Consider the following 72,089-nt stretch of genomic DNA (forward strand, 5'->3'; position numbering starts at 1 on the left):
GGATTTTGGAAAATGAGAAAAAAAATTGAATAAAAATATTATAAAGTTAAAAAATTGTTAGAGTATAACTTTTTAGTATTATTTTTGTTTAGAATTTGAAAAAGTTGTATGGTTTTTTGTATTTTGTTTGGAAGTTTGAAAAAGTTGCAATGATTAGATAATGATTAGATGAAAAAATTAAAAATTTGAAATTATTTATGTTTGAGTGATGTTTGGGAAGGAAATTTTGAGAAGTTTTGAGATGAGATAAGATGAAATTATTTGTGTTCCCGAATAAGCTCTGAGTATTTTTTTTTTTTTTTTATAGGAAGCTATGAGTATTTCTAAATTAGTTGTAACGAACTAAATTCCTATGGTAAATTTTATGTAATAACTTACACCCAGAATGATTTTAAATCTTGGAGGCGTTTTTCAAATGAGTTTTCAATCAGTTACCAGAATTGATGTATTGATTATTTCTTCTGATATGATTAATTGATTGTTAATTTAAATAGTCCAATAAATTTGAAAAATACCTCTTCACTATTTCTAAGTGTATTTAGAATTTGAACGATTGATTTTTCTAAAAACATTTAAGAAAAATAATTTTAAGGATCATATGTATCTTTAAGTTCAATCAATATTTTTTCGTTTTTATCGGAAGATTCAAAGTCTCAAATCACGTGGTCTTATGGTTTGACGTGGGATATATGCTTTGTATGCATGTGTTTTTCAACCAACCCCAGCACATTTCCCCCACGTGCCAATGGGGGCCTCCAATTTGGTCATACTTTTCAGGTTTCATTTCGCTTGTTTCAGCTGAAATTGTCTCCAGCTTTTTCCTATGTTTTGTGGCTACGGAGATCAATGTCTAGGATTGAAAAAAAAAATAGAAAACTTAATAGTTAATATATTTTTGTGTGAACCTTATAATTATCAATCTTACGTCGTCCAACGAACTCCATCGTTCTAATTGTTAGGGGTAAGTATGCCAGGCCAGTCCACCTTAAAGCTATCATAAAAAAAGTAGGAGGAAATAGAAAAGGAATACAAGACAAGGCAAGGACTGAGCCAGAAAGTATAAAGGAAATTATGTAGTTGTAACCAACTCAATCTCCTTAACTAGATCTGTTGAAGTCTATCCTCTGTAAAACTGCTATCCGATAATATAAGATCCTCTTCTTACGCTATTCGAATGTTTTTTATATTTGAACTTGTAATTGCAATATCCTGTACAGTCCTTATATATAAAACATTCTCGTATCAATATAATTAAGTTTCCAGTATCTTCTTTATGGTATCAGAGACTACAAGTTCTCTAACAAGTTTTTTTTTCTCCTTTTCAATGGCCACATCCTCTGAGTCTGTGATTCTCAATAACTCTGAGCCTACTAGCAATGGTGACACTCATCTTGTTGCCATCAATGCCGGCTCTCAGCTTCCTTTGAAGTTGACACCTTCCAACTTTCCTTCATGGCGTGCCCAACTGATGTCTTTACTCATTAGCTATGATCTCCAAGGCTATCTTGACGGCACCATTGCCTGCCCGTCACCAACGCTTCCTACCAGCACCTCCTCTTCTGCAGCTGTTCCAAATCCAGCCTTCTGGCGCTGGTTCAGGCAAGATAAGCTGCTCCTTCATGCGATCCTTTCGTCAGTTTCCAAACCAGTAATGCCACTAATTGCTGCTTCAACTACTGCTCGTGATGCATGGTCCAAGTTGCAACGGTTGTATGCCAATCGTTCACGTACCCGTGTTATGCAACTTAAAGAGGAATTGACTCTCATTCAACGAGAGTCTCGCTCGGTCTCGGAATATCTCCATGCCATTAAGGTTCTAGTTTATGAACTTGCAATAATAGACTCCCCTGTCTCAGCAGATGACATTACTCTTTATGTCCTCAATGGCCTCGGTCTTGAATTTCGTGATATTGCAACACCTATTCGGGCGCGTGAAACTTCTCTTACATTTGAAGAACTTCATGACATGCTGGTTGGTCATGAAAACTACTTAAAACGTATTGAAGCCGTTAACTCATCCCTGGTTGCTACTGCAAACTCAACCCAACGTCGCTCTGCTGCTCCCAAATCCAACCGCAATCAACGCTTCAACACTAATTCATTTGGCCAGCAACGCACCAACTCCAGTCGCTATGGTCGTAAAGAGCGGTCTGGTAAGTCACAAATTGTTTGCCAGCTATGTGACAAACTGGGACACTCAGCCAAGGCCTATCGCTCGGCTTCTACTGAGAAGTCTGTAAATTGTGCCACTACTAGCGGGTCAAACGACAAGAAATGGCTTGTGGATTCAGCTGCTTCCCATTACATTACCTCGGATCTTGCAAATTTATCCGTTCATTCGGAGTATGATGGCACGGATGAGGTCGTTATTGGTGATGGTTCAGGTTTGCAAGTCACACATGTTGGCTCTATGACTCTTCCCTCCTCCTCAAAAACATTTACCTTAACCAATACTCTTTGTGTTCCTAATAATCACAAGAATTTGATCTCAGTTCATAATTTTACTCGCTCTAATAATGTTTATCTCGAGTTTCATCCGTTTCATTTTCTTGTGAAGGATCGGAGCACGGGGGCGACTCTTCTTCGCGGTAAATGTAAGGATGGTGTCTATCCAATGCCAATGGCTTCTCCTGCTACCAAGTCCTCTGTTTTAGCACTAGTTGGTGAACGCACAACGTCTGAAATTTGGCATAAAAGACTTGGGCATCCGTCGAATAAAATTGTTGATTTGGTTGTTCGTCAATTTTCTCTTCCTGTTGTTGTATCTCGTTCCTCTTCACAATCTCTTTGTACTGCTTGTCAATGCAATAAAAGTCATAAATTGCCTTTTTCCTCAACTTCTCTTATTAGTACTCATCCTCTTGATTATATCTATACAGATGTTTGGGGACCTACGTCTTCCACTTCACTTGATGGATTTTGGTTTTATGCCTTGTTTGTTGACCATTTTACCAAGTATTCGTGGTTGTTTCCAATCCATCGAAAAAGTGATGTCCACTCCATTTTCATTCAGTTAAAGGGCTACTTGAAAATCAGTTTGGCTTTAAAATTAAGCACTTATACTCAGATAATGGGGGAGAATATTATGCTCTTCGAAAATATCTTTCTTCTAACTCCATTAGCTGGCTAACCACCGCTCCTCATACACCTCAACAGAATGGTACAAGTGAACGACGGCATCGTCACATTGTCGAAACAGACTTAACTCTATTGAGTCAGGCAAGTTTGCCTCCATCTTATTGGTCCTATGCGTTTCAGGCAGCGGTTTATTTAATAAATCGTTGCCGACTACTATCTTAAAAAATAAGAGTCCATTTGAGTGTTTATTTGGTCGTCTACCTAATTATAAGAAATTGAGAATATTTGGTTGTCAGTGTTATCCATGGTTGAAACCTTATACCACTAATAAACTACAACCAAAATCAATTCCTTGTCTCTTCTTGGGTTACTCGAGTTCACAAAATGCCTATAAGTGTATGGACCTTGATACTTCTTGCATCTACCTGTCTCGGCATGTTGTCTTTGACGAAAATATTTTTCCCTTCTCTTCCTCTACCCAGGTCACTAAGTCCTCTCTGTCAGTTTCAGGTGCTAACACACAAGACCTTGCAATACCAGCGGTGCCTTCCATTGGACTGATACCTTCCTCTCATACCGTGATGGAAAGCGCTCCTACAGCTCCAGTTCTATTTCCTCAACCAGAATCTTCACCTGCACAATCTCGTCCAGCAGAAACACCTCAACCTGCAGCTTCAACCCAGCCTATTCGCACTCATACTATGACCACCAGATCTATGAATAATATTCATAAACCCAAACACCTTTATCTAGCCACAAAACACCCTCTTCCTCAAGATGTAGAGCCCACATGTGTGTCTCAAGCCTTGAAAGATCCTAAGTGGCGATATGCTATGTCCGAGGAGTTCACGGCTTTGGTTAAACATGGCACTTGGGAGCTTGTTCCACCAAGCTCAACCATCAAACCCGTGGGATGCAAATGGGTTTTTTGAATTAAAAGAAATCCTAATGGTAGTATTTCTCGCTACAAAGCAAGGTTGGTGGCAAAAGGATTTCATCAACGGCATGGTTTTGATTATAATGAGACGTTCAGCCTGGTTGTTAAACCGGTGACTATCCGAGTTGTCCTCTCCATTGCTATTCAGAAAAATTGGCCCCTTCGCCAACTGGACGTTAATAATGCATTTTTGCATGGCCAACTTCAGGAGGAAGTTTTCATGATTCAACCTCTGGGTTTTGTTGATCCTAATTTGTCTTCTCATGTTTGCAGGCTAAAGAAGTCTTTATATGGCTTAAAACAAGCACCCCGTGCTTGGTATCAAGAACTGAGTACTTGTCTTATTCAGTTGGGATTTCAACAATCCAAATCGGACTCCTCTTTATTTATTTATAATTGTGATGGAGTTACGCTATTCTTTCTGATCTATGTGGATGATCTTTTAATCACTGGTAGTGACTCTAATGTTATTTCTAAAGTGGTTGAACAGCTTGGTCGTCGTTTTTCTCTGAAGGATCTTGGACCATTAAATTATTTTCTTGGTGTCGAAGTCATTTCAGTGGAACAAGGGCCGTTCCTATCCCAACAAAAATATATTCGGGATCTTCTTACTTGCACAAAGATGGACGGTGCCAAGGATGCGATGACTCCACTTGCCACCAAGGATTCACTACAGCTTCATGATGGATCTTCTCCTACTGATCCAACTGAGTATCGTCGAGTTATAGGCGCTCTCCAATATCTATCCTTTACTCGGCCTGACATCGCCTTCCCGGTCAACAAGTTGGCTCAGTTCATGCATCAACCGTCTCAACTTCATTGGACTGCTGCCAAACGTGTTCTGTGATACTTGAAGGGCACTCTCAATCATGGTATTCTTCTCAAACGCACTGGCAACCTCACTCTTAAAGGGTTCTCTGATGCGGATTGGGCAGGTGATAAGGATACCCGATCCTCCACCTCTGCCTATCTCATTTTTTTGGGTGAATGCCCAATTTCCTGGAGCACACATAAGCAGCGTGCGGTAGCCCGTTCCTCCACTGAGGCAGAGTACCGGGCTCTTGCTTCAGCCACATCAGAACTCATTTGGATTCGTTCACTATTTCATGAGCTTGGTATTCTGATTCCTAAGCCTCCTCATTTATTCTGTGACAATATTGGTGCCACTCAGTTAAGTCTTAATCCCGTAATGCATTCAAGGATGAAACATATTGCTATTGATCTCCATTTCGTTCGAGATCTAGTCTCAAAAGGAATGCTACAAGTCTCTCATGTCAGCACCCACGACCAGCTTGCAAACCTTCTAACTAAGGCTCTGTCACAACAGAAATTTCAGAATTTGTGCACCAAGATCGGCTTATCTGATGGCACGCCTATCTTGATGGGGCGTATAAAGGAAATCATGTAGTTGTAACCAACTCAATCTCCTTAACTAGATCAGTTGTAGTCTATCCTCTGTAAAACTGCTATCCTATAATATAGGATCCTCTTCTTACGCTATTCGAATGTTTTTTATATTTGAACTTGTAATTGCAATATCCTGTACAGTCCTTATATATAGGACATTCTCGTATCAATATAATTAAGTTTCCAGTATCTTCTTTAGAAAGTGAAGTCAGGCAAGCAAAAAGGAAAAATGTAAAGTGACTTAACGTTGACATTTCTCACCAACCATCTCAATTAGTGTTCTAATCGAACTGAGCCGATCTTTGACTTGTCGAGCTGGTTCGACTCAAAATATTCGAGGTCGAGATTTTTTTTTTATTCTTTGTTCGAGCTCAACTCGATAAGTTAAACTCTCGAGCTCGAATTGTTTATATTTTTATTTTTTGAATAAGACTTAATAATTAATAAATTAAATAAATAAATAAAAAGATCTAATATTAAATTTATATAACTAATAAGTAGAATCTCTATTAAATTATAAAATTTTAAAAAATTTATAAATAATTAATATCTAACTAGTTGATATTTATCCAAAATAATAATATATTATATGTTTACATATATTATTAATACATACACTTACTATGATAGCATATATCAATTTCATATATGGTTCTCACATACTAGTATATGAAATTATTAAATTTTATTGATTAATTATTATACAAATTATAAAATATACCTATAAAGTATATTCACTATATAGACATAAGTAATTAGATTAAATATTATATATTTAATTATAAAAGTTGTATACTTATATTAGTAGCTAATACATATATATATATATACACATAGGTGTATGTATATATTTATCAATATATGAATGAGTTTTAATCGAGTCGAGCTAAGAAGTCGACTCGAGCATAAATGAGAGGGTCTTAATGAGTCTTAGCCTAGTCCACTCGAGTTTTGTCGGGTATGTGTCATTTACAAATCGAGCGGGTATCTGCTTTCACGAAAGAGCCTTCTTTTTTTTTTTTTTTTTTCACGAGTCGAGTTCGATTTGAGTTTTATCAAGCAGGCTATCGAATAAAATGGTTCATTTACAACCCTAACCTCAATAAATGGGGCTTTCCTATCCAAAACGAGGGGAGAGTGATCTGATCTGAAGGGGAACTCTGGGCAGACATCATACAATCTTCAGAGGGCTCCCTTAGAAGGCTTCTTCTACCTCAAACCCAAAGAAGACTCTTGGGAGATTATTTTCTCTAGGCAAATGGGTCATCGACTACCATTGTACTATAAGATGCGAGAATATGTGTCTCTCTTATTTACATTTAATTTATTATTTATTGCTATGGATGAACTCAAGCACATTGTATCGATGCACATGTGACCATTGGGCTACTGTCGTGGACGGTGGGCCAGGGATGACTATTTCTTCCATTCGGCCTGTTGGTGCTAATTTGTGCATCAATAAAATATTGACAATGATCGTCTGAATTCAGGTAATTTCTTACTAAATCTTGATACTAAAATTACCCAAAAAAATAGGGTCATGATTTCTAGATGATAATGAATCCAGAAATACTTTACATACCAACCAAAAATCAACTATATTTCTTATCAAAAATTGAAGGGATGCCATTCCCTCTTTGTAATGGGCCTATCCACATGCCACTAAGGCCTAGGGACTCAGTGTAGATGACCCATACATTAGGGCCTACTCGGCCTAATTGGAAGATAACTATAAGCCTCCAAGCCATCTGATGTGTTTGGTGAACAAAGTGATCATATAACTGTAATAGGGGAATTTAAATATATTCCCTTCAAATAAGCACCCTAAGTGGGATGAAAATGATAAAAAGGAGTTCAAACTACACTTTTGAGTGGTTACACAAGCCTTAGCCTACCCTCCCCAACTCTATAAAATAGAGGAAACTCACAACTAAGTTAAGTGAAAGTTAAGAATGGAAAACACTTAGGGATTGTGTCAATCATCTAATGTAGGCATCAGAGGCGTTTAATACCTTTAGGCCTTCTTTGAGTTTCCTGGTGCAGGTTCACGGGAGGTGTTAATGAGTATGAAACACGTCCACAACAGTTGGCGCTGTCTATGAGATGAAGTTTTGCCTCTCAACGTGCCTTTCGCATGCCTACAATGACACGCTCTCAAGCAACCTGAGACCAGGAAGCCACTTCCACGAACATGGAAGGGAGATTAGCAGAAATGGAGGAGAAACTAAAGAGAGTAATAGCGGAACTAGAAGCTCTCTAGCGTGAAAATGAGGACTTGAAGTGCAAGAATATTGCCTTGAGGGAAGATGCTGCATCGAGCCATGTTGATCAAATTGAGGTGGAGTCGCAGAGTATGGGCAAATCACTTGGAAACAATGAGGAGAAGAAGAATGCACTATGACCTACGAAGCTCATGGACAAATACGAAGGAATGGCCCGAAAGATAAGCGCATCATCATTGATAGACAAGCTGCTCACTAGCACCGACCTACAGTAGAGTATGGAGAGCATGGCAGTCCCACTCTCGTCGGAGTTCAAGGTCTTTCTAGTTGAAATGTACGATAGATCCAAAAATCCCGTCGAACATCTAGAAATTTTCAAAGCATATATGACGCTTCATGATTTCCCAGGGGAACTCGCGCGTTTGACATTTCCTTTAACCCTCAAAGGATCCGCCCGTGGATGGTTCAGATCGTTGCAACTAGACTCCATAGACAATTTTGAAGAGTTGAGAAGGTAGTTCCTGACCCAGTTCAAGGCGAGTAGAAGAAGAATGAGGCCGGCCACATATCTTGACACCGTGAAGCAACGGGAAGACGAAAACTTGAAGGCCTATCTCACTCGTTTTAACAAGGAGCACATGATGGCAAACGATCAAGATGAAAAGATCACATTAGCAACCCTATTGGGAGGAATTTGGCCCAGAAATCCTTTTATGATTGAATTGGCAAGGAAAACCCCAACCACTTTACGCGAGTTTATTGACAAGGCGAATGACTTTGTCAACACCGAAGACACCCTAAGGGCATTGACTGCACCAAGAAAATCATAAATGGAGCAATCGGAAGATAGGGCAAAGAAAGGTGCTCAAGGAAGAGATCGAGAAAATGATTCAAGATCTAAAAAGAAACAACATGAAAGAAGGGGAGAGACGGGCACCTGAGCGCGGTTGATAAATCCTAGAGTCCAACCCTCCAGCATGAACGTTCAGGACAAAGCTAGGGAACCAACCTAAAATGGTGATCATGTTCAAGGGACCCAACAATTTTGCACCTACCACAAAGTAGGGGGCCTGAATGATTGACTAGCAAACCTTGAAACAAAAGATTAAGGAGATGCAAGACAATGGTGAGCTCGAGCGCCTAGTAGCTCGGAACTCAACACCCTAAGGCGGCCAAGTGAGAGAAGGCAAGACCTAAAGCGGAGACGTCAGAGCAGTGAAAGTCCGAAGAAGATGACCCCAAGAGAAAATCATGATTGAGCCACTAACCGAAGTCAAGACCAAAACAATGCTCCGCTTGGGCAAATACGAACCATAGTATCCTTACCTCCTTAAGGCGGAAGGCCAACGCTCACAAAGCCAGATACAAAGAAATCTTTAATGTCAGAAGGTCAGCACAGCAATCGAAGGCACAACTAACTACAATAGTATCCTTCAAGGATGACAACTGCAAGAGAGTAGTCTACCCACATGAAGATGTGTTAGTAGGGACCATGTTGGTGGCCAATTACACCACATGTAGGATACTTGTTAACAACAGCAGGTCGATTGATATTCTCTTTTGGGATGCTTTCCTAAAGATGAGAATCAACCAAAATAAGAGCACCAACCCCACTAAAAAGGTTCTCAAGGGAAACTGTGCAGCCTATCGATTCCATCACCCTATCAATATCAATAGGGACCGCCCCCTACACAGTCACCACTATGACAAACTTTCTGGTGGTAAAGACTCGATCATCTTACAATGCTATTATTGAGCGACCAATCCTAAACGCTCTTAAAGTTGTAACCTCCACATACCACTTGAAGATGAAATTTTTCAGGAAAGCAAACATTGGGGAAGTTTACAGTGAGCAAGTACTTGCCCGAGACTGTTACATACAAGAGCTTAGAGATGGAGAAAAGGATATCAGAATGGTGGAGCCTCTAGCAGAAGGCAACCAATGCCCAGCCCACCACCTAAGATATTGGTGCACGAGGAGGAAACCAGGGATGAAGAGGCACTGAAGCAGGGCGAGTCCGATGCCCCTAGAGCTAATCACCTTGGACCGCACTCACCCTGAGGCTACAGTAAGGATCAAGGACCAAAATGAAAGGTGAAGAAAGACAACGACTAAAGTCACTCATTGTCGAACATCATGACATCTTGGCCTGGAGCCATAAGGACATACTGTGGATTGAAGAGGAGGTTATAGAACACCAATCGAGTGTCAATCCAGATGTACAACCAGCTAAACAAAGGCCAAAGAGCTTTAGTATCAAGAAGTACATGGCCATTGCAGAAGAAGTTGACTGCCTTCTGGCAGCCGAATTTATCATAGAGACCTTCTATCATAAATTGCACTCAAACGTAGTTATGGTAAAAAAAAAACCAACAGTAAATGGTGGATATGTGTATATTTCACGGATCTTAATAGGGCCTACCCAAAAGACAGCTTCCCACTACTCCAAATCAACCTAATTGTGGACTCCACCGCAAGACATTAGATGTTAAGTTTCATGGCACGTCTTCCAATTATAATCAAATCCGTATGAGTGAAGTCGACCAAGAAAAAATAGAGTTCATAACCGATCGAGGACTATAGTGCTACAAGATAATGCCTTTCGGCTTAAAAAATGCTGGAGCAAACATACCGGAGACTGGTGAACAAAATGTTTAAGGATCAAATCGGGCAGTACATGAACGTATACATTAATGATTTGCTGGTGAAGAGCAAAGAACTGGAACAACAGTTAGATGACCTGAGGGAAGCATTCAGAGGGTTACAACAATACAAAATGAAGCTTAACCCAACTAAATGCACATTCAAAGTACAGTCAGACAAATTCTTAGGCTTCATAATGTCAAAACAGGGGATTGAAGCCAATTCGGAAAAAGTCCAGGCAATTGCTGGAATGGAACCACTGAGGAACCTAAACAACGTGCAAAGGCTAGTAAGGAGAATAACGGCGCTCAACAGGTTCATGTCGAGGGCGAGAAAAAGATGCCTAGCATTCTTTCAAGTCCTCCGAAAGATACAAAACTGGGATAACGTGTGCAAAATGGTGTTTACGCAGCTCCAAGAGCACTTGTCGAGCCCCCGCGTCTTAAACCAAACAAAATAATGAGAGACCCTACTCTTGTAACTGGCGAGCACACTAGACGCCATATCCGCCGCACTGATACACAAGGAAGGAGTGGTACAAAGGCTGGTATACTATATCAGTTGAGCTTTGAGGGGAGCCGAAACACGATACTTTAAAATAGAAATACTAGCATTTACGCTAGCAACAACTGCTCACTGTCTGCGATCTTACTTCCAAGCACATCCCATAAGAGTAGTAATGGAAACTTCCCTATAGAAAATACTGCAACGACCAGGCAGCACAGACAGTCTAATGAAGTAGTCGATCGAACTAAGCGAGTTCAATATTGACTATGTTCCTCAAACAGCGATAAAAGGGCAAGTACTAGCCAACTTTATAGCCGAGATTTCCAACTTTCCCGAAGAAAAGCAGAAATCCTCTACATGAAAACCTTGGCAAGTGTATGTTGATGGCTTATTTTGCCATTCAGGAGGGGATTACGAGTATATATGATCGCGAAAGGCAGCACTGAAGCATACTACACAATAAGGCTTGAATTCAAGGTCCTTAACAATGAGGTCGAGTATGAAGCAGTATTGGCAGGACTCGCCATAGCAAGAGCCTTGGGAGAAAAGGAGGCTGACATGAAAGCATACACTCAAGTCGTGGTCAGCCAAATAACTGAAGAATATTTGGTAAAGGGCAAGAGGCTTAAAAAATACCTACAACAAGTCAACCAAGGACACGAACCATTTGATTACTTCCAAATAAGCCGTATCCCAAGGCAGGACAATTGAAAAGCCGACAAGATTGGCACGAGCAGCATCCGAAAAAGACAAAGCATCCTTACCACGGAAGTCAACCACTCAAACAATATAAGTTCCAACCATAGGACTTGAAATCTTGAAAGTAAGCTCAGGGGCCCCAAAATGGGCACATGATATATGCAAATTATTGATTACTGAGGGAAGTAACACTTGGTAAGAAAGAAGATAGGATAGTTAAGAATAAAGTTGCCCAGTTCACCATGTTCAACGACAGATTTTACAAACAAGGTTTCTCAGCCTCCTGCTAAGGTGTGTATCGAAAGAAAAGGCCTAATACATCGTGGAGGAAGTGCACAAGAGGATATGCGGGGACCACTTAGGAGGAAGAGCTCTAGCAGCTCAAGTCATGAGGGTTAGATACTATTGGCCGCATGCCCTCAAAGACGCCAAAGAGTTTGCAAGAACTGTGTCCAATGCAAATTACAAGCGCCAATCCCGAGTGGCCTGCCTGAAGAACTAACGTCAATTACATCCCCCTGACCATTTGCACAGTAGGGGTAGACATGGTCTACCCTATGTCAAAGGCAAAGGGGGAGCAAAGTTCATCATCGTTGTCGTTGATTACTTCATAAAGTGGGTAGAGGTTGAAGCACTGGTAACAGTGACTTTGCAAAATGTTACCAAATTTCTATGGAAAATAATTGTATGTCAATTTAGCGTACCCTAGAGCATTGCTTCAGACAATGGCAGGCAATTCCACTCTGAGCACTACTGGAACTAGTGTGCCAAGTTTGGAATAAAGGTCAAGTATTTCTCACCTGGACATCCCAGGCCAATGGACAAGTTAGGGCAATGAACAAGACAATAGTGGGCATATTGAAGAAGGAAAACACTAGTATGCCGTTCCAACTTAACCACTCTTTTTGACTGCTTGGTAAAAATTTTTTTTTTTACTTAGTGATTAAGGAAGTGTTTTTAAGTGTATTGGTATATTTTTTTTATTTTTTAAAAATAGTTAAATGTATTAAAAAATGTGAAATAAAAAAAGCAAAACAAAAAAAATAGACTGAATGGCATGTCCAACAATAAATACTGAGCGACAGAATAACATTGTCCATGAAGAAAAGGCTAAAGGAAAAGAAGAGTGCTTGGACCGAGGAACTATCCGGGGTATTTTGGGTATACAAGAGTGTAACAGGACCACCATTAAAAATCTGAGCGACAAAATCCTATTTTTCATGCAGGATTTAAGAAAAGAATATTAGTAATTAAATAAAATAAACGTTTCTCTATTTTTATTATCATTTCTGACTTTTTCGTGTACGAAAATTAGCCGAATCGGCAACAACGTGCGATGCTCTGATGCAGCCACAGAGTTGGTCATGTTTTCTAACCAAAATCTGCTGCTGATTGCGTGACAGTCTTTTAACAGGAGCAAATATTTTTCAGCTCATAAGGAATTTTCCTTTGCTTTCTATTCCTTCTTTGCTGGTCGCCAGTGAAGATCGCTTTCAGATTCAACCACACGCAAAGACTACACACACACACACACCTTAGACCAAAAGCGCACTACACTTCAGTGTACGCGGATTTGACACGGACTTCTTTTGTCATTGTGGCTTCCTCCATAAAGACCCATTTTAAGGATAGTTTTGTCATACTCTTTCGGTTCAATTCGTCACTGTCCTTAGCTTTACCTTTTTCTAAAGCCATTAACACATGCAGCACATGATTTTTGTCATTCGTCTATTGGACGTGCGCCACCCCCATCAAAGTTTTCTGATGTTTATCAAAATTATTGTTCGGATATTTTTATTTTTATTTTTATTTTTTTAATGATTAAGAAATTATTATTAGTAAAATTGTATATTTTTTAATAGTTAATGACGTTAAAAAAATATTTTAAAAAAAAATCAAATGTACTAGGAGCATGCTTAGCGGTACATGCTGGTCGGGCCCCTTGCATTGTCCAAACAAATATGATAAAAGATCGAGCAGAAACAGTAGGAAACCTAATTCAACCATGACGCTGTATGTTTAATATGTTGCAGCAGCTTTTCTATAGCCTCAAATCCCTTTATTGGAACGAAATATATTGAAAAGATGGCCGAAGACATGAGTTAAGAGAATCTATTCCTCCATCCGTCTCATGTGCATCCAAAAACAACTTCATTTTGGCTTGCCAAGGCAACAGTAAAAACAAATTAAACTAAAAGAATCTACCAGTTTCCATTGTTTTTTTTTTTTAATGGCATTGAGTTCGTTACTTTGTCAGGAACCAAAAAGAAAGTGAGGTCACATCAATCCAAGCAACCCAAAAAAAAAAAAAAAAAAACAATTCCATGGGAAGATACTCAGTTACATTGTCAAGGTCAACAACTCCAATAGCTTCAGGTTGCGACCCTTGGAAGCATTGCTTCCAGCTATATTGGCAAGAAAGGGCTGCAATTGTAGGAAATGATGAGAGAAACAGTCTATGGTACGAGAATTGAGACTCCCTTTTCTTGTTTTGGATGCACAAGACTACAATATTATACAAAAATTAATGAAAAAAACAAAAAGATTATTGGGGAATGCATGACAATAGGAGAAAGGAGCATGACACATGCAATTCCAAGGAAAAAGAACTCAGATATGCTACCAAAATCTCCTCTCAGCCACATTCTATTTCCCCAAAATAGGCATAGCAGCCAAAAGATGACAGTTTGAAGCATGGATATCTTGACAATACAACAGCTCTCATGCTGGCGATGTAACCAAAACAATTTTATGAATATAGATTCAACCAAAAATTACTATTAATGTCATTACATAAGTAAGTATTCAACTGCCTTACAAAATTGGGAACAAAGTAGACCATCACATTGCTTGCAAGGAAAAAGAAGACAATAAGAGCAAAGCAAGAAGTGCCTAAACCAAAATTCGAACTTATATGCATCAATACATATATCTCAGAAAACATCCCTTAATCCTCCATAGGACAAGAGCAGCAGTGAGTTTACAAGTAACGTCTGCTTTTCCAAAGAACTTGGCAAATGAAAATAAATTGGAGAAACTAGCATAAAAAAACAGAAGAACATATCTGCTCCTTAACAACCAACAATAATAGAGTCGGTTTAACTCACAGATTTGATTCACCTCGCAGGAATGCTTCACTTATGACAGAAAATGTATACTATAAACAATCACAGAAAATTTGCTGCCCTACTCAGTCAATAGGTAGTTATTATTCTACTTTAGCTGGTGCCATGTTTCCTTATAGCATCCACTGTTGTATATCAAAACCTGTGAAGAAGCTTTCAATCTGGTTCCCTTCCTAAGTATTATGCCTATAGACTATGTCGAATCCGATTCTGATGCTACCCACCCGATGACAATGGCTGTAAGGAGTTGGATGAAAACACTGCAATCAGCTTTTCTTTCGTCAATTGCTCAGATCCTTGAGACTTGATTACAAATGTATGAAACACAGTATCATTTGCTGTGGCGATTTTTGACTCAATTACAGTAGCTTGTGCCTCTTTGAATGCTTGGATGACCCTTGATGTCGGGTGAGAATCTAAAGGACAGCTCACCCTGACAATAACTTCATCATGGGTAGCTTGAATATCAATATCAGGAGTCCGGTATGGGTTTTCAGCATTTGGATTAGCCTCCAAAGATGATGTATCTCTTGAGCTAGTCCCACTTCTCTCCCTCTCTGCTTCCATGACCTTGAGCTTTGCCTGAAGCTCATTGATGTAAGCAATGGCATCTCCCAACAGGGAAGCTTTATCCATCTTGGAGATATTCGGCACAACAGCTCGTAACGCATAGAACCGTTGGTTCAACTTCTCACGTCGCTGTCTCTCTGCCTCCACATGATTGAGCGGCTCTTCTCTTCCATTTGCAGGCTTTCTGCCTCGTTTTCTGGGTCTCCTTTCATCAGCTACACCTGCCCGCTCTTCCTTGCATGTGGCTTCACCATCTGAATGCTCAGATTCAGCACTAATTGGCCGGGAAATCACAGAAGGCCTTGAGGTGGCTGCTGAAAAATCAATTTGCATTTGCAGTTGTTTTTGTGGCTGATAGTGATTTAGGCGAAATTCTTCTCGGGCCCCATTAACAAGCTCTTGCAAGTTATTTGAGGTCTGTTGACAATAAATTTCTGCTGGGTTCCCCTGCTTCACACCACCACCACCACGAACATGTCCCCAACTTGAACCATGAAGACCATTTCGTGGGTTGGGATATGCAATCTTACTCCTGTTAGGAGAAACTTCCCATGGCCTCTCTTCCATCTTTCGGACAGCAAGTTTCTCTCTGTGATGGGGTCGGCCCAAGTAACCGGAGTTCAAATCCTGCCCAAAAATCTTGGGAACCGCTTCCACTCTATCCACCAACCCCAAATTTGTGAAAGGGACATTTTCATCTTTCTTATCATTCACCACTGGAAATGCTGGCACTGATTTAACCCTCGCCACTGGTAAAGGATGTGTTGAGAATGATGATTTTAATGACTGCAACAGTTCTAGATTTTCACCCACAGATCTCACTGAACCCAACTCAACCACACCCACCTCAATTGGGACTAAGACAATGGTCTGAATTCCGGCAGATTTAGCAAGGAACGACCGGATACAATAGTCGGACTGCAACTTCAGTGCATCCGAGAACCAAGCATGCTTCCCAGATGCAAAACACTTGCCCGGACCGCCCTCCCCTTGCGGGAAGGAGAAATACATCGATGCAAGAAAGAACATCTCCGTATCAGTAACACGATCCAATCCTAAGGCATAATTATCCTCGTCTGATCCCCCAAACAACTTGTGCAGATTCTGAAGCACCCTTTTCCTCATCTTCTGCTGAGTCTCATCCTCAAGCCTAAGATTGAGAATACGCATAGCTTCAGACTCCTCCCCCTCCCTAGGCTCCCTACAAGACCCATCTCCCCACCCCAAAACCCAGTCCCCCGACTTGGACCTTGAAAGCTGCCAAAAGATTGCGTAATTCCAGCTAAAATTAGACGCGTTTGGGCAGTCCACGAGATCGGAAAGTGTGTTTTGCAAATGCTCATCACTCCCCACAGCCATTAACAAATTCTCATTCGAAACCGAGCTCGACAGCAAGTAATCGAAAGCTCGAGTGCCCAGAACCGCCGCAAGCATGGTCTTGTCCTCATCATTCCACAACCCACCACCCAAACCCCCCTCAATCTTCATCTCTAAATCTCCAAAGCTATATTACCCCCAGACCAGAAATCTTCAATTTTCAATACACAGATCAAATTTCTGTCCCAAAAACCCTTAAAGCGATATAAAATCCGGATTTTTTTAGCACTAAGCTCAAATCCTACACGTTAAACAGCACATAATTTTCTTAATACCATAACAACAAATTCAGATCTCAGAAGCTCCAAATCCAAGATACAAGGAAAACCCAGAAAAACAACAAAGAAAAACAAAACAAACCAACCAAAATTGAGCCAGAAAAATAGAAGAATAGAGAGAGAGTACCCACCGGTTTTGGCTAGCGAAATGGGATCGCGAAGCGACGGTTGGATAAGACAGCAGAGTAAATAATAGTCACAGGTAACAGTCTAAACATTCCCAGGAAAGAGGAAGTTCGTTCAGTTTTAGGGAAGATAAAAAAACTCTCCGGGAAATACAAACAGGCAGTTAGTTCACAAACAACAACGAAAGCAAAAGCCCCTCCCTCTCTTTCTCTCTTTCTAGCAAAGCGAAGGTCAGACTGTGAGCCTGAGAAACAAATAAGGGGGGGTGGGGTTTTTCATGTTTTTTTTTTTTTTTTTTTTTTTAAATTAATTTCGAAGAATGTAACCATGGTCAGACATTGGTCAGAAATTAACCATAGTTAGATGGTTTGAGGTTAAGGAAATATTACAAGTAGTCGGCAAGGAGGTTGTGTTTACGGTTTTGTTTGTTTGCTGCTGAGAGACAGACAAAGTGGAAATGGGAAACACCTGAAAATACTTATTACTGCACTGCACTGCACTGCACTGCACTGAACCACAGGCGATTATTTCCGTGGTGTGACTTTAAGGAACGGGGGCACCCGGACACGGTACCTTCCAACACATGGGAATAGAGCAACATGTGACTCTTGCTTGTAAAGGATTTCGGACTTTTCAACTTTACCACATTTATTTATTTATTTTCCTAAATCACACACAATATGTATATATTGATTTTAATTAGGAAATTTCATTAGTATTTTTCTGATTTAGCTAATATTAAATCTTTATTATAATATAAATTCTTAGATTTTTTTGGAGCATGAATGGCGTGGTATTCTCATCTTATTATAATGTCTATACTTCGAGAGTATTTAATAATTTCTTTAAAGTTGTACTATATAGAAGTCTCACAATCTACACGCTATTTAAAAATATGTGATTTTATTTTTTTATCCTCATATTTCGTGAGGAGAAAGAGACTCATGTATGCAATCTTGAAGCCATCAATTTCTCTTTCCTTTCTTTGTTTTTTTTTTTCTGAAAAAAAATTAAATTTCCCAACATTTCAAAACTTTCACCATATCCTTAAGAAAAAAGAATTCCCTACAAATTAATCCTGTTTTAACTCTTTAGAATAGAGTATTTTTTTTTTTTTTTTCCTTTTTAAAACGAGGTTGACCGAGGTGGGTCCAAAGATGGAGCAAAATTAACGATACTAAACCATTTGTGGGAATGCTTTTGTAGAGTGGCATCATCGTGTTGAAAGCTACACGAAAAAGAAAGTCCTAGGAAATCATAAAAAGTAAAAGAAATAAAATCTCTTAGGTTTGAGGTTTGAAAGCTTAATAAAGATTAAAGGGGTGTTTAGAGCTGTAATGAAGAGACCAATTGAGTGGAATCAAAGGAAACAAATAAAGACAAAAAAAAAAAAAAAAGTAGCAAGTGATTCCTCAAAGTTGTGGGCTAAATTGCACTCTGTTAAATTTATACAAAAAATAACAATGATAAGTCGTAAATGATCATCCCCTCGTTGGATGGTTAGAAATGTAATTTCAATTGAAGGTATTCGATTTGCACCAAGCATTTTGCTTTAAATTTGGCCTATGTTAGAGCGCGCGTGCATATATATATTATATGAAATCCACGTAAAAAAACTCTATTTTTTTTTTTATAATGTGTTCCACTTTTCCAAAGTGACCATAGGTTTTACAAATATTAAAATTATATATAGTATTATTAAAAAATTATTTTTACTGGGCCATCTAAAATTTACTGTTCAGATATCCTTTTCGAGATGACACTATCACGTAATGTCATGTGATTTATTAAAAATAAAAAAAATACAAAAAAGTATATTCAAATCAAAGGATTTTAAAAAAAATAAGAAAATAAATTACCTCTTTTGTGTGTGTATTTTTTATTTATTTTTTAATAAATCAGATGGTATTATATGATAGCGTCACGTCAAGAAGGCCATCTAAGCTGTAAAATCAACAAAACATAGAAGAAAAGGCTCAATAAAATCAACAAAAGAGAGATCATTGAGGTAAACTAAAATCAACCCAAAAAGAATGAGAAAATAGAAAATGGAGTTAAAATAACACCTAAGAGAGGAAGAAAAAAAAAAAAAAAGAGCACAAACCAAAAAATTACTTGCCAGATGTTGATGGAGATGGTGGCACTGTTTAGAGGAGGAGGCTGGACATGAAATATCCCATCTTGATTTACATTTAATTTCCACATTTTAAAAATAAATATGTATATCCTGAGATTAAAAAATATAGACAGGTGAACAAGTTATTTAAGAACAAGATTTTATGATTGGTAGTCAGATATTTTCAAATATTTTTAGAATATTTCACTATTATTTATTATTTTATTATTAATTTTTATTTACTTTTTATTACTATTTATTATTATTTAATATTTTATCATTATTTTTTTACTATTTTCACTACTATTTACAGAATATTTAAGAATAGCTCATTACCAAAACACAACTGCCAACCTTCTCATTGCCCGTATAGTATTTGCAGATTGCTTATTTACAGGAGATCTGCATAAAGATCGAATAATAGATTAAGAATATTTACAATCGTAAATTATATAATTATTGTGTAATTATTTTTAAAAAAATAAATAAATTATAAAATTTATATGAAAAAAATTAATTTTTTTAATAATAAACATTACTTTCTTTTCAAAACGATTATTGGATACTTGTACTTTGACGATTTATGTAGAATTATTTTAAAAAAAATTAAAAAAAAAAAAAAAGAAAGAAAGTGAATACTCAATTAATTAGTGTGCATTAAAGAATGGATATTCGTTTCCATAGTCTGGCGTATGCAATAATTAATAATTAATTAGATCACGCACTGGGCTCGTCGTCCATCACGCGTTTTGGGCGGCTCCATCAACCAAACCGAGTGCAGAAGAAACACGTTTAACACAGCATGCGCGCGCCACGTGTGTTAACCGCCGTGGCCCATTATTCATGCGTTTCGCCTTCTCACGTATCCTCGATTGCATCGAACAAACTCCAGAGATAAAGTAGTAATAAATATTATTAAATCTAATAAATAAATAAATAAATTTTATTAACCCCCGACCCCACCTCCCCCAAAAAAAAGACAGCCAGATTGTGTGTGAAAGAGAGAGAGAGACAGAGACAAAAGGGAGCGCTAAAAAAACAGTGACAATGCTCGTGAACAGCACGTAGCTACCTAGGTGTCTGTGTTGTGTATTGTATTGTTACGAAGCACGTGATGTGCATTTAACTTCTCTCTCTCTCTCTCTTCCCCTGTAGAAAATAAATTTGGTGTAACGTGTTCGGCGTGTGTCCGTATTTCATAAAACCGCGTCGTTTTTCTAATTTCTTCTTTACTCCTTACTATTTGACATAGTTTGGGAAATAATAAAGAGTTAGATACAATTATTTTTGTATATTTATTGTACTTTCTACTAATATGATTAGTCAAAATAATTATTATATATAAAAAAAATAACGACGCAGTTAATCACATTAGTAGAATGCATAAAAAATATACAAAAATAACTACACGTGTAATTTTTATTTTAATATAGTACTCTATTTTCTTTTAAAAGAAGAAACACCTGTTTTAAAATATTAACGGTTTAATCTTCGTCGTGTAATTGCCGTAAATAGTATTAATGTTCTAATATTATAAACATTATTCCTTACTTCAATAATTCTTTAAAAAACGGAAATATAAAAGTTATTAAATGTAGTCATGTCAGTAGTGTGGGTCATTGACAAGTTGGTGTAATTTTCTACTGCATTTGTCACTTTTTAATATATATATATATATATGTTTTAAATAAAATCAAAGTTTTATTAAGGATTGATGTTATGATTCACATGGAGAATAGTCGTTCTTGTACTCATTTTCTAATACCGATGCATGCAAGGAAACCGTATCTATTATGCCGTGATTGGTAGTAAAATTTTCTAAATACTACTCTCAGTCCAAACATGTTTACACAGTAACAATATAAAAGATTAATTTTTAAAACACCTTAGATTCATTTTCGTGACAAATAAAAACTAAAACAATTTTCAAAACATTCAACAAAAGTCCTTCACAAAAACTCTCTTTTCAAACATATATTAATGAGCCGCAGTACCATTTTTCAACTTACAGTAGAAACACCTTTAAAACACTTTCTCAATTTATATTTATAATGGATCACGCCGCTTTCATAAACGACTATAATCATGCTTACAACTTTTTTTCAATCAAAGAAAAAAAAGAAAATTATTGAAGTTTTAAAGAAAGTCTTACCTCCGAACTCTTTTTTTTTTTTTTTTGAGTGAAAATAGAGTTTCTAACTCCAAATTTTTATTTTTGGAAGTTAAAGGTTATGCCAATCAAGCCATAGACTTTTAACTACCTCTAAACATTGATTGTGGGTTTATCATGCTTAACAAGGATGGATTTAAATAGTTCGAGATTCTGTCACGTTAACCTAATGAGATAATGGAAAGTAATGTTAGATATTTTATGATATGCACGTTTTGTGGCATTTTTTTTAAAAAAAAGTGAGGTTTGTCATTAAAAAAAAAAAATAGATTTTCATATGAATCTTAAATTTACTTATTTTTTTAAAAAAGAGTGTGCAATATTTACACATTTTAAATCTGTAAATATTATTTCTCAATAATAGAATAGCTTTTTGCATTTCTTAATAAGAGATGCTAAAAATATAAATTCGTGCCCTTATCATCCCGCTGTATTATAATCCTCACATGTATTTTTTTAAATCTTAAAATAAAAATTGATGGAAGTAAATTTTAATTATATTAAAATATAGTTAAATTCAACAAGTACCAAAATGAATTTCTACTAAAGGCGGTAATTTATGTTTGCGGGTCTTGTCAAATCAAAGATATTCGACTATATAAGTAAACTCAAATCCGACTTATTAAGCTAAACGTGTCAAACTTTCAAACCGTAATCTGACTCATTTAAATAAAGAGTCGTATTGTGTCACCCGTTTTAATTAGTTTAATAATTAATTAGAACTATTTCAACACTACACAACTCATTTCAACTAATTTCATGTAGGTAGTTGAATTAACACACAAAACACATTTGACTTGATTAACATAATTTCACATAAAAGTTAGAATCTATATTTATTAATAGTCACAATATCTAAATAATAATAATAATAAGACTAACTACTAAGAAAAACTATCAATACTTTTCAAATTTTAACTTATAATAAAACCAATATCATACACCATATAATAACAAATATGAGCATGGATCCATAATTACAATCTTGACAATAAAAATATAAGCATATTGAGAAATATCAATATTACAATCTAATAATAATAAAATTGTAATTTTGAAAGAAAATTTAAACAGGTTATTGTGGATTGATTTCGGATTAAGCAAGTTTATCTATTATTGATTTATTTATTAATCGTGTCTTAACGGATCAACTCGTTTTAACCCAAATTCATTTATATCAAATTCAAACATGCTACTTTCATGTCTTCTTTGTGTTAGGTTCACGTGTCACATATTATCACCCATAATTTCAACTATTATTTTAAAATGAATACAGATAAATTTATTAAAATTTCATAAATTATGTCTAAGAATAAAATTAGAAAAACTAAAACACTTTGATCCCACAAGAATATGGACCTACTATAGTTCTAGGATGTGCAAGCCATACATACTTTATTTGAAGAATGATGAGATCTACCATTAAAATATAATTTTTTTATATAGATCTTATATTTAGTAATTTTTTTTAAAATAAGTGTACGAAATTTATATATTTTAAGAATATAAATATCATTTATTATTAATTTAATTGGAGTCGTTTTTCATTTATGTTTCATTATTTTTGCCATATACTGACTTATCAGGTATGAGTGTTGGGTCCACTCCACTGTCCATCGTTTTATATACCTTTATCATTAATAAAATTATCACATTTCTCATTTAAAAAAATAAAAATAAAAAGCACAAAGGAGATAACGTGAGAGGGAACCAAAATAGGCAGGTGAGTTATGAGTATCACATGTTTTCCATTTCTATGAAAATGGGCATTTACGACATTTCTTGGACAACGTGGTAAAACCATCTCGCTATACACTCATAAGGAAACATTTAGGTAATTGTACTGAACTATAATTTAAAACTAAATATAATATTTAAACATTCAATTTTTCAATTATTAAATTTATCTGAATTTAAAATTTCGTTATACGTGAGACTCACAATCTTTTTCAATTTAACACCTCTTTACACATGTGACTTATAACATATTTTTAATTTTTCATAAATATATTTAAATTTATCTTAATATCTAAATATTTTTAAACTGATCTTAAGTGAATACCACAAAACTTACTCTTCTACCTCAACTTATTATTATTCATAAATAACTCAACTCATATCAAGTCAGCTCAATATCCAAACAGACCTATGTTCCAAATTAACAATTTTACGGCTCTTGACAAAACAGGAGTTTTATATTTATAAAAAGTTTTTATAAAAATAAATTTATAAATTAATTTAATTTAGTTTGATGATTAAAAATATATTAAAAAATATTTTACAATCTCATATATCATATTAAGCGACTTCAACTTATAAATTAATTTTATGTAAAATCAGTTCGTAGATTAAGCAATTTTCTTAATAGAATTGAAGTGAGTTGAATAACTAAACGAAAACTCTTAAAAGAGAGAAGAATCAGAAATGAAAGATTTAATTAAAAAGTAACTAATCATATACCTACAATTATTTTAAGTCAATAATATAATTATAATATTTTTCATTTATAATTTATTTTAAATTGATCAATATAATTATAATATTTTATTAATTACATATATATATATAATAAGAAAAAATTTATTTATCATTTTTTTTTATCATATAGAATTAAATAATAAATTTATAAATAAAATATAATAAATAATTTTTGATTAATCTTAATTAAAATAATGAATAATATTACTCATATAATAATAATATATATTATGCCTGAATTCGACCTAAGATGTTGCTTTTTTCATATTGGATTAGCTCTCTTTGAGTCACATGCAGCACAGAAGCAGAGCTATAAGCTAGGTCCCACGTGAGAGCCAAAAGTCACGTTGTCGTTTAGCTAAGTTCCAATTATACCCTCCATTTCTGGAATTATGTAGATGGATATAATGGTCAAAAAGAGGAGTTATTGCGGGTGGTGGATATTTGTCATGTTCGAAGAAGTAGAACACGACGTTCACGTGCTTGGTGGGACAGGCTCTTGGCCGCTTCCGATGTGGGACCCTAACCCCTCTGCAAAAAGTCAAAGGTTAAAGATTCAAAGCCATTTCTCTCTCGCACACAACGCCTCAAATAAAAAAAAAAAAAGAAAAGAAAAAACCAAAACAAAAGACACGGAGAAAACTTCCAGCAGCTGCCGTTGGATTTCATTTGTCACGAGTATTGGGTACAAGGAAAACTGTGCCTGCATGGTTGCATCTGCATGCATTGCTCGAGTTAGTGGTTCGAGTCAATTTTCGTGCTTTCATTTTGTTGATTTTTGACTTTTTATATTTTCTTTTAAAAAAGGAATTCCAATCCGTTCATACCTTTTGAATAACAAATCGAGTTATTTCATTTTTAAATTAGTATATAAAGTATACAATCTACGTCATTTAAATTATAAAATTTAATTTTAAATTCAATTTTTCAAATCAAATAATGTCATTTAAATATTTTACTAGATGTATTATTTATATCGGCTTATCAATAAAAAACTTCTAAGACATTGTTAGATAGGGAATATTTGTATGTTGTGTATGGTGTATTGAGTCTCTATCTATAAGAAATTTGTAAATACCTTTTTACATTTATATTAGATATAGATTTTTGTAGAGAAAACTTATTTACTTTTCACAATTATTTGAGTTAATTATAGAATTAATATCTTTCTTCTTGAATTTTCCTAAAAGTTCAGTTTTCAATTTTGGGATTAGGCCTACTACCTACCCTATACAGATGTGCAGCATCCCTTCTCATACCCGACCCCCACCCCCTTATTTGGTCCGTTCGTCGCTCTTGACTACGTGGACGGATTTTTTTATACCTTCTACCTGTAAATTTGGCCAAAATCAACATCAAAATAAAGATCTAACCAAAATCAACGTAAAAAAAATGAAACTCATACCACAAAACATAAATCTAGCTTGAAAATACATATCTAAGCCGATAACACCAAAATCCAAAGAAAACATATGTGAAGCCTCGTTCCTCACTAAAGGACCTAATGAGAATTCGTGGTGCCAAAAGTGTCAACGGGTCGGCCACACTCATCATTTAGATTAAAAATAGGCATACAATATTCAATAGGAAGTGCAAATATAATTAAATAAACGTTTAAACCGCAACAGAAAAATTAAAGGTTGAGTAGTGGACTAAACACTATTTGTACCAGAGTTTAAACTGTAAATAGGTTAATTCATTAATCACCCAAATATTCACATGTCACTTTGTGTCCCAAATAATAATATACAGAACCATTTATTTGTTCCCTTATCCAAATACAACCAATTGAACATAATTGGTTGTCGGCCTAACTAATACAACACCAACAAAAATACAATTACTAATAACGGAGACATGACTCGATATCTATTGCTTGGACGAGGTTGGTTATTCCTCTTTGGGCATCTTTCCTGGGTTTACCTTTACATCAAAGTCTACGGTTCGGATAATCGAAACCATAGGTAAGTTAAACAGCTATAAAAAAATTGCTAATGAGAGACAATGTACTTGATGTAGTGCACAATTTTATATAAAAGATCTATGAAGACATATATTTGTGTGTGGCAATGAATCACCCTCTTATCAAGCATGTAAACTCATCGTACCAAATCATATAGCATCTCATTGCATAAAATGTTAAGCACGGGAAATCACTTCACCATTCGACTCGGGGAATCACTCTTACCTGACTAATGTGCAAGCTGATTCACCTATTTCAAATCAACCAACACACACTAAAATATGCATGTTGCATCGAGAACACGTCTACCCGGCCAACCAACTCCAAGACACATACATGATACATCCAAGGTATTCTCCTTCCCGTCTATCAAGTGAGACCAATAGGAAAACGCCCAATCATCACAAGACATTCTCATTCCCGTACGAAACTCGTGGCATCGTGTCATAGGAATAGCTTGGGGAATCCTCAACCCGTCCATGATGATTGACACATAGTAAGACTCACACACATCGAAAATCACGACATCGCCAATCTGAACCATGCACATCTCAAATCAAGATCTCAAAATCACGATATAAAGATATTTGTAAACATAATAAATGAAAATATTTATTATTTCATTGACAGAAAGGGAAATGTTATAGAATATGCAATGCAAATCCTAAGATATACCTACAACATTTACTCCCAATTTCTCAGCGCTGTCTTAGAAGATAATCTACCTGAAAAATACTACGACGGCACTGGCGTTGCTCTTCCTCTTCTCTCGTCGTACCCTTGAAGTCAGTTGCTTTCTTTTAAGGTTCTAGCTCCAAAGAATGTCCAACACTTTACGATCTCAAAAGTGTTTAACTTTTATCTTAAGTCATTTATAGGGTGGGATCGTCAAGTGTCATTCTGACTTTTGATGTGCCCGAATATGAGCCATTTAGTCTCAATCGTCCATCTATAAGATGATAGAGACAAACTGACGGGACAAGGCACGCACGTCTCTGTGTCTTGCCTTGCATCCAATTCGGAGTCCTTCCCCACATACGGGCCTTCCACGTGGCGATAGACCATACTTCTAGTTTTAGACGATATGGCCTTTAGAGCTGTAGCCTTTTTCCTGCAGACCCATTCCAGAGTGACCTTTTAGATGGAGTGTGGGCTTTTGTGTATGGCAATGCAACCCTTTGAGCGTTTTTGTGTTATCCTGAAAAGCTCGTACATCCGCATGAGTCTTGTCCTTGATCGTTGCTTGCCTTAGTCTTGTACCTTGCCCTTCGTCCAAGTTACCAGGCTCTTCACCTCCTCTTTCTCGCCTTTTGCAACCTTTCTCGTTTTCGTGCTTTGCCAACACAAGATGAAAAGTCTTTTGTTACACACTATGCTGAGATGTGTCTGTCAGGTTTTCTATATGGTGCCGCTCGTCCTTTCTTCGGACTAGTTGAAATTTGTAGACCTTGCATCCTTATTTTTTACCAAACCAATGAAGGAAGATCATCTTTGCCTTCCACTTGCCTGGGAAAGACTCGTTTGTTTGCCTTCCCTTTGACCTTAGAAGGTGGTTTGCCCTATTACATTGGCGTGATCCTCACAACATAGATTTGACTTGAGATTCTGGTGAACATGGCCATTGGTATCTAGCTCAAGTGACCTATAGCCATGACCGAATATTTTGCCCAAACAAAAAGAAAAATAAGAAGAAGGAGGAGGAGGAGGAGGAGGAGAAAAAGTAGTAGAGAAATAAAAAAAAAAGAATAAGACGAGCATGCCCACATGGGAAGAAGATGGTTGGGAGAAGAGAAAATGATAGACTTGGAGCCTGAGGCGCTGGGACAAGAGAAGAGAGTGAGAGAGTTGTAACCTAGGATTTTGTTTTTGCTTAAATGTTGGACATACTAGCTGGCAGGCTAAAAACTCAGCGTGGGTACCCTACCTAGAGCATGCACACCCATCCCATGGCAAGACTAGCGGATCGCCCTAGTGGGGCGGGTATGGGTGACTTGCTCCCTACTCCTATTTGGGATATATTAGTAGAAATGATGTAAGCTCATCCAATAATAATTTGAATACCTCCCTAAAAGAAAGAGAAATGATAATTAATAAAACTGTGATTTGATAGTTGCACAAGGCTAAGGGGAAGTAACTAATAGTTGATAAAAGAGAAGACTTAAAAAAGAGAGGGAAACCGGAAAAAAATGGAACTTTCGTAAAAAGGGGATTCAATTCTACACCTGGAACTTTTCATTATTTCTTCATTTCTCTCCTCCATGAATAATTTTATTAGAAGTCATTTATAACACATCATCCATATGACATAATTTGATTTGGAAGATAAATTTTAAAATTTAAATCTTACAAATCAAATTATACCACGTGAATGATGTGTGGTGTAAATTTCTTTAAACGACACCACTCCTCCATTATCACCTTTATTAGGGAGCTTGAAAGAGTATGAGAGCTTGTACAAAACCCCATAACGGATTTCACCGGTCATATCCTGTAGGCTTATGCCTTAATGTCAGACTATTTAAACTCTATTTCTCATTTCGTTTCTATTTTATGCATTTATTTTATTGATATTTTCATAGATGAGCACAACAATCATCCTAACCTATTGGCTTTCCGTTGTCTAATGTAATTTGAGACCGTCGATGGAAACAAGTTAGTACAATCTAAATAAAAAAGTTATGTGACTTAGAAATAAAACTCTGAAGCAAAATATACGAAGGAAATTGAAATTGATTTGTCCTTTTTCCTTTTATTAAATTTATTGCTTGCTTTTAACTTGAGGACACAAGGTACACCTCTACGAAGGCATTTGGGCAACCAAATCGAGAGCTCTAATCCATAAACCATAGCTCCATAGCAATGCATGACAATATACACCGGTACATTTTTTACCATCTATGGTGGGATAGGTAGTTTGCTTGCAGTGAGCTTACTGATGAATCTCGCCCCACGACAAGCTTGCCAATGTATCTTACATGCAAGCAAGCTTGTAGCAGCACACCAAGACCTCATCATGGTTACAATATTATGAATGACAAGATCTGGACTGCCATTGCCGAAAGAAGGGAAAACTCTAGGGCGTGTCGTGTTGATATCAGAGAGGAAAGAAAACAATTAGGAATCATGGTCAAACATGTAATTCTCATTAAAATTGAATTGTGTAGTCTTTTGACAAGTAGTATATATATGCTAGTAAACTAGCATCACATAATATGACACATGTTTCTTTACTTATATAAACTAATGTAAACTAATACCCCCCTCTCAAGATGGAGTGTACAAATCAACAACACCCATCTTGTGTAAAAGAAAATGACATTGTGTTGTACCAAGAGGCTTTGTCAAAGTGTCATTAAGTTGATGAGAACTAGAGACATGAAGAGGTTTGATGATTCCAACTTGTAATTTTTCTCGAACAATATGACAATCGATCTCAATATACTTGGCTCTATCGCAAAATACTGGATTCGCAACAATATGAAGTGCTTCCTGGTTATCACAAAACAGAAGAGCAGATTGTGGATGAGAGATATGTAGATCTTGAAGAATAGAGAGGAGCCAAATGATCTCACATGTGGCTGATGCCATGGCCCTGTATTCGGCTTCTGTTGAAGATCGAGAGGCAATTTGCTGCTTTTTGGACTTCTAAGAAATAAGAGTGTCACAAAAAAAGATCAAATAACCTGTTACAGAGTGTCGAGAGTTGGTGCAGCCAACCCAATCTAAATCTGTGAAGGCCCTGAGATGGAAAGTGTTGGTTGCTGTAAATAATAAACCTTGGCCAGGAGTGGACTTGATATATCTTAAGATGCGATGAACAACATCTAAATGGGTTTGTCAAGACTTATCCATAAATTTGCTGAGGACTTGAACTGAGTAGGCCAAGTTAGGCCCAGTAATAGTCAAGTAAATCAATCGGCCAATAAGTTTGCGATATGAAGAAGCATCTTGTAAAAGAGAACCATCTTCCTTGCTAAGCCTCAAATTTTGTTGCATGGGAAATTTGAGAGACTTTGAACCAAGAAAACCATAATCCCCAAGAATATCCAGGGCATATTTGTGCTGATTAAGGAAAATGTCCTTGGTAGACTGAGCTACTTCCAATCCGAAGAAAAATTTTAAGTCTCCAAGATCTTTGATTTTGAACTTTTGATCAAGAAAAGATTTTAAGTTTGTAATAGAAGGAAAATGATTGCTAGCTACGATGATATCATCCACATAAATCAAAAGTATGGTGAAATGTCCTGAATAATATAATGTGAATAATGAATAATCAACTTGAGATTGGATGAAGCCATAGGGAGTGAGAGTTGATGATAGTTTGGAAGACAACTGTCGAGAGGCTTGCTTAAGCTCGTATAAGGACTTGTTCAGTTTGCATACTTTATGTTCTCTCTCACGGGAAAAACCAGGTGGTATTTCCATATACATCTCTTCCTCCAAGTCACCATGAAGAAATGCATTGTTTACATCTAACTGGTGTAGAAAACAGTTTTGAGAGGCTGCTACAGCTAAAAGGTATTTCACAGTGACAAGTTTAGCCACAGGAGAAAAGGTTTCTTGGAAATCAAGGCCTTCAATTTGCAACTAGCATTGCTTTGTATCTTTCAATACTATTATCAGAATTGTCTTTAATTCTATACACCCATTTGCAGCCTATAGATTGTTTGCCATTAGGTAAAGGGGTAAGGGTCGAAGTGTGATTGAGCTCTAAGGCTTTTATTTTAGCAGCCATGGCTTCATGCCAATGAAGATGTTGGACAATTTGTTTGAAAGTTTTGGGTTCAAAATGTGTAGAAACAGATAAAACAATCGATCTATAGGAAGGAGATAGTTTCTAGTAAAAGATAAATTTAGAGATAGAATGAGGAATTGTTAACTTATTAACATCCTGATATGAAGGATCTGAAATAGTATGACCAGTAGCTAGCTTGCAATGGTAATCCTACAGGTAAGTGGGTGCTTTGCGAGCTCTAGAATAGTGCCTAACAGGAACAGGAGGATTCTGTGCATGAGAAGAAGAGGAAGATGTGACAAAAGAATTAAGAGTGCACTGGATTGCATAAACCATGAGAATCCCACCTGTTTTTCATATGTTGCATGCATTTGTATAGCGAGAAAAAGAACTAGTTCAATCATGCCAGATGACACCTTTAGACCCAATTACACAACTGATGCAGATTTTGCTGCAATGAACTCATATTCCAATTTGTTTACTATTTTTTTGGGAGATGGGGGAAGGCTAGGCTAGGCCAATACAGTGTACGAAACCCGATGTGCTAATGATTGGTTTTTATTGAAGTTAATTATATTTTAGATAGAAAAATAATTTAATTACAAAAATATTTTATAAAATTAATATTATAAATTGATCTAATTCAACGTAATATGTTAAATTATAAAATTATTTTTATTATAAAAAAATTTAATATATTATATAAAATTATATCAATTTATAAATTTATTTTTATAAAATCTCTACACAAATATAAACCCTTCGTGAATAGATATCTACTTCTTTGATTTATAAACCATTATTAATGCTTTTCCATCGTACTTTACACAAACGTAGAAGCCTCAGCCTGCATAATATGAAATGAAAGTTACGATTAAAAAAAAAAAACAGAAAACTCAAATATCAAAACATCCTAGCATAAGATTTTAAGATTCTTTACGTTAGAATATTACTTCAGGAAGATTTGTGTCCAAAATCTGATTTATTCTATCTGCCCGTGGAGAACATAACTTGGGCTTCACTTAAAATAAGTCTTCTTTTTGGCTTCACTTAAAATAAGTTTTCTTTTTGAGTAAGTTATAGGAATGGATGATCCGAATTTGAATAAATTTAAGAATCTAATTAATTTACGCTACTTTTAAAAATTTAAAAATCGATACGGAATGATTGATTATATAAATCAAAATTTTTAATTTTTTCGATTTCGTCTTGATCCTTATCCTTTTTCTCAGTTTACTGTTACGCATATAGCACTACATGAGTTAAGATTAATATTTTCATGTTTAAGATTAAAATTCACATTATATTAATTTTATATTATAAGATTAAAATTTATATGCTATATCAAATATTATTTTACAATTTTATAAGATTAATTTTATTTTATAATAATTATAATAATTATATTAATTTTATGTTATAAAATTAATAAGTATGAATAATAATATTAAAATTTCATATTATATTAATTAGCAATTTAACATATAATATAGATAATATAATATAAATAATTATATAAAAAATTAATATATATATATATATACCGGTCCAGTTTGGTTCAAACCGATTTATCAAAATCGCTATCAAATCGCTTTTAGTTTTTAAAGAATCAATACCGGACCGAACCAATTACGAACTAGCCTAAATCCATTGGTTTGGACGGTTGAACCACTTTTTTGATTTTCTTTTACACCCCTTTCAGGTTTTTCAAGATTTGCTTATCGACAAAGCAATCAAACACAATATTGATATAGAATCATGCCACATTAGTGTGTTTACTACATGACTACGAGATAATTTGAAAAGAAAATGAAAGACATACAATTTTTTTTTTATAACTTTTTATTCAATTATATTTTGAAGGAGGAGCATTTTTGTAAAATAACTTATAAAGTAAAGAGGCAGAGAAAGTGTTTGATAAAAGGTCTCAACCAAGACATTTGTATTTCAGCAGCTTTGTATTTGTTATATCTCTTCTCAATACAATGTACAATATCATAGCATATTTATAGATCACAATAGCCAATAGGTGGCAATCAGAAAATAGAAAAACTTATTTCTAGAATATCCATTGTAGTGCAAAGTTTGTTAGGCCATTGCTCCAGCCAAATCTGGTTGTTGAGTAATTCTTCCAAAAAGGTTTGTGTGAGCTCCATGTGCTGAGACATGTGGCTTAATATCCCCTATCGACTCAAGCGGCACAGGCAGGATGGTGAGGCTTGAGCATAAATCAGAGAACTGTGTTGTGGAGAGTGGTTTGGTGAGGATATTAGCAATCTGATCCTTACTCGACACAAAAGAGACTTGAAGCGTTTTAGCAGCCACTCGGTCCCTCACAAAATGATAATCAAATTCAACATGTTTAGTTCTAGAATGCAATACATGATTCAATGATAAATATGTAGCTCCAATATCATCACACCTCAAGGTATGCAGATAAGTTAGAAAAATTTCAAGTTCCTTTAATAAGGACTGTAACAAGATGAGTTCATAAGCAGTGTTTGCCGCTGCTTTATATTTAGCCTCAGTAGAAGATCTGGCCATAATGGATTGCTTCTTAAAGTCCTAAGAGACCAAGTGAGATCCAAAGTAAACACAAAAATCTCCTGTGGATTTTCGGTCATCTGGGTAACCAGCCCAGTTAGAATCAGAGAAGGCAGTAAGTGTAAAGGAAGAAGATGAGGAAAAATATAGACCATAACGTGCAGTGAGACGAAGGCAGCGGAGAATCCTTTTGACAGCTTGCCAGTGAGGAAGTCAGGGACAATGCATGTATTGACAGACTCTATTGACAACAAAGGAGATGTCAGGCTTGGTGAAGACAAGGTACTGAAGACTACCCACAACACTGTGGCAAAGTTGTGGATCGTCAAATGATGTGCCATCATGGGCAGTAAGTTTGACAGAGGCAGACATGGGGGTGGAAATAGGTTTGGAGTTATGCATGTTGGTACGAATTAGTAACTCAGAGATATACCGTGTTTGTGACATAAACGGACCAGTAGTATTACGGCATACTTCTATTCATAAGAAATAATGCAAATTACCCAAGTCTTTGACTGGAAAGAAGGATCGAAGAGCATTGATAAACTCAGTGATGAGAGATGGATTAGAACCAGTCACAATAATGTCAACATATATTAAAACATAAATGCAATCAGACGAGTTAGAATAAATAAACAAAGATGAATCGGATCTAGAGCCATGAAACCCTAATGATGATAGTTTATTAGTTAGCTTAGAAAACCAAGCTCTAGGAGTCAGTTTTAGACTATAAATCGATTTTTTTCATTTTGCAAACATATGTAGGAAGGTCAAAATTTATAAACCCAGCTTCAAGTTGATGAAGAGGCCACTGATTTTTCACAGCAAGAGAGACTAGGAGACGGATGGTGACAGATTTCACAACAGGGCTAAAGGTTTTTGTGTAGTCCAGGCCAGCTTACTAATGGAAACCCTTGGCCACAAGACGATCCTTTCATCGCTCAAGAGTTCCATCAGCACGTTTATTTGTCTTAAGCACCCACTTGGAACTTAAAACATTTTTGGTAGACAAGGGAGGAACTAAAACCCAGGTGGAATGTTGGAGAAGGGCATGAAACTCAAAGGCCATCGCATCATGCCACTCTATGAATTTGGACGCTTCTGTATAGGAGGACGGTTCCTCAAGGATGGAATTTGAGGTGGCGACTATGAAAGAGAGGGAAGGTTTGAGGGGAGGCCACGAGATCGTGCCATCAGTTTTGAGAAGAATACAATGGACATTAGTTTTGGAATGAGTGACCATGGGATGACTCGTGGAGGGCCGAGAAGGAAGGGATGCAAGGGTTGACGATGATGACGAGAGGAGGGGTGACAGACTAGGGTTTGTGTTTGGGAAGGAAGACGACGCAGATGTTTGGAAAGAGGAAGTGGAGAGATCGGGACTTGAAGTGGAGGTGGGTGGGCTTGATATTGCGGGCTCATAAGGAGTGGAAAGAGGCCTAGTAGAGGATAAAACTAAAGGAGATGGGTGAGACTGAAGTAGAGAAGAGGTTGGGTCTTGTGAGATGGGTGAGCCCGATATCATGGCAAAGGGAAATAAGGCCTCATTGAACCGTACATCTCTTGAACTATATGTTCGGCCTGTTAGTAGATGAAGACAATGATAGCCTTTATGATCTGGGCTATAGCCCATGAAGACACAAAATTGAGAGCGAAGATCCAATTTATAACGTTAAAAGGGCGCATATTGAGCCAGCATGCAGAGCCAAAAGTGCATAAAAAAGAATAATTAGGTGAATGACCAAAAAGAGCTTGAAAATGTGAAATGTTATTGAGGATTGGTGTGGGCATGCGATTAATGAGAAAAACTATGGTTTGGAAGGTCTCAGTCCAATATTGGGTGGGACTTGAGCCATGGGCTAAAAGGAATAGCCCAGTCTCAACAATGTGGCGATGACGTCTTTTAATATTGCCATTCTGAACATGCGAGTGGGGACAAGTGACTTAGTGAGAGATGCCAAAGGATTGAAGCTAGTTATGAAGGGGTTGGAATTCACCACCCTAATCGGATTGAATAGAGATAACATTAGAAGAGAAAGTGTTGCTTACATAACGTATAAATGCCAAGACAATAGTAGAAACATTAGACTTAGTATGAAACGGAAACAACCAAACATATATAGTAAAGTCATCTACAATAGCAAGTTAAAAATGGTGACTCGTAGAGGAAAGCACAGACGCCGGTCCCCATACATCAAGAAACAATAATTCAAAAGGTTTGTATGAACGGGATGTAGAAGATGGGTGTGGTGGAACATGAGATTTCGCTTGAGCACAGACTAAGTAAGGTGGAGGTGCTGTTTTGGATGTAACTGGGAGATGAAATCGGTTGATTGTGTATGAGGTGGTTCAGGGAGAGGGATGCCTGAGGAGTGAATGCCACATGTGAGGAGATGTTCTTTCACCAATCAGAGTAGTAGATGAAGGAGACGTGGTGGAGGGAAGAGAAGACTCGACTTTGGTGGGGAGCACATAGAGGCCATTCTTAACGGGGCCCTGAAGTAGTACCTCCTGAGTATGCAGGTCCTTCACACGAAAACCAGAGGAATTAAATTCAAAACAAACATGATTATCTAAACAATATTAATGAACTGGCAACAGATTATGACTAATTAAAGGAACATGCAAAAGTTTACGGAGAAGAAATTTTCCATTAGGTGTATGAATTTGTGCAATTCTAGTATGTTGAATGGGGAGAGAGGAGCCATCTCCATTGCTGACTTGATTAGTGCCTTGGTATGAAATAGAGTCCAAATTGAGATTCAAAAAGTTTGAGGTGAAATGGTTCATAGCTATCGTGTCTGGAAACAAGTGATTTGAGTAGGGTGTAGATGTTGGAAGCGTGGTATAGTGAGCCATAAGAGATGGTGGTGCATGTGCTTGATAAGACTGAGTAAAACGTTGGTAGCAAGATAAAGTAGTATGGCCAGATTTTTGACACACTTGACAAACGTGTTTGGGAGTAGATTGGTTAGAACCGAAATTGGAATTTGAGAAATGGCTACTATGACCACTGCTATGGCCACAACGAGGACCACAACCTCGATTGAAGGGAGTAAAAAATGGCTTCAAGGTGGTGGTGTGGGCCATAAGAGAGCTACTCGACAGCAGAGACTGGGTTTGATGAGCAAGCCGTGGCTCATGATTAAGGAGATAGCTATAGACTTGTGAGGAAGACAATGGTTTTGGGCGAGTGGTGATATAAGTAACAAGGGATTCATAATTAGTGCCTAAACCAGCTAGAAGGCAAATTATAAACTCTGAAGAGGAGAGGAGTTGGCCAGCTGCACCAAGGGACACTGCTAGGGACTTAGCTTTATGATAGCATCCGGTTATGGATTTAGAACTTTTCTTAAGTGTGGCCAGTTGATACTGAGTTTGCATGATATGAGCTAAGGTTTGTGCTGAGAATAAACTGTGAAGAGTATTCCAGACCTCGCAGGAGGTGGTGCATTCAAGCACCTGAGCTAAGACCATGTCAGTGAGGGAAGAATTTATGGCATAAATTATGAGTTGGTCTTATAGCACCCATTTAGTGTAATCGGGGTTGCTATTGCCATCTATAGTTGGAGAAAGCATTGGAATCGAGCCGTCAATGTATCCAAAGAGATGATGGCCTTTGAGGAATGGAAAAATTTGAGCTTTCCATATCAAATTATTGTCTATGGAAAGCTTCAAGATGATGAAATGTGAAGCTGAATTGATAATGGTGGGACTTACAATGGGGCTTGATTTGTCAGCTTCCATTGTGAGGAGCTACGACAGAAATGGACGTGGGTCCTTTTTACGGCTTTGGTACCATAAATAGGCAGATAAAGTATTTGATAAAATGTCTTAACCAGGGCATTTGTATTTTAGCAGCTTTGTATTTGTTATATTTCTTCTCAATACAATGTACAATATCATAGCATATTTATAGATCAGAATAGCCAATAGGTGGCAATCAGAGAACAGAAAAACGTATTTCTAGAATATTCCATTGCAGAGTTTGTTAGGCCACTGCTACACTCGAACCTGGTTGATGAGTAATTCTTCCAAAAGGGTTTATGTGAGCACCATGTGCTGACATGTACTTTTTATAACATCATTTCATATAAATATTTTCATTTTAAAATATAATTATATAGTAAATTATAAAAAAAGTTGTACATCTGCCATTACTCGATTTGAAATATTAACAAGATTTTTAACGTGTTTGTCGGATCGAACGTAAAAGCATGCATGCCACATTAACGTGTTTGTCACATTAACGTGTTTATATCATGCTTTACTAGATTTGAAATATCAATATTGAGATTCTTGACCATTTGTCAAAATTCAAATGAACAAAAAAAAAAAAAGAGAAGTATATAAAGATAGTCAACAACGCATATGGAATTCTATGATCGCAACGTTGAAAACGGAATGTGCCTAGTTGCTTAAAGAGGTGGCATAAATTAATGCCATATCAACGCACCCGCACGTGCTTTACGTGACGAAACCCTAGATTTGACACGTGTGTGTAACCCAATGGGGCCGGGCTCATCAGTGCAATAGTGATCTATTTCCCAAATTTTCTTCACGTGGTCGGCTTGTATTCCGAAGCATTGAATTTGGCAAATAACTCACCGAAAACACTCCCTCCATCATATCTCATATCCACCATATATATGTATATATAGATTTCACATAAATTGTTTCATTCTCTTCTATTTTTTTTTTATTTTTTTATAAAACATATTTTTTTATTAGATCATTTTTTTATTTTTCTTTTAGATTATGTTAGATATAGTTTTAGAGTATGCAAATTTCGCACACTTTTTATAAAAAAAAAAAGACATACTATTAAAAAAATAATTTTTTCTTATAGATCCCAGATTTATTCATTTTTTCAGAATGAAGGAGTGAAATTTGCACATCATTAAACTACAAATATCATTTATCTATATTATTATTTTGTTGAAATTGATTTGTGGTATTTTTTTCTTTCTTTTTCCCGAGTGATTAATAGTGGTAATTGTGTACACACATATATATATATATATATATATATATATATATATATATATATACACACGCGCACACACATTCAATTTATCTAATCTATTTGACTACTTTACATATAAATTAGAGTGTACTTATATGAAAAAGTTGAAAACTAGGTTAGAAATATAAGCCGTTAATGTATCTTTCAAGAGAAAAAAAAAAAAAAAAATCGTCCTATTCCATCTAAAATATATTATTTACTTTCGTCGTTTATTTTCATAGTCATCATGATCATCTATTCAAGCAATTTATTTAATCACAATTATTTAAATAGGTCAAGGCAAATACACGTGGAATCTAGTTTGCAGCTTAAAATTAAAATATTTTATGTGCGACGTACGTGAATAGTTTAACACATTATTATTTATATTTTATATTTATAGGCATGATATTCTCATCAAAATGCACACATTTAACATTGAATAGGCCAAGATCCTATGGCCTATTCAATTAGCAATACCTTAATTTTTCACTATAAGAGAACTAAGGATCCAATCCCCATTTTCATGTATGAAAAAAAAAAAAAAAAAAAACATTGAATAGAATTGTAAAAGTTTGGCGATCGATCTCTTTGTCACGTTCGTAGCATCTAAATTCTACATGACATTTACCTTTCAAAACGTGTCGACACTGATTGTTTCAAAGACATGATGATCTGTCTTCATTAACATGACACCGATCGTTCTCTTTAAATGTATCAAAAACATGTTTGCTTCTTTTGAGGTTCTTCCCCAAAAAACCAAAAACCCTAATAAATCTCCTTTTACCTACGAAGCAACATTAGTCTTTATTGCAATATATAAATCTCTCGGGCTTGTCTCCCCTAATGTTAAAATGCACAATGTTAATTTTGATATTTCTGGGTGTGTGAGGAGCCCTTTTTTACCTACTTTCCATGTGATATGCACTAGACAGAAGGGTAAAAACTCTTCCTAATCGCTATCCACTTGTTCTTGGGGATGAAGGATTCAACTGTTGTCAATGGATACGGCCTCTTGCTGCTAGATTCATTAGGAGTACTCATTAGCTGTGGTTAATAGGGCAACTTCGGTCCGAAAACTCCAGAGCCCATGACCTCGCAAAACAAATAAAATCAAAGAGTCATGGTTAATAGGTCGTACGTACGTTATCCTAAGCTACGAATCTGGCTCACTCTGCAATTGGATTAATGGAGGCTGTGCTTGTTTTTGCAGAAAGGATGCCTTTGCATATCTTCCTACGTATTCACTCCCTTGTATAATTTAGCAATTTGAACAATTTGAGTCATGGGTTCGTGTAACTTTGTTCTTCCCCTACTCTTTTTGCTCTCCCTCTGCCCAGAACCCTTTTCTTACTTGTAAGGGATAAAATATAACAACTCCAGGCAGATTAAGCCAAATCTACCAAATAGCCATTACTAGAAGACAAATGAAGAGATATGAATGAGAGGCAAGTAGGGGACGAGAGAGAGCAGTGTGTCAATACGAAAATATGGACAGTGTCAAGAGAAAGTGGAAAATGGAGAGGTGATTAGACATGCAAAGGGAAGGGTGGCTATGCCTCACCACTGAAGGGAGGCACGAGGAAAGAGGAATCAGATAAAAGAGACCTTCGACTTTTTCTTCAGGGGGTTCTTCAACTTGGCGAAGGGAGATCCAACAAGAACATATTCTTTAGCAAGTAGATTTCCGACTTCTATTGTACAGTGAGAAATGAGAGGCAGTAAACTACTCATGTTATAATGGATTTCTACTCCCCAAACGCCTGTGTACGTAGGCATTATGTCGAACTACATAAATTTATATGTCTCAATCTCTTTACTTTCCATACATTTGTTTTCTATATACCGCCATGGATGTATGCACCGACACCGTACGACCTTATCGGACTATTGTCGGAGGCTCCAAACCACACTGATCGAAGCCTGAATCATCATAGCAGGCCGGGAATGACTCATCCTCCCCTTCCGGCCTGTTATGCAATTTTTTTGACATCAACAACTGGTGCCATTTGTGGGATCTGATTTACTTCCTACACCGGAGGCAAGAGAATAACGATTTTCTGGCGTGCTAAATAATCACTGAGAGGGTAGAGGGAATCCTCCCTGATAAGTGTTCTTGAACGTCTGACTTTTATTTTTATGAAAAATATTATCGTCAGTGTATATGTCTGGGAGCTCAAACTCCCTGGCCACTTGAGTGGAGCACATTGGCTCGTGCACTTCAAGTACACGAACACAAATAGAAAGGTGAGCATTGTGCACTTAAGTGCATAGTATCTATTCATGCCAAACTACATAGTACACAGACAAAAATATGAGGGCTAGCACAGTGCCATGTACATTGCGCCGTGGGTGCACGACAACGTGCACCCAGAGGCTCACGGTGCCCCGTCGCGAGCCCAATTGACTTGCTGACGGTCACCACGTGGATCGCCAAAAGTTTTTGGCTCAGCCACCGTCCTAGAGGGCAGTACACAGTGCACCCGTGTGCACCTCGTCGTGTACCCGGGACAATAGCATGGCCCAACCATGACACGACTTGGGGAGGGGGTTCGCAGGTGAAGTTTGTCTCCACCGGTGGGGTCCTCGACCACCACTGCAGACATTGCAGCCAACGACCACACACCCAGTGCATGTTCCCACGCACACAGAGACTCGTGGAGTCCCGCCGCGAGCCCAGTTGGCCAGACGGCTGTCACCATGTGGATCTTCGGTTGTTTCTGGCTCCGCCACCATGGCCTCGTCCACGGGGGCCTGACTAGTGCACCCCGTGTGTGCATCTTGCCATGCACACGGGACAGCGTCTCGGTCCAGTTGTGGCATGACTGGGGGCAACCTCGTTGTCCGTCGGAGTCTTCCATCTCTGCCAATTTGGTCCTTAACTGCCACGACAGGCACGTGAGGTCCCCGACCACTACTCCCCCGTGACCACACGATAAGCTTCTCGACCACCTAGTGGGCACACCCCCAAGACCAAACATTTTTCGACAACCCATAACGGGCCCACACTTGTCCATTGGCTCTCGAGTGGCTTCCTGACCACTTTTCATCACTAAAGTGGGTGGGGGAGCCGTCCCCTCCCCTCACCTTCCTTGCATCCTCCTCACCATGTCCACACCATGGTTTGTTCCTCCCCCCTTTTCTCTACATGGTGGAAAGCGATTAATCTATAATCGGTTGGCAATTTTCGAGAGATACGTGCCACATCACAAGACTCCTAAATCGCCGATCTATAAAATTAAAGTGGCAATGTCTTAATCTAATGGCCCCTCGAGGCCCATGCGCCTCCCATCTATAAAGCTTACACAATCGCATATGCCTTCCCTACAAACTACTTGTCCTTAAATTTGTAGGATACCCACCATCGCTGCTAGTGAGTAACCCCCACGCACTAGTACAGATTCTTAATCCCTTGGGATATGGGTAAAACACAAATGATTGGAGCATTCTCTAAAATTAGAAGTTGACACTTCCTTATACCGGCAAAATCAATTTGAAAGTATGGTCTGTTGTTGCCCGCAAAGCACAACCACCCTTCAAACCTCCCTGTGGTTTCTTCTGAACATGAAACATCAAGTAAGCCTCGTTTTATTTTGATTTTAGCCTTCAGCATGAAAGCCACATCAAACTTCTAAAAGAAGTGTGGACGTTTCGTGACAATGCCTTAAAAGTCATTATTGTATAAACTTTTTGTGCTTTTTTTCCTAATGTGGAACATGAATAATATTTGCATATATTTTCTTTTTGGAACAAACATATGACTTTTCTTAGTGACACAAACATCCAAAGTTAGGTGTGAGGTACAACCCTACACGACATTCATCTCTTTAGATCGATTGGATGTTGAGATGATATCAACATCTCATTTCGCCTTACAAATTTTTCTTTTGATCATATTGACATCATAAAATTCAAAAGCTATTCAAAAAATTTTCATTTCTTCTCAACGTCAAAACCAGGCCTTAAAATTTTCTTGACCCACATACCGCTTTAATAGAATCTTCTACTATCGGATCTTCAAGGTCTGACTTACCGTTACCCATACCTCCATTGTTGGCACATAGAGCCCACACGCTGGCACCACTCTGTGTGACTCTCAAACAATGGCAAAACTATGATCTCTTGGACTGCCAATATCACCTATCTTACTGCTTTTCATAAAGGAGCGGTGCTACTCTACCGACTGAGTACCATCGCTCCATTTGACTGTTAGGCTAAATTGATCTATTTTTTTTTTTAAAATTTTTTTATTCATATTTTATTATTATTTTAAAACATTTTTAGAAAATATAAAAAAAATATCATTACACTAATAGTCACTTTTTTAACTATCAAGTATTGAAAAAAATTAAAAAAAAAATTAAAATACATGAGGTGTCAAAATGAGGGGGCAAATTGAGTAGGCAAAATAACATTTTTCTTTCATAAAGCCAAGAGTTATTGGACTCTTCCATATGTGAAGACAAATACTAAAGGTTTATCCATTAAAGAGTATTACAGCCATAAAAGGATTACATAAAAATAATCTCACAAATTTATGTTTTTATGCGATCCATCATATCTGCTTTATAATAAAAATAATTTTACAATCTAACAAATCAGATCAAACTATATTAGTTTGTAAGATTACTTTTGTGTAATCATTTTGTGGTTAGAGTATTTATCTTATCCACTACCCCTTGCAAATCACTACAGTCCTTATGACCATCAAGCGTTTTCTTCCTGCCATAATCCATTAGCCCACCAATTTTAAAATTTATCCCTATAACACACTGTCTAATTAACCATTAGGATTAACTCTTAAACTCCCTTAGATTGAGCTTATGATTTTGGGCATTAAATATTTTATTATTACTATTATATTATTTTTATTGCTTATTTTATTTATTTATTTTAATGTTGATAGTTAGATTTATTTAGACCATGACACTTAGTGTCATTAATTATTAAGCATGAAGGATTAGAGAAGTAAGCCCATTAGTAATTCTATTAAAGCCTTTAGAATCTTAGGACAATTATGTTCCAAGTCTTAGAAGTCTTAAACCAAACCTCTTAGGAATTCAAGACTTGGTAGGATAGCCTTGGCCAAAGTATAACAAAGGTATAAGGCATTTGGGCCAAGCTTGACATAGATTTGACCCATGACCCAATTAGGTAAAAGAAAGCCCTTTCAAGCCCCATCTTAGTGGATCTTGAGGCCTATTTAAATCCCTTAAAATATGAAAACAAGGCCTCCATTCACTCAAATCCAAAAGCCCATGAACCATTAAACCTACACTCATGGCCCTTTTAAGCCCACAAGGCCCAAACCTTATTTTGCTTCTTTTTCACTCTTTAATTTGAAGCCCAATACATCATACCATGGGTTTTCTCAAGCCCATGTCATATCCTAAGTACTCAAATTAAGTTTTAAAATTGGGTTAAGACCAATAATCAACTTACCTATGATTAGCAATTTTTAAACCATGTTTTAGAACTTAATTTTCTTTCTTAATCTTTTTAACATTTTTTATCTGAAATTTTCTTGTTTCATTAATCAATTACATTATTCTTAAATCATAATAGGTCCCTAGATAAACCTCCACACATGTTATTAGAATAAATGACATATCAAACTCCAAACAACACCAATCGGCACACTTGTGTGCCCTTTGTGTGCATTGGACTGTTTTACCGTTAAGCCCAATCTTTTTGTGCTTTTTCCTCAAGGGCACTATGGTTTTTAAACACCTCATAAGATCCTTTTAAACCCAGACTAAGTCTTGGATGAAATTTGGTTTCAAAAACCAAACCAAAGCCCCAGACCGATTGCACCCACATGACTAGTTGGATGGGAACCGAATTGGTTGAATTCCAACCACCCTTCTACCCATGGCTGCACCCCACGCCACCTCCAGTACCACCCAATCCCCAAGAGGTCCTAATGGTCACCATGAGCCTTGAACAGTTTTTCCACCCAAAGAAAGCACCCAAAACCGAATGGTTTTGTGCACCACTCCACTTGGCAACCACCCTTCCATGCATCATCTTCTTTGAGCTGCAACTCCATGATCACTTGGCAGAACCCTCCACCTTCTAAAACCTAAAAAACCCTTCAAGAATGACCTTACACCTGCACAATTCAAACTTGAAGAAGAATAAAGAATATGAGTCAAGACCATGATCAAATCTGCCTAAGGGAACCACTTGAACCCGTCAGCCTCCTTGGATGGTTTTGATGATTTTTCTCCTCTTTCTTTTGCACCATGAATTGACCAGAACCCTTAGGAGCAATGTAACACCTGAAGTGATGAAATCATGGTGGTTTAAGGAACTATTCACTCTGCACAAGTGACACCAAGTGATGGAGTGCAAGCTAAAAAATTCAGCCTCTACACCATCGCCCGCCTTAACCAATCCCCATGGACTTAGGTCAATGTCTCCACCTCTTGGCCACCTATAAAAGGCCCCTTCACCCCCTCATTTCCTCCACACCTCATATCCAGTCCCCCTTGAGCATAAAGAGCCATCTTCCCCCTTAGTTTTGAGAGAAACCGAAAGGTGAGTAAGTTTGAGTGTTCTTGAAAATTCTTGTGAGTTCTTGTGCGAGCTTGAGTGGACTACGAGATTTGTAATTATTCTTTTCCTAGATCTTATTTTATATGTCAAGTTGTGACTTAAGTGTTAGAGTGATTTTCGGATGAATTTAGAAAATGTTACCTTGCTTAACCGGGTTCATTAAGGATGATTTAAGTGTTTAAATTGTTTTAAGTGGAAATTTTAGCTATGACATGTCTTAACATATTTTGATATGATTTATTAATGTTTTAGAATGATCATGGAAGGTTTTATTTTTTTATTAGAAGCTTGCCATGACAGGTTTTGATTCTATCTTATTTTTATCATTAAAATATGTATGAGATTTAAGTAAGTTTGTGATTAAGGCATGAAGTTTGATCTGTTCCACCTAGGGTTGATGATTAAGCATTTAGAAACCTTTTGATTGGGATAAGAAAGAAAATGCATGCTTTGGGTGAGTTTTGAAATCATGCATTTGTGATTTACACTATGAACATCAAACTTGATTAGTGAAGGATTAATGAATATTAAGGTTTTTAGCCTTGATTAAGTGTTGGGATGAATTTTCTCACCAAATAATTAACCTTTATCATATCATTAAAGATTATAGTGATTATTTTTTACTAAATAAAATGGTATATACATGCATTCATTGAGATTAATAGTTGAAAATATACTAAGGCATCAATTAGAGTGCATGCCATGGGTTGAGAGTGTTTGAGCTAGTTCCACTTTTAATTTTACAATTCTAAGAGTATAGATGGTTTTAGAATATCAAGAATATGAGGTTCATGAAGTTTGGTTAAATTTGAGGTTTGTTGCAAATAGTAAAAATTTAAGGCCTTAATAGCAATTTTGGAAAGTTTAGGGGTATTTTTGTAAATATCAATATTGAAGTCTTTGTTTTTGAACCTCATCCATAGTAATATAAATCTTAACTTAGTATGAATTTGATTTAAAACGCTACGACTTTTCAAACTCAGGAAGTTTATAAGTTGGCCTCTAACTTACACCTTGATAAGTTATTTATGATTTATTGATAAATGTCTCATTCATGTTTTAATTATCATTTTGAGCATAAAATATCATGTTATATGATACATTGAGTGCATACTTACATGACATGTGATACTTTCACCATTTTTGCATATTGCATCTATAATGTCATTTTCACATGAATGCTTGTTACATATGCACATGTCATGAAATACTTTTTTTAACATAACATGAAAAATAATTTTTGTTAGGACCCCAAAGGCTAGGATAAATGATTATCCTAGTGGAAATCCTCTGTTCACTCTAGAGTGTTTAAGAATGGAGTGGTAACCCCTAGGTTGATAAAGAACAGTTAACGAGTTTCGAATGGATTTTTTTTAAAGAATGCCAAAACGAAGTCAAATGTTATGACATCTAAGGCTGGTGGGTGTACATGTTATGATGTTATGTTATTTATCAATGCATTGAGAACGAGTCTGTAGATAACGTAGTTTCAATGTGAGTTGTACTACAGTCACCGACATACTCACAATGCATATGGGGAATTATGACGATACCACACGTTATGTTGTTACGATTAAATTGTTAATAATGATAAAATGTTATGATGAAATTATTATTATTATTATTATTTTTTACTGTTGAAGTAAAAAAAAAAAAAAATTCTTTGTACGAAAATATGTATCTCAGTTTTTCTGAAAATGTTAAGGAATTTGGATGAGAGACACATACACTGATTTTCTTTATTTCATATATATCATTTTTCATGCTTAATTTATTTTTGTGGAAGTTGGTCATTTAATTTACTGAGATTTCAAGTAAAAGCTCCCCCCTTGTGGACCCACGATTCAAAGATCACGGGGTAGATGGAGCGTTGGATCTGACTAATTGAGGAGGAGTCAAACCTCAAGAAGAGACTGGACTTGATTCTTATGTTTATAGCCTTAGTCCTTCATGCTTTACAATGCATGAAGCGGTTAATTTAAATTTGGAGACTTTTATGTTTAGCTTGTGCTACTATTTTGTTTTGAACCTATGATGGTCATTAATGGATTGTGATGATTTTGGTTATTCTGGCATAAGTTATTTTTTCAATTTTAATTTGCAGCAAATATTACATTCTTCTAGTTGCATTTATAGGATGCATTGCATATTAACTGTCATGTACGGGGGTATGTAATCTTGTGTTACATGTCCCGATGCTCTAAGTCTTTGTTCCATCCTGAGCGGAGGTTGGGGGCATCACAATCCCCGATCGCGAGAGCTAGATGAATATTGTTATAAAACTGTGGAAGTATTATAACATTACTTTGCATGATAGATCTTGAGCCTTCGACTACTTCTTCTATCCAAGTTAGTGGTGTAGGAAATTTTCTTTAACCATAATAACTCATTCAGAATTGGTGCAACCCTTTCTACTGCAACTAGGGGTGCTACTTGCACCCTTGGATAGAGAATGCCCCAGTCCCACCCCCTACATGGGTAGGGGGTACATTTTGGGCCCTGGAGACTGGCATTGCCCCCTCTTGGCGAGTGTCCTCGTTCGGACGCTGAGGGGTAGATTGGCCCCCTCAATCGTCCATCCCACCTCCCCCCCACCGCTTACCCATGGCGAGAAACAGTTGAAAAATACCAAAAAGTAGAACATAACCGAAACACAACAAGAAATCTACAAAATCACAGATACATCCATGAGAAATCCATAGATCCATCCACAATAAATTGGAAAATAATAAAAAAAAAATCCAAAACAAGTTAACAAGAACAAATTTTATAAAAGTGGTTCATTTTCTTTTACATTATAGATTTGAGCAAAGATTCAAAGAACCACGACCACGAATGGATCTAGGTCTCTTAGCAAACCCACAACCATTTGTGGCTTCAAGGAGGAGAAGAAAAATTAGAGAAAGAGGAGGAGGAGGAGATGAAGATGAGAGGAGACTCAAGAGACGTGTCGGCAAGAGGGACACAGAGAGAGATAGAGAGAGAGAGAGAGAGAGAGAGAGAGACCAGGAGAAGAGATATTGAGAGAAGAAAGAGAGGGTGGGGAAAGAAAGATGTGGAAGGGGGGAAGGGTTAAGTTTTAATTTAACGCCTAACCCTAAAACAACGTCGTTTAAATCGTTTTATTTAAAAAATAAATAAAATCAAACCTAAGATAAAACGAGGTAGTTTTGGACAGAACTGTCCAAAATGATATTGTTTTATTAAATAATTTTTTTTAAAAATATATGTATATATATAATATATATGTGTTGGTTGAATCGGGCAGACAGGATAAATCTCGAGCGAGCTTGGGCCTAGTCAGGCCTTGCCCCTGATTCTTAACTGCATGTAGGCATCCGTTCCAACTAGGCAGATGTCGGATGGGGTAGGTAGGGGTGGCGAGGGGCGGTACCCACTGCCTCCTGGCCTAACTGCCGCATCCCTACATTGCAATAGGACCCTTGAGCATGCCTTTCACAGGAGTGCCAACCCAAACCACATGCGTAGTGGACCCTTTCTTGGATCATGTAGCAATTTTATTTGCCAATATAACATCTGATTTGAGTTACTGCGTTGGTACAAATTTTTGCTCCTTGTGTTCTATTTTTATATTTCTTTAAATGAACTATACTTGGATTATTTCCGGGTTATGGTTGAGGTATACAATCCCGTCTTTTATGAAAACTGTTACAGACATAAAGAGATTATACAAAGTAAATCCACACTGATGTGATTTCATAAAATCTGTTAGATCTATTTTATAATAAAAGTAATTTTACAATCTAACATACTACATCAAGTCTAATTTGTGAATTTATTTTTATGTAATCTTTTTATGATTAAAGTATTTTCATTTTACAAAACTATTTCACAACAAATTGGGTAGAAAAGAAAAAAAAATTGTACAGAGCGTTTGTTTTTTTCCCGAAACACACCATGCATCTAAACATCAATAAAATGGAGTTGATTGGAGCGAGATGACAACTTTCAGAACCTTAATGGGCTTACTGGTCTAGATATGCATTCTACACTTTGGGCCACAATTACCTTACACTTCGGCTCTATTTGGACAGTAAAAGAATCTTATTTCATCATTATAATTTTTTTAAAATTTTTTATACAAAATATAATAAATAATTCAACTTTTTAAATACTAAAATAATAATAATATTAAAAAATAATATTCTAATAATATTTTATTCAACTTTTATCTAAAACCATCTCATCTTCATCTCACTAATCAAATTGCAACTTGCTAAGAAAATGGACACTATTTTTCCAAAATATTGGCATTCAATTGTGAAGGGGATTCCAGCAAGAATGCAAAAAAAAAAAAAAAAAACATATTGAGTTTATAATTGAATGCAAGAAAAACTAAAGTAATGCTATAAATGTTACATGTTTATTATTATAAGTTTTGTAAATGAGTTTTGCAACTTGCGAGATCACTTGTTATGAAACTATCACAATAATAAAAAAACTAAAGCACCGATACTGTTTCATTATTACGGGATCTACTTTAATTATATATTGAGCGTGTCAAGAAACCAACTTGCAAATAGTTTTTCTAATTATAAATCGACGTCCGAATAAATTAAGAATTAGAATGAAATGTCAAGTCATTGCTATATTAATTGCATTAGTAAAGTTATACCAACCATAAGAATTGCCAACTCAGTTTACAAGACTTGTAGTTAAAACTTGTGATGTCTTTATCATTTTCAGAATAATTATATGTTTTTGAGAATTATTGGAGGAAAATATTAAACACCGAATAAAAAATTTGACCCGTTGATGATTTTACCTTCTTGTTGGCAGAATGTGCAATATAAAGAAGCCTAATACCTTGAATCAACTATCTGCAAATCACTATTTAGGTTGAGGCCCATATCTTTTATGTGGGACCAATTCATTGCCAACAGATCAAGCAATATTGATGGTTTGCCTATCATTGTTGCAACGAGGCTAAGAATCGTCTCCCATGATGGTTTTTAAAGGTTAATGCCAATGGATGTATCATAGGTACGACACGAAAAATAACAATATTGTTATTGACATGTTTCGCACCCCTGCGAAATCCCACAACAAACCTGCACCCAAAGAACCAAGGAAGGCTTGAAGGGTACTAAACACCTCCAACACCTAAGATAGTGATCAGACTCTATATACTGCTTCTCCACTAATCAAAGGGCTAGTTCCACTTATCTCGAACGTGAATTCCCTTTAGCATATATCATGGGATAGAGTGATAGGGTTTGGGTAACAACCCAATCCTTTGGTTTAAGATAGGCTCAAGGCCGTTATCATTTGAGTTGTCCATTATTTGATATGAGGTGGTTATCTGGAGGAAAATTTAGACCTTTATGTTGTTCTGGTGAGATTCGGATATGACCTTATCCATGGGTTTGCCCCTCGGTTAGGATTCATTGTGAATGTGTGTACCGAGGCACTTTTCAGTGTTGGTGTCGATAGGCGGGCTTCGTTGGGCCCTGAACCTTTAAGGTGTGAGGTTGGCCCACTAACGAGGGGAAACTTTTGCCCTTCTAGTTGCCCCGCGAAGTCTCATCAAATGAATGTGATGGGACTTTTCTTTTTCTTCCCTCTACTCGGTTACTCGGGTCTTGACCTTACTTGCAGTTGTCTGTCAACTCATGTCCCCATGTCGGGGGAATGCATCGTTCCATCTTCGCAACTCATTAGGTGGCTTGAGGATCCATCTGTATCCTCTCTATTTTCCTATTGCACACAACACATTTCTTTGTTTTATTTGGGGATATTCAAATGACGCTATATTCCCTAGTTGATTTGCCTTTTCCCTTCGCCACCTTCACCGTTTCATTCCATTTCTAACACTAACTCTTTTCCTATCGTTGTGCTCCTTTCAACCTCTACATTCTTGCTTTTGATTCCCCCATTTCTCTCTTCTCTAAACCCCTTCTTTATTGATGGCTTCATGTAAAAATTCTCGCTTTGGTGCCCATGGCGCTAGGTCCTCTTGACCCCAAGATTCTCTTACTTCCCTTAGGGAGACTGACTCACATTGTCCTCCCAAATTTGAAGGGAACCAATGGTTGTCTACAACATCCCAAGTGGACCTAAACTTGTGAGGAATCTATATAGGAGTCCTGATTCTGTGACATTGGAATTGTTGGAATCTCACCATGGGACGGTCGATTCTGAAGGTTTTGCAGCCCTGGTGGCACTGTACTCTATTATGTTTATGATGGGGCTTCACCTCCCATCTGTCACCTCATGCGTGATGTACTTGAAGTTTTAGGGATTGCTCCTATGCAGCTTGTTTTGAACGCCAGGAGGATCTTAATGGCCTACTGTGTCACATGGCGACAACTTTTGGAGTTCGGTATACCCATAATGTTAGGCCTATAGATGGAAATTTATGTAGCTTTTGATCTCGTACCAACTATAGAGTGGCGCCTCATTATTCTCATGCCAAGGACTGGCATAGGAAATTCTTTTTCGTTTCTTGAAGTGGTTGGGAGTTCCCTTCTGGTGAGATTGCTCGATTTGAATTCCTTATTTGTGCTGTGTGGGGCCCTTTTCCAAAGGGTCATGATTTCACCATCATTCTCTCCAATCGGGAGGAGGCTAGTTTGCGTTTGGTTTGTGCTTGGGTGGAATAGAATGACAATGCGACATGGCTTGATGTGCTTCTCACCCGTGCCAATATTGACAGGTTTTTTATTTTACCTAATTGAGCTCACGTTTTTTGTCGCCAGTTTTTGGGTGCTTCATCACCGTCTCGGGGGCAAAATTGAGGGTCATCAACTCCTTTGGGCCATAGAGGTGTAAGACGCCTCACTCAGAATGTAGCCCTATTTGTGGCGAGACTGAGCCATCTGACGAGTCGAGTTCTACCAGGGAAAACCTCGTTTAGGCTGCTTCACTTCCCGATGAAAGTGGTTCAGTTTGTCCAGCCTCTCCTTTCTTAGATTTGCTGGAGGAAACCAAGCTGAGAATGACTTGGCACTAGTGTTGCAAGGCGAGTCCTCTGTGGCGCTCGATCAAGAGGTCGTCCGACTAGCTTCTCCCACCACGTAGGGTCAGGATGGCACTTATGGTTATGATGAAGATGACATAGGAGTGACCATTCTTTCCGCATTTGTGGAAATTGTCCCTACCATCCCAATAGATTCTGATTCTCCTTTTGATGACGTGGGTAAGGCTGTTTTGGCTGCTGTTGGTTGTGTCGACCCCTTTCAGCTGGAGGGCATTCCTTCCTCCTTATCTGCTCCCTTCACAATTTCTGGTGGTGTAACCCCCAAAATCCCATTTGTTCTTCCGGAGTCCTTTCGTTATGAACCCTCAAGAGTGGATCTTAGCATAGGCCAAGTATCCATTCATTCTTCGCCTTTTAGTACTTTGCCTGGTAGGGGTAGTGCATTCCCATCTGTGCTTCTTGGCGACTCCCCAACTAGAGATAGCCCTTTGGGTTCAGTTGAACAATCAGCGAGGGACAACTCCATGACTCTTGCTTCATCTCCCCAACATTTGCCGAGCCCTTATTTGGCGTAAGGTTGGGTGGAACAGATGCTGCTTTATCTCTCTAGCATCTCCCAAGCCCTCCGCCGATGGAAGATTTGGATGGCATAAATGACTCTATGCCTTTTTGGGGTGGCCGGGACCCATGGCTGCTCGTTCCGCTGGTCTTACCCCGTGAGCTGGTGGCCACAAGGAGGAGGCCTTTCGTGCTATGGTGCACAAGCTTCGAGGCATTTTGTTTCTGATAAGTTCTATATTTAGCATTATGTGTTTCATGTTTGTCAATTATGACTGGTTCTGTGTCCCAAGGAGTTGATCGCCAGACCGACTTGGAGGAGGACAACTGATCAATGCGCTCGACATTGAAAAGGAACACTGTGTTGTCTTGATGGCTTAGGAGGAGCTAGATAAGATGGAGAGGAAAATGTCCCAGATGGAGTCGTATTCCCACTCTTTGGAAGACCATGTTGCTTTTCTTCGACAGAAGGTGGATGGTTTCCAGCATGACTTGGGGAAGTCTCAGGAGGAGGTGAAGCGATGCTACTTCGAGGCGAAGGTCATGGAGGTGGAACATGACATGCTTCGTTTCATCTGGATTGGAATTGTTTCAGCTCAGCATTGCTAATGGTGAAAAAGTCTGTGCTGAGGCCCAGCTTAAGGAAGTTAGCCGAGACCTTAAACAACATGACCAATGTTTCCTACAATTGCATGAAGTCTCTGAAAGTCATAAGAGGAAACTGCCAGCTTCTGATTTAAAGGCAAATGAGTTAGAGACTGAATTAAAGGCATCTCGAGAGGCGATTGTTCACCTCTCTCCCCAGCTGGAATTTGCCCATAAGGTCTGCGATTGGGTTTAGGGTCTAGGCTACAAGATTGGCCTTAAGAAGCTAAGAGATTACCTGGCTGGCGTATCCTAGGGCTAACTTGAGAAAGCTGAAATTGAAGTCTATCAAGGCCAGTTGTGTTGGTCGTGATTTTCTAAACGCTCCACGATTCTCGGGTTTTCCTTTTTGGGATATTTTCCTTTGGCAGGGCCTCGTTGTGGCCATGGCAGTGCCTCTCCCCCAGGCGCCACAGGCACCATTGGGGGGGATCAGAAGACGACATTTCAAGATTGAAAGCATTTAAGCAGGCGCTGGTAAGACAAGATCTTCCTTCCGATAAGGTGCCTATGAGGTATCCTGTAGATGTTAACAGTGAACAAGGTTTTATTTTCACGGAGATGGAGATGAAAAAGGTGGCAGAGGACTTTCGTTACGCTTTGGTGCTCAAGTTTGCCCATGTTAGACCTCCAATAGAGAAGATTCGGCGTCATATCCTTAAATCTTGGGGTTTTTTTGAGGTTCCAGTGATAAGTTTCATGGATGACCACCATGTTCTTCTTCAACTGCAGTAGGAGCGTGATTTTGTGCATGGTTGGGCGAGAGAGGGGAGAATGATGGAAGGATGTGTTTTTAGACTTTTCAAATGGACAAAAGATTGTGATCTGCATGTGGAACCGTTGTTAGCGCCTCAATGGATATTTTTGCCTGGACTTCCTCTGCACTTGTATAGATCAGACTATTTGCAAATATTGGCAACCATATTTGGTTGTTTCTTGGGTACAGATCATGCTATGTTATAGAAGACAAGGGCCACTGGGGCAAGAATCTGTGTGGAGCTTGATTTGAAAGAGGAACCAGTGCAAGGTTTCGGCAAATAGAACTATTTGGCAAGTAGTAAAATATGAGAAACAAGGTTTCTATTGTTCCAAATGTTGTCGCCAGGGGCACACAGAAGTAGTTTGCAGATTAGGAGAGTATAGGCATCCATAAGGAAAGGAGGGAAATTTGAATAAGAAAAAAGTGTGGAAAGAAAAAACCTCTGATAAGATTTTTGAAGTTGGCCAAACATCAAAGGGGACAAGTTTGAAAGGTTCTGAAGATAATATTTCTAATGAGAAGGATGTTCAAACACGGGTTGAAAGACCTATTTTAGAGTTTGAAGAAGGTGAAATTAGATCTGAGAATGTTGAAATTGCACGGTTGGATGGGGGGCAGAGCAAGGAAATAAGCAAGGAAAGTGACAAGATTTCTCTTGAATGCATTGAAATTATGAATGAGGCTGCACCGGAGGCGAATCAGGAATCAGATCTTGCTGGTGTACTCTTTTCGGATGAATTACAGGTGGTGGAATTGGATGTTGTAGGGGGTGCAAACGACGTTGCTGACTTTGAGGAAAATCACACAACACTGGTCTCTGAATTATTGACATTAGAATGCAAACCAAATGATTTTCATGTGGAGGAGATTGATTCAGTAGAAGGACAATCTGAGGTGCTCTCAGATAAGGAGGATAGACTTGGGCTACAACCCCTTTCAAAGGAGAAATGTTACGAATCAGATCCGAAAAAGAAAGAAAGGCTTCAACACAGCTAAGTGCGAAGAAAACATCTGTGAGGCAGTCTCAACGGGTTTTATCTCGTCCATCCAAATTGAACTTATGATAGGAAAAATGTTGGTGTGGAACGTGTGAGGTTTAGGCAGTTCCAAGAAAAGACTGTGTAGTTTGGTGAGAAAAAATAATGTGGCGATTGTGGCTATTTCGGAACCTTTTGCAGAGGTTAAGAAAATGGAGCATTTGGGTGTATCTATGAGGCTTTTGTTCTTTCTATAACAATTCGGAGCTGGGTGGCAAATTATGAATTTTTTGGAGAGATTCTTGTGAATTTGAGGTGGTCCGTACGTCAAACCAAATGATCACAGGGTGGTTCAGAAATGGTGCAGACAGGATTTTGATCACTTTCATTTACGCTAAATGCAATCAGATGGAGAGAAGTGATCTATGGAATAGTTTAAAGGATGTTTGTCTAACTGATCCGTGGATAGTAGTGGGGGATTTCAATATCATTAGAGAGGATAGGGAGAGAATCGGTGGGAATCCGAGGCCTTTATCTTCCATGGCTGAGTTCAATGAATGTATAGATGCTTGTAGTTTACTAAATCTACCGGTGGTGGGACGAAGATTGTACTGCATGCTTGGAATCGAAATGTTTTCGGGCATGTGGGGCAGCATATAAAGATGTTGGGGGAGCAGTTGGAGATTTTAGAACATCAGCTTCAAAGAGCTTATGACCTGGATGTTGAGTGTGATTATCTACGTACAAAATCTGAACTGGATACTTGGAAATATACAGAAGAAATTCGTTTATCACAGTTGGCTAAGAAAAAATGGTTTTCTGAGGGTGACCAGAACACTAGTTTTTTCCATGCTATTGTTAAGCAAAAGAGGAAGAAAATCATTACTCGGATGGTTCTTGAAAATGGTAGAATTTTAGAGACGCCGGAGCAGGTACATGAGGCTGCTTCAATTTATTTCCAGGATTTTCTCACTTCACCAAATTCGGTTGTACAAGGGGATTTATTCGAACTGTTGGTTACGAAAATTTCTATGGAAGATAATAGTGAACTTGTCAGTGCACTAACCGTTGAAGAGATTCACGCTGCTTTAAAGTCAATTCCAAAGGAGAGTGCGCTGTGGCCTGATGGGTTTGGCTCAGCTTTTTATTTACATTATTGGGATTTTATTAAGGCGGATGTGGTGGAGGCCGCGGTGGATTTTTTCTTGGGCAATTCTTTGCCTTGCTTTTATACATCTTCATACATTGTTTTGATTCCTAAAGTGGAGGAACCAAAAAGTTTTGACAAGTTCAGACCCATTAGTCTTTGTTCAGTGGTGTATAAAATTTTTTCAAAGATTTTGGTGCAGCATATGACTCGGTTATTACCTCGTTTAATTTCTTATGAACAAGGAGCATTCATTTCGGGCAGGAGTATTTTTGAAAACATTACTTTAGCCCAAGAATTAGTGCATTCTTTAAACAAAAAGTGAGGGGCGGAAATGTTATGCCAAAGATTGACATGGCCAAAGTATATGATTGTGTTGATTGGTCTTTTTTGGCAAGGGTTCTAGACAGGTTCGGATTTTCTTCTCATTTTTGTACCTTGGTGATGCGATGCGTGACTGCGCCATGGTTCTCTATAATGATGAATGGGACGTATAAAAATTTCTTTCAACCTTCCCGGGGATTAAGGCAAGGTGATCCTTTGTCGCCTTATTTATTCATTTTAATGGAGGAAGTTTTATCAAGAATGCTATGGAAAAATTTTGAGGAAGGTCGAATACGTAGGTTCTCACATCCAGATGGTGCGCCACTTGTATCTCACCTTTTATATGCTGACGATCTCCTAGTGTTTGTAAATGGTGAAAAGAGATCGATAAGGAGACTTGGTTATGTTTTGGAAACTTATGAGAAATGGTCGGGGCAATCAATAAATAAAGATAAGTCGGCTATTTTCTTTTCGAAGAAAATTGATATTTGTAGATGGTGTGAGTTTAATGAGAATGACGGGATTGTGGAGGGGAAATTTCTAGTGACTTATCTGGGTGTTCCCCTAGTTACAGGACGTCTCACTTCCCGCGACTTAGAGCCTCTGGTTACTAAGATCCATAATAAAGTGGCCGGTTGGAAATTACATCTGCTATCTCAAGGTGTTGGACTGGTGCTGTGGCGCCCTCGACCCCCATGTGTTATTTATGTGGAATTTGTGACACCAGGATGATGACCACACGGATCACGCACCCCAACGACCAATGCTCAGAGTGTGTACAATATGCAAGAAGTGTACAAAAAATATTTGCAGCGGAGAAATAAAAAGGTCTTTCTTTATTAAGTACCAGAATTTATTCAAAAACAGTAAAATAACTTTAAAAGGATTATACAGCCATCCGACAGATAAATTAAAAACAGGAAATAACATAAGGGAAACAAAATCCCATAACGTTGAATAAAAACTCAGCAATTTAGACCTCTGGTGGAGCTGATCCCTCGAGTTCATACTCGAGCTCTGCGTCAGACTCTACGGCACCATAAGATGGAACCGTAGGGTAAAACACTATAATGAGATTATGACATCTCAGCAAGTAATTAACCAAAACAGCATTTAAGATAATTTAAAACACATCAATATAATCACGCGTCCCATACGGACAAATAAACAGAATAACAACCCACATTCCTTTTTTCCAAAAAACATACTTTTAATACTCACACCAAAAATTCCATTTTTGGCCCCAATCATAATTATTACAAAATTACGCATACACCACGGTCTCCCTATGGACTGTCCGCACACCCTGACTCTCATCATCACATCACGGGTAACGTCCGTGCATGAGATTTCGTAACGAGCGATGTCCAGTTCCGCGCCCAACGAGTACATGGCCAAGCATCCTCTAACCTCGCCAGCCAAAAGGTCACGGAATCGGTACGAGAGCGTTACCGTCTTGTCCATTCCCGTCGTCGCCTTGCGATAACTTAGGGGACGTCACATCAGTCTGTTACGCTCCCGAGTGACTAGAGGAGCTCCACCGAGATAATGTCCCATCTCGGCTTGGGGTCGTGATACACACACCCACATATTCAGTCTCAATTTCAACAGATAACGTGACATCACAACACAATTTATTACAACAGTTTATTAGAATAAAAATTAAAACAACTCATTTACAATAAAATAATTCTCCATTTACAATTATACAGTTTTACAAATACATGCGTAATCCCAACCTCCAATCCGGCCCAAGGCCCATCTACGTTTAAAATCCCAACACTCCAACGGCTCAAGGCCTATTTCCAACAACAACACCGTTTAAAGCCAACACTTCAACAAATACAATACATTTCCAACAAACCAACAGTTTACAATTGACAATTACAACAATATAATTATAAAACTGGAAAATTACATACAAAAATGGGAAATAACTCTGAAAGATCAACCAAAAGGAAGTGTTGCTCAAGGTGATGGCTCAACGGCGGCAACAGTGAATTTTCAAGAATCAAATAATGGCTTTTCTAGTGGGTTCTCTCTCAAAAGAAATCGATCTACGAAATAAAACTTGAGAAACTCAACACACAGCAATTCCCAACAATTTACCAAAATAAACCGATTGAATTTTTCACAATTTTAAGAACAAACAGAGCACGACACAACTCCTCAAGCTCTCGGATTCAACCACCAAAATTCACAACACAAAACAATAAACACAAGAGATGAAAAAGGCTTAAACGAGAGAGAGAAGATGAAGAACTCGGAAGACTTAATTTGCAGAAGCCGTGGCCTATAAATAGACCAAGAATGGCGGTTCCAATAGCAAATGACTAACACGGTTTACAAGCCGTGGAAGAGACATGTGATGGTGCATGACGCGAAAAACACTGCAGCTCGACACGGGGAAATCCATGGAAGAAGGAGGTGGTGGCCGTGTGGGGCAACGGATTGATAGCGAGCATTTCAGAGTCCCACTGAACGACACCGAGGGCACCCAATGAAGCTCGAGGTGGAAGTGAAGGTGGCGGTGGCTTGAATTGGGTGAAATGCGCGGCTTAAAATCCGATTGGAGGAGAGGCTGGCGTCTGCAGCAGCTGCTAGAAGAAGAAGAAAAAGGAAGGAGAATGAAGGAGAAGGAAGAAGCAGCTGTGCGGCGTAAGAAGGGAAAAGATGAAGCCTTAGGGTTCTAAATGGAACGACGTCGTTTAGCTAAATGAGGGGGAGGGGCTGGGTTAAACCGCACGGGCTGGGCCCTTCAATGCACAAGGCTTGGTTTCGGGCTTACTCGGGATGGGTTCACATTTAAACACACACACACACACACGGGCTGAAATAAAAACAGCACACACACACAAGCCCAACAAAATAATATAAACACAATAAAATTAAAACGCCCAAAATAGAAACATACCAAAAAAATAAATTAAAATAACATAAATAAAATAACACAAACAGCATAATTAAAATAACACATTTAAAATAACACTTAATAAAAAATAAAGAATGAATTATAACACAAAAATTTATGGATCTCACAGGTGCATCTTAAGCATGTTCTCTCTAGTATGGCGATACATCTCTTGGATGTGCTCCAGGTTCCTTTGGTTATCTTTAAAAAAATTAATGCTATCTTGGCCAGGTTTTTCTGGGGGGAACATGGTGGAAAATAAAAAAGAAAGTGGTGCGCCTGGGATCATTTATGTAAACCTGTCATAGAGGGGGGCCTGGGGCTAAGGAATTTTTCGGAGGTTCAAAGATCCTTGCACATGAAGTTCGCGTGGAGATTCTTGACGATGGAAAATTTGTGGACTAATTTCTTCCGGGCTAATTATGTTAAATAGGGACATGTGGTTAATGCTGAGATTAGAGCTAACTCTTCCCGTTTCTGGAAAGCTGTTCTACGTGTGCTGCCAGATGTGGTGGAAAATGTTCGAGTCAAAGTGAGGAATGGCAAATCATCCTTCTGGTATGATAGGTGGCTGAAGACTGGACATCTATGTAGTTATTCAGAATTGAGAGGTGAAGGGCTCAAAATTAAAGATGTGTGGGTTGAAGGCTCCTGGGATGAAAATAAACTGGTGGAGCTGGTTGGATTGGATAAGGCTGGGGAAATTATGCAAGAAATAGTTGCCGAAAGAGAGGGTAAGGATTTAATAATCTAGAAATCGGAAGTTGATGGCACTTTTTCGTCTAAAAGTGCTTGGGAACTAATTCGCATTAAGGGAGCGGAAACAACCAGGTATGAACTGGATTTGGCATCCTTTGTTGCCCAAGAAGATTTCCATCTGTATGTGGAAAGCCAAGTTTTGTGCTCTAGTGGTAGATACCCAGGTCCAAACATCGGGCATTTCACTGGCTTCAAGATGTGATTGTTGTGCAATAGGGGAAGTTGAGTCGCTGGAACACGTGTTTCGGTCAGGAAATATTGCGCACCAGGTGTGGACTTTGGCCTCAACAGCACTTGGTGTTCCTAGTTTGGAGGGATCAACATAGTGGGAGACGGTAAGGATGTGGTTTTGTTATGCAAAAAAATCAAGTCAACATGGCGGCTTAATTGGCATGATACCTTCTCATATCACTTAGCGTTTATGGTTAAGAAGATGCAAAACTCGAATGGAGGGAGTGCAAGAATCGGCTATGGGAGTGTGGGTAGCGGTGAAGGTATGGCTACGGAAAATCTCTTCATTGATGGTCCAAAAATGGTCCATTTCCTCTACGGATGAGGCCATCCTTAAAGCACTAGAGGTGTCTTTTATTAATCACACAAAAAGGTGTCCGATGATTATTTATTGGAATAAACCTGTACATGGTTTGATCAAGCTAAATGTGGATGGAAGTTGTCGTGGTAATCCTGTAATTGTGGCGGTGGGGGAATTTTACGAGACCATGACGGGAATTTTATAAGTGCGTTCTCTACTCACTTTGGGCATGGTACTAACAATGAAGCGGAACTACGAGCCTTGATTGTGGGGGTTGGAGTTTGCAAAGAGATGGGCTTCTCACAAGTTATGATAGAATGTGATTCTAGTCTTGTGGTTAATTGGTTAAAAAACCAAAGGTGCACGGCTTGGTATTTATGGGATTTTTGGGATGAGTTGATGTTTGCTTTACATGATATTCAGTTTTCCATTATGCACCAATTCAGAGAAGGGAATGCTTCAGCGGATTTTCTTGCACGTATGGGAGAGGAGGCCCTTAATCGTAGATTTACTACTATTGATTCTTTACCACGGAAAATAAAATGTATGTTGCGCTTAGACAAGATTGGTCTTCCAAGCATTAGAATTTAACTGTTTCAGTAAAAGGACATAGGCATGTTTAGATTGGTCTATTGGTTTTATTGGTTTTTTTTGGTTTAGTTTAATGTATAGGGGTTTTATTTTACTGGTTTTGATGCATGGGATGGTTGTTTGTAAATCCCAGGTGTCCTACTTGTTACCACGGTATTCTTCCGCTATAAGTGAGGGCAATCAATTAAATTGGGGTACCGTCCTCTTCCAAAAAATAAAAAATAAAATAAATATGAAAAGGCTAGTCGTGTTGCTTACCAAGTTTTTGACTCCTTAGGTAGGGATAAAATGCCCAACGCCTTCTCCTCCCCAGTTCGCCACAATTCCTAATAAAAACTGTCATTGGTTTGTGTTTAATTATCTTGGTTGAGACATTTGACATTACTTTAAAGGATTGGGTAGTATTTTTAACCTTTGATTTGAATCGATAGTGGTTCAGTTTTATCTTGCTTAAATTTTTTATTCGGTATATAAGTTTTATGATTGGCTACCTGATTTCATCATTTAGGCGAGAGGAGGGAACTAAGTTGTTTCCTCCTCTGCTAGCTCGGGGCAAATGGAGACACTTGGCTTCTATGTTTAGGTAGTAAAGGGTGAGTTGAGACACTCGGCTTTTAAGTTTAGGCGGGAGATGGACTTGATCGCTTTCAGGGGCGAGGAAGGAAATCCGTTACTAAGGTTCTTCCTCTTATGTTTGCCTAGGGTGAGTGTAGACACTCAACTTTTAATTTTATGTGGGAGATGAGCTCGACCTTGTTTAGGGGCAAGGAGGGAAACACTTTACTAAGTTTTTTTCAACTTTGTTTACCAGGGTCGAGTGGAGACGCTTGACTTTTAAGTTTAGGCAAGAGATGGGCTTGACTGCATTTAGGGCGAGAAGGGAAACACTTTACTAAGTTATTTCCTCATGTGTTTACCAGAGGCAATGGAGACACTCGGCTTTTAATTTTAGGTGGGAGATGGGCTTGACCTTGTTTAGGGGCGAGGAGGGAAACACTTTACTAAGTTGTTTCCAACTTTGTTTACCAGGGTCGAGTGGAGATGCTCGTCTTTTAAATTTAGGCAGAAGATGGGCTTGACTGCATTTAGGGCGAGAAGGGAAACACTTTACTAAGTTATTTCCTCATGTGTTTACCAGGGGCAATGGAGACACTCAGCTTTTAAGTTTAGGTGGGAGATGGGATCGACTGTGTACAGTGACGAGGAGGCAAACACTTTACTAAGTTGTTTCCTCCTCAGTTTGCTAGGGGCGAGTAGAGACACAAGGCTTTTAAGTTTCGACGGGAGATAGGCTTGATAGCGTTCAGGGGAAAATAGGAAAATAATTTACTAAGTTGTTTCCTCCTTTGTTCGCTAGGGGCAAGTGGAAACACTCATCTTTTAGCTTTAGGCAGAAGATGGACTCTACGCGCTTAGGGCCGAGGAAGGAAATACCTTACAAAATTGTTTCCTCTTTTGTTCACTACAAGAGAGTGGAGAAACTCGACTTTTTATGTTTAAACGGCTGATGGACTCGACCGCGTTCAGGGACGAGGAGGAAAACACTTTATTACGTTGTTTCCTCTTATGTTCGCCCTGGGCGAGTGGAGACACTCGACTGTGTCCAGGGTCGAGGAGGGAAACACTTTACGAAGTTGTTTCCTCCTTTATTCATCAAAAGCAAGTAGAGACATACGGTTTTTACATTTAGGTGGGTGACATGCTCGACTGTGTTACATTGATTTGGAGGGAAACAATTTACTAAGTTGTTTTCTCCTTTGTTCGCCAGGGGTGAGTAGTGACACACGATTTTTAAGTTTAGGTGGGAGACAAGCTCGACTTTGTTAGGGGTAAAGAGGGAAACAATATACTAAGTTGTTTCCTTATTTGTTCGCAAGGGGCGAGTTGAGACACTTGATGTTTAACTTTAGGAAGGAGATGGACTTGACTGCATTCAGGGCTGAGGAGGAAAATACTTTACTAAGTTGTTTCCTCCTTCATTCGTCGAGGGCGAGTGGAGATACTCAAATTTTAAGTTTAGGAGGGAGATAGGCTCGATCGCGTTTCGGGGCAAGAAGACAATCACTTTACTTAGTTGTTTCCTCCTATGTTTGCCCCAAACAAGTTGAGACACTCGACTTTTAAGTTTAGGCTGGAAATGGGCTCGGCTGCGTTCAAGGGCTAGGAGAGAAACACTTTACTAAGTTGTTCGTCCTGTGTTTGCCTGGGGCAAATGGAGACACTTGGCTTTTAAGTGTAGGAAGAGATGGGCTTGACCGCTTTCAGGTGCAAGGAGAGAACCACATTACTAAGTTTTTTCCTCCTTTTTGCGCTAAGGACGAGTGGAGACACTTGGCTTGTAAGTTTAGGTAGTAGATGGGCAAGATCTTTGTGTTTGGCAAGTAGCTCTTTCCACTGCTGCCTCTCTTTATTTCCCATTTTGGTCCTGATCCTCACTGTGAATTTTCGGTGAGCTAGATCCACAGTAATTAACTCGAGAGGCTCATCAACTTCGCCTTGCTTTAGGGCCCTTCATCCTAGATCTCTACTTCATGTGCAATGATTTCAGGAATTGGGGGAGGGGATTGTTCACTAAGAGCCGACAACTCGACTAATCTAACATGTTTTCCTTCGTCTTTGAGCTCTTATACATAATATTCCCTGGTCAGCACCTGCTCGCCGCACACTTCCCCAATGCCTGTCTCTATGGGGATTTTCATCTTTAAGTGGTACGTAGAGGTAGTGGCATCAAGGGTGTTCAGGGTTAGCCATCCTATAATAGAGTTGCACAACGAGTAAGTCTTGACTATCAAGAAATCAATCATTATGGTGAGTGTGTGTGAGCTAGATCCTGCTGATATCGGTAGGGCGATGGACTCGACTAGTTGCACTGCTTCACCTAAAAACCCTTTCAATGGGGTGGGCAACTGCCAACTAGCGCAACCTACTTTGATCAATCCCCCACCTTCATGAAAGCATCCCAAAAAGGATGTCAGTTGAACTGTCATTATCGACTGATATCCTTCGTGTGTTGTAATTAGCTATTAACATCGTTACCACCAATGCATCGTCGTGCAAGTAGATTACTCCCTTGCATTCATTGCTGTTGAAGGATATTAGCTGATTGTCGTGACTTCATGTCATTTAGTCAGTCTTCCAATCCGGAAGAATTTTTCATATCTGGCTTTGTGGGCATATGCTTTTCTTCCTAAGAAGGTTGGGCCACCTTGGTGCAAATTTCCCCAAGGGGAGCATTGTTTCTATCTTGACTTTGGTGAGAAGCCCTGGTGTGGTTCTCTCTCGAGCCTTTTCTCCTCCTAGGGTTTCACTTCTATGGTGCCATTGCTCTCAATTATGTCTCCTTCAACCCGATCGCCTGGGTGGCAAGGAATTTCGAGCGATTAGCCGCTCAAGCTCCCCATTACCTTGCACTTCCTCAATTCTTCGTTTTAAGGTTTGACAGTCTTTCGTTTGGTGTCCCCCTACATTGTAATAATTGCAGAATCTTTGGGCCCTTTGAACATGGATGTTGTCGTCCTGAATTGGTTCCTCGGCCTTATTTAGGGCATTCATGCTAGGGTATTGGACCCTACTGTTCAACATTTGTGTAAGGGCACCTCCTTCTTACCTTTTGCCACGTTGGTTCTTTCTTTTCTTTGAGTCCCTTTCTCGATCTCTTCCTTGGCCATCTTTCTTTGTTCAGTCCTCCAATTGCTCTATCTTCGACTTCCTAGGCGCAATCAGAGCGTGTAGAGTATCCTCAACGTTGAAAAAATCGTCTACTCGGTCCATGAACTCGTGCACTGTGGTCGAGGTCATCCCAGCAATGCTGCTAGTGTGATTTTGTTGCTTGGTCATTTGAAGTCTTGCACTCCTTATTGAAATGGGCATGGTACGCCTTTAAGTTTTTGTCCTCCATTTGTGTCACGGTAAGGAGATATGCATCAGGTTTTCTTCTAATCGCCATAAAATGGGTAAGGAATTGCCAACCCAGTTCCTTAAGATTATCTATAGAACCCGGCTGAAATGCTTCAAACCATCCCTGAGCGGCTACATTCAGGGTTAAAGGGAATGCTTGGTACGTGATCCCTAAGGGAACATGTGGAGCGTCTTGTGGACTTTGAACATTTCGAGTTGTTCAGCAGGATCTTGGATCCGTCATGCATCTCAAATAGTGGAACCTTGAACTTTGGTGGGAGCGGCATCACCACGTTCGCTGGTGAGCAGTTGATCGACGAACAAGGATGCACCAATTTTCTAGGCCATCTTCTCATTTTTGTCCATGAGCCTGAGTAAACCATTGTGCATCTTTCTCTTCTTGTTATAATTGCCAAAAGGACTACCTGTGCTATGTGACTCCGCCTCTGTTTGCTCGTCATGGCTTGGAGTAGCGCCCTTTCCTTGAGAAGTGCTCCTACGCTTCTGGGCATCATTCTCGTGTTGGAGGGCCTTCATCTTTGCTGTCATTCTTCATAACTTCTCTTCCATTTATGCCAATCTTCCCTCCTAGTCTGTTGAAAAGGCTTCTTGTTCTCGGGTCACTTGAGAGCGGGTTGTTATAGGCGTACGAGATAAACATTAAATCAAAAGAATCCCACAGACGGCGCCAACTATTATTGACGTGTTTCGCACCCTTGCGGAATCCCACAACAAACCTGTACCCAAAGAACCAAGGAAGGCTTGAAGGGTATTAAACGATGCCTAAGTCAGTCAGATTATATATATTGCTTCTCCACTAATCAAGGGCTAGTTCCACTAAACTCGAATGTGAATTCCCTTTAGTATATATAGAGCATGGGATAAAGTGATAGGGTTTAGGAAACAACCCAAAATTAGGCCTGAGGCCATTACCATTTAAGTTGTCCATTATCTGATATGAAGTGGTTATTTGGAGGAAAATTTAGACCTTTATGTTGTTTTGGTGAGATTCGGATATGACCTTATCCATGGATTTGTGCCTCGATCAGGATTCATTATGAATGTGCATATTGGGACATTCTTTAGTGTTGGTGCTGATAGCTGGGCTTTGTTGGGCCTTAGGCCTTTAAGGTGGTGGGGTTGGCCCACTAAAGTAGGGGGATTATTAAGGAAAGTAATTCAAAGATGGATAGCTCACCAAATCAAGATATTCTCTGTAATTAGTGTAGGCTAAAATCTTGCCTATAGTGATGCTTGTATACGTTATTAGTTGATTCTTTATAACAATTAGTAGCTTAGCCTTAATGATTGTATATTGCCTAAGATAGAACAGATGCATGGTATATATATATATATATATATGTATATATATATTTTTTTTTATATATATACAAAATAAGTTAATAAAATGTGTGTGGAAATCCCCATTGAAAAACTGCAGTGTCTATATTTTATATGGTATCAGAAGTCCTATACTCAAACGAGTTTTAGATCCCTCCAATGGCTTTTGCAACAAACACCAATACTCAACCTATTTCATCCACTGAAAATCTCCTTGTTGTCTTCAACATCACTGCACAAATCAATGAGGAACTCACACACTCCACCTTTCTTCAATGGCGTGCCCAATTTGAGGCACTCCTAATTGGCAATGACTTGGAGGCCTATGTCAATGATGACTCTGTGTGTCCTGTATATGATGGAACCCTTTCATCACAGTCCAAACGAAATCACTGGGTTTGGCAAGATAAACTCATTCTCAGTGCTATTCTTGCCTCTACATCCACCACCATCACACCTCTCATAGCCATAGCCAAGACATCCCAAGAAGCATGGAAGAAACTCAACAATATTTATGCCAGTAAGTCACGTACAAGAGCGATGCAGTTGAAAGAAGAACTGACCTTGATCTAGTGAGGGAATCGCACGATTCCAGATAATCTTCATGCTGTTAAAGCACTAGCTGATGAAATTGCTCTCATAGATCTTCCAATTTCAGATGATGATCTTACCCTATATATCCTCAATGGATTGGGTCCGAATTTCAGGGACATCGTTGCTCTTATTCGCGCAAGAGAAATCCCTAGCTTTTGAAGAGCTCCAAGACTTGCTCGTTGGACACGAGAGCTACCTGCGTCACATGGAGGCTACCGCCACACAGCTTGTCGCCGCCGCCAACTTTACTTCCAAGAACCCTAACTTCCATGGAAACAACTCTAGAAGAGATGTTTCACGCACAAGCAATGGGCCATCTCGTGGTTCTTCTCGCACGGGCAATGGGCAACAAAAAGATTATTGTGGCTCAAATAATTCCTCGGGCCATAACAACTCAGCCTAAAAACGCTATCAGCCCAAGTGTCAGTTCTGTGATCAATTGGGCCACACAGCAAAATTGTGTCCTCAACTCTAGCCCACTGAAATGTCAGTTAACTGTGCTGCTACATCAAAATCTGGAGAAAATAAATGGTTGATCGATTCAGCGGCCTCTCATAATATCACTGGTGATTTATCCAATCTGTCCATTCATTATGAATATGATGGAATTGATGAGGTGGTTCTAGGTGATGGCATATGTTTGATTGTTTCACATATTGGTTCTCTAGACTTATATTCACCCAAAGAAAATTTTCATTTAAATGATACACTTTGTGTTCCAAATCTTCACAATAATTTAATTTATGTTCATCACCTTACCAAACAAAATAATATTTTTGTTGAATTTCATCCATTTCATTTTCTTGTGAAGGATTAGATCACGAGGGCAATATTACTAAGAGGGGCGTGTGAAAGTGGCGTCTATACGTTTCCTAACTCATTGGCGGCTTCTCAATAAAAAATGGTTACAAATGTACATGAACAAACTTCCATTGATGGGTGGCATAAGTGTCTTGGACACCCATCCATAAAGATTGTTCAAAGTCTTGTTAATTTATTTTCTTTTCCGCTTACCACAAAAAAATACCATCTTCATGCGCTTCTTGTTCTGTTAATAAAGCACATCAACAACCATTTGGTTCTACTAGTTTTCAAAGTCATTTGCCTCTTGAAATTGTTTATACTGATGTTTGGGGACCTGCCCACTACACTGGCTTGGATGGTTCTTGATATTATCTCATACTTGTTGATCATTACACAAAATACATGCGGTTTTATCCAATGATCACTAAGCCAAGTGTATCAACCATCTTTCCACAATTTAAAAATCTTGTTGAGATGCGCTTCAGTTCAAAAATAAAGAGTCTATACTCTGACAATGGAGGAGAATTTATAAGTCTCAAAATTTTTTTATCTCTCCATGGGATCAGTCATTACACCACGGCTCCATACACACCTCAACAAAAAGGTGGTACTGAACGACGTCATAGTCATCTTGTGGAAACGGGTCTCACTTACTTCATGATGCGTCGTTACCTCTTTCATATTGGCCACATGCTTTTCAAACTGCTACATATCTCATAAATCGTTAACCCATGCCACTCCTCCAAAATAAATCCCATTTTGAGGCACTATTCGGTCAAAGGCCAAATTATCACAAATTAAAAAAATTCGGATGCCTTTGCTATCCTCCCCTCAAGCCATATAACCCCAATAAAATGGAACCCAAATCATCCCCTTGCATATTTCTTGGTTATTCTCAAACTCAAAATGTATATAAATGCATGAATCCTTTGACTAAGAGAATGTACATTTCAAGACACGTTCTGTTTGATGAGCTGCAATCTTACTCCTCACGGTCTGAGCCCGACGACCCTACTCTTTTCTCCAGTCCTAATGTGTCTCCAAAGCCATTCGGCCCAATTGGTTTTCTTTCTCCTTTACCTTATACGATTTCCCCTTCTCATCTTTCCCAAATCAGAAATGCAGCTCCTATGCCTCCATCTTCAATCGGTCTCTCATCTCAGCCATTGTTGCCACCAACGAGCTCTGAAACTATAGTTGTTGCTGCCGCCGCACCTCCAGGTAATATTTCTTCTATCTCTCCTCATGTTTGTTCTCTTATACATGAAACCCTAGATGTAATGCCCTTAAATTTGCATGACTCCGCTCAAGTCCCTGAGCTTAATGAACCCCTCGACTCACCAACCCGAACCCATTCAATGACCACACGGTTAATGAATAACATCTATAAGCCCATACAGCTTCATACTGTTACTAAGCATCCGTTACCCTCATCTTTTAAACCTACATGCGTCAGCCAAGCCGTGTCTCACCCACAATGGCGTGAGGCTATGTCTAGTGAGCTTACTGCTCTTCTGAGACGCGGTACATGGAATCTAGTACCACCACCGAAAAATTGTCACCCAATGGGATGTAAATGGGTTTTTAGGGTCAAGAGGAAAGCAAATGGTTTAGTTGACAGATTTAAGGGTAGACTTGTGGCCAAGGGCTACAACCAAAGCCTAGGAATTGACTATAAGGAGACCTTTAGTCCGGTTGTCAAACCTGCCACAATCAGGTCTGTGTTAGTAATTGCAATGCTGAATGGTTGGGAATTGAGACAAATGGATGTCAATAATGTGTTTTTACACGGTTCCTTGACATAAACAATTTATATGACACAGCCCCTGGCTTCAAGGACAAGTCAAAACCTGAGCATGTGTAGACTAAGAAAGGCTATCTATGGGCTTAAACAAGTTCTAAGAGCATGGTACTTAGCACTTAAAAATGCCATTACTCAGCTCGGGTTTCAAAATTCTCATGCTGATTCATCATTATTTCTCTATTCTCATGCATCCATTACTTGCTACTTAAGTTGTATGTTGATGATCTGGTTGTTACGAGAAATGATAAAAACTTTGTATAATCTATTATACACAAGCTTGGTGCTCAGTTCTCCTTAAAAGACATGGGTTATTTACATTATTTTCTTGGAGTGAAAGTTATTCCTACACGTGCTGGTTTATTTTTATCACAACATAAGTATGTTCGTGATATTTTGGAAAGCACAAACATGCTGGGTGCAAAAGATATTTCCACTCCTATTTCAACAAGCACCTCTCTTCAACTATTGGATGGCACTGTAGCAGTGGACAACACTGAATATAGGTTTGGAATTGGAAGCTTGCAATACTTATCACTAACGCGTCCAGACATCTCCTTTTCTGTCAACAAGCTATCCCAATTCATGCATAAGCCTATTGTTACTCATTGGACGGCAACAAAGAGATATTACTCTGGTATCTCAAACATACCATTTTTCATGGAATTCAAATAAAAAAAGTTAGCAACTCCTCACCTAACAACTTAGAGCGATGCTGGGCAAGGAATCATGATGACAGAAAATCAACTTCAGCCTACATCACTTTTCTTGGCTCCAATCCAATTTTATGGAGTTCCAAAAAATAACGTGCAGTTGCCATATCATCCACAGAAGTCGAATATAGAGCATTAGCAAATGTAGCAGTTGAAACCATGTGGTTATTATCTCTGTTCAAGGAACTTGGTTTCCCCATCTAAGCTCCTCCCTCTTTTCTTTGTGACAATATTGGAGTCACTCACTTAAGTTTCAACCCAATGCAACATTCCAGAATGAAGCATATCTAGATTGACCTTCATTTTGTACGGGATCTAGTTCAAAAAAATCTGTGTAAAATTTGTCATGTTCATACTCAAGATCAGTTGGCAGATTTACTAACAAAAGCACCGTCAAGGCAAAGAACAAAAATTTTGAAGAACAAGATCGGTCTTGCTGATGGAAGCCCTATCTTGCAGGGGCGTATTAAGGAAAGTAATTCAAAGATGAACAGCTCACCAATCAAGATATTCTCTGTAATTAGTGTGGGCTAAAATCTTGCCTACATTGATGCCTATATACGTTATTAGTTGATTCTTTCTAACAGTTAGTATCTTAGCCTTAATGATTGTATGTTGCTTAAGATAGAACAGATGCATTGTGTATATATATATATATATATATATATATATATATATTTACAAGATAAGTCAATAAAATATGTAAAAATTCCCATTGAAAAACTTCAGTATCTATATTTTATGTGATGCCCGCGGGGGGGGGGGGGGGGGTGACTTTTGCCCTTCCAAATATATTTACCTATATCTATCGTAAGGACAACTTGAGTGTTGCTTACCAATTTTACTCAAGACTGTAAATCACTGTTTATCCTTGTGGTTTAAACTTTTTATTTATTGGTACATTTAGGTTGTATTTGGTTGTTGAATCAAATTCAACTTATCTCAATTCATTTCAAACCAATCATTGATGAGATCTACTACTTTTTTAACTTCCTATAAAAAAGTTAAATTCATTTCAACCTATTTTATATATTTTAATCTAAAAAAATTAAACTTAACTCAGCATAAAAAAGTTGAACTTATCTCAATAGAGCTCACAAAATATTACTATTCACAACTTAACTCAATTTATTTCAATATCCAAATGGAGCCTTAATATTGGCAATCAAACTCAACTCAATTCGTCTACTATTGGAAAATGCTGACATGGCACTTGTTTGCCACATCATAATGAATCATAAACTGACACATGTCCAATGCATATATGGTCGGCTCGTCACACGTTAGCAGAACAACGCAACACTATAAAAAAAATAAAATAAAATAAAATAGAAAAAATCTTAAGACTTTGAAAAACTAAAACAAAATAAAGTTTTTTTTAAATTAGCTAAAAAAAATAAACACATAAGTAACATTAGGAAAAAAAAAACCGAAAGGCTTAGAAAAAAAAAACTAAAGACATATTAATTAAAAAGAACTTATTTTCTAAAAACGGATAGAAATGGTTAAAATTATTAGAAAAAATAATAAAAACTATAAAAAATAAAAGGAAAATTTGAAGAAATCTTAAGACACATAAAGTTAACTAAAATTATAAACTCATTTTAAAAAAAACACCTAAGTGCTTAAAATTATTAGAAAAAAGTATAAAAACTCAAAAAATAAAACAAGCATTTATAATATTATAAACCTTTTTTTAAAAGAAAATAGAAACAGAAGCTTGTTGGTGGGATGGTCGTACAAGGGCCATCCTTTTGACTACTCAAATCAGGCTGCCCAAGCAGTGGGCGACCTGATCTATAACCCCCCAACGAGGTGGTCGTCCCTTTGTGGCCCTTGGTAGGCTCCACGATTGGTGGCCACCCAGCCAGCAAAAGTTCTTTCTTTCTTTAAAGTAACTCTATAATTATTTTATGATTTTTTTTTATACTTTTTTTCTAGTAATTTAAACTATTTTTCGCATTTTCTTTTGAAAATTAGTAGACGATTTTTAGTTAGATTTATGTGTCTAAAAATCTTTTAACTATTTTAGATTTTCTTCTAATAACTTTAACCATTTTTAAACATTTTCAGAAAAAACGAATCGATTTTTTTTTAATTACGTGTCCTTTGATTCTTTTCCCCTAATGTTTCTTTATTTTTTATGTGTTTTCTCCTAATAATTTTAGCAATATATATGTTTTATCATTTACTTGGATAATATATAGGACGTTGCTTTGGTTAATTTTGAGGTAGACATGTTGGAATATTTATTTT

At 37.9% G+C, this 72,089-nt stretch overlaps 2 protein-coding genes across 2 annotated transcripts; one reads left to right on the forward strand and one right to left on the reverse strand.

The window, feature by feature from the left end:
• Nucleotides 1-10,259: 10,259 nt before the first annotated feature.
• Nucleotides 10,260-11,506, forward strand: LOC121263835. The gene is made up of 2 exons (XM_041166949.1): nt 10,260-10,603; nt 11,200-11,506. Exons 1-2 carry the CDS (start codon nt 10,260-10,262, stop codon nt 11,504-11,506), a joined length of 651 nt encoding a protein of 216 aa, XP_041022883.1.
• Nucleotides 11,507-14,387: 2,881 nt separating this feature from the next.
• On the reverse strand, nt 14,388-17,242 carry LOC121264957 (transcription factor MTB1). Its single transcript, XM_041168363.1, has 2 exons — nt 16,976-17,242; nt 14,388-16,807 (listed from the first exon to the last, which is right to left on the reverse strand). The coding sequence occupies exon 2, from the start codon at nt 16,675-16,677 to the stop codon at nt 14,836-14,838; it is 1,842 nt and encodes a 613-aa protein (XP_041024297.1). The 5' UTR covers nt 16,678-16,807; nt 16,976-17,242; the 3' UTR covers nt 14,388-14,835.
• Between the last annotated feature and the right edge of the window lie 54,847 nt (nt 17,243-72,089).

Source organism: Juglans microcarpa x Juglans regia, chromosome 1D (genome assembly GCF_004785595.1).
Source record: "Juglans microcarpa x Juglans regia isolate MS1-56 chromosome 1D, Jm3101_v1.0, whole genome shotgun sequence".
Taxonomy (NCBI): domain Eukaryota; kingdom Viridiplantae; phylum Streptophyta; class Magnoliopsida; order Fagales; family Juglandaceae; genus Juglans; species Juglans microcarpa x Juglans regia.

What these genes read in the sequence shown, in the direction of transcription:
- LOC121263835 (XM_041166949.1), top strand. Translation starts at nt 10,260, where the DNA reads ATGCTGGAGCAAACATACCGGAGACTGGTGAACAAAATGTTTAAGGAT. An exon ending in AGAATAACGGCGCTCAACAG is followed by an intron (nt 10,604 to 11,199) that starts GTTCATGTCGAG and finishes TTTGCCATTCAG; the next exon opens with GAGGGGATTACGAGTATATA.
- LOC121264957 (XM_041168363.1), bottom strand. Translation starts at nt 16,677, where the DNA reads ATGAAGATTGAGGGGGGTTTGGGTGGTGGGTTGTGGAATGATGAGGAC.